The sequence below is a fragment of the Thunnus thynnus genome, chromosome 24 (genome assembly GCF_963924715.1).
Source record: "Thunnus thynnus chromosome 24, fThuThy2.1, whole genome shotgun sequence".
Taxonomy (NCBI): Eukaryota; Metazoa; Chordata; class Actinopteri; order Scombriformes; family Scombridae; genus Thunnus; species Thunnus thynnus.
In genome coordinates, this window is record NC_089540.1 from 12631972 (window position 1) to 12704060 (window position 72089).

Genomic DNA, 72089 nt, shown 5'->3' on the forward strand with positions numbered 1-72089 from the left:
ATTATAAGTTTACTGAACTTGACAGTGAAGTTTAGTATCTTTTGCACTTCCTAGGCATCAGTTTGAGACTATCTAGGTTCATAATACCTTTGCGTTAGCAACTAATATGAGCAGCACTGTTCACATGTTTGCCTGCGTACTTTGTGTCTACCTGGATGATTAAAAAGTATATTGGATCAGGGATGAATCCTTGGCTGACATTGGAATATCTTTAATGGTAACTGTCAGTTTTACACAGTGCAAACATAACTAAACATGGCAACAGTCAAAGAGGTTACCAGATTGTTAAAGCAGAAAAAGTGGCAACGGTGCCATTGTAGATTAGTTTCTCTTCAAAACTTTCTGCTATTGTTGCATCCTGAAATACTGTCCTCTATGTTCATGGGCTTAATTGCATGTTGCAGATGCACAATATTAATTTCTGAGGACGCACACAAAAAATTTGCCCCACACAAACACAGGATACGTGCATGCAGATGCTTGGTTAAAAGGAAGTATAGCAGCGGCTTTACAGTGCATTTGCATTGTGAGTGATACACAAAAATCCCAACAACACAAAATGGAAAAATTAAACGTTTGTTCCTTTTCCAGATTAAATGAAACAATGATGAATGGCATAATATAGCAGCTAAATACCTTTTTTACGTCTCACTTTTTTGATTTCCTTTGTTTTCAGGGTCAGGAATAGCAAGTCACTAGAAATCCCTTCATTCACCACAGAGCCAGTGGAGCAGTGAGACTAAGCCAGAGAAGTGAAAAACAATTAAATGTCCCTACTTTTTCAACTATAACTTGCAACACTGCAGGTATAAATACTTGCATCCATTCATTTTATGTTTCTGCTATTTAATTATTACATCCTTCAAGCTAGTGCATATTTGACAAAACTGGATGATGAATCAAAATGTATGTTTTTTTTTTATAAATACATATCTTATTTTGGCTTCAAATCATTATCTAGATGCCATGGCAACCTCTGCTACCACCCACAATGCATCAGTAGAAACACACACATCAACCAATTGGCTCACAGTGTGAACATCCTGTCAGTCACACAGGGTAAACTGGTCATGTATACATACAATGAGAGATTAGGTCCTTACTACATGCCTTCTCGGATTTCCTAGTCATCAGCGAACACACACACATATACACACACCGATGTGCAGACAAAGCCGACACAGACACAGATAGAAACAGACACACACAAACACACACAGAGAGGCCCCACCAGACACTTCCAGGTCCCTAACGAGGTTGCTAATTAACTCTCCCACTTGCGCTCGCTCGTTTTCATCTGAGGTGCACATTGCTTTTTTGACAGGAGAAAATTGCCGGGCAATTAAATCATCTGAAGACGAACACTCCAGCAGCTGGTATTAACAGCTAATGTTACATCCATTTTCAAAAATGCGATTGTGGAGAATATACTGTACAGTAAGTGACTGACTGCTGTAGTGCTCCTAATAACCCACAGCTGAGGCTTCATGGCACTGTTGTACTAATGCAGCATGGTCTGTTGATGTAATAAATACTTAGCATAATGCATCCATTCCTGCAAACCACATCACTGTTTCTTTTTTATTCCCCCAATTTGTAGAATAATTTGTGTCATAGTATAAATCTTCTTAGCTTACATTGGTTGTGTGGACAGACACATGCCTCTAAATGAATGCTAATGTAGCAACACGTTCCTTATATCAACTTTATAAGATGACAATATGACAATTTTGTGTTTCCAGCTTTTTCTGCTGCCCCAAGTGGCCAAAAAGAAAAATAACTTCTTTAAAGGAATAATAAAAAATCCACATTTTTGTAGATTTTCTGTCAATCAACTAATCAGTTGATGGACTAATTATTTCAACAGTAACATTGTTGTTTCTGCATAATCAGCAGGACAGTTAAGAGAACCACAAAACAGAACTTTAAAGGCACTTTCCTCTCATAATCATCTAACTCCATCTGAATAGTTCTGGTCCTGTAAACCCCACCCGTCTTTTAAGATGCAGACAAACAGCAAGAATTATCTGCAAATAATATCTGACCCATGGTGTGCATACACACACACATACACACACAGTGTGTTGCTCCACTTTATCTCAGTGCAGCCTCCTGGGTCCCCGGCCTCTTCTGAAACTGATTTTTGTCTCCTATTTTGTTAACCTCGCTCGCAATTAACCCCACGCTGCGAGCCAGCCACACATGGGCCAATAGAGGCTGCCTACAGTATGAGTGCCCAGCCCAGTGTGAATCACCGCATTGTGTCATCTGTCCTGTAAAGAAAAGAGTGGGGAGAAGGGAGAATGAGACACAGAGAGGGAGAAAGAGTGCTGTTTTTTGGGGGTCCACTATTCTTAGCAGGGTACCCCCGGGGGCGATGACAGCACTGTAGGGTGGAGGGTTTATTTCTGTGTGTGTGTGGGTGAGCAGGGAGGGAGGGAGGGAGGGGGAGAGGTCCCATCCTGACAGGTTCTTTTGTAAAGGGGGGGGATTGGGTCAGAGAGGCGGGGGTGTGTGTAGGTGAGGGCCGGTTTTGTGGTGCCGTCAGGAGCGTCGGAGATGGCGTGAGTCGCCACCGACGGGGGGTCATTGTACCCACTCCATTCTGTCTCCACACTCTGCTACTGCTCAATGGGCGGATTAGAGAATACGCCTGAGTCTTAATCTTTGAACTGCACAGACACAGATGCACAAACACACACACACGCAGCTGAATTGAGTCTGCCAGGGTCGGGTCCCACGCAGCTTGTGTGTGTGTGTTTCGCTAAACGCTCACATCGGCGGTTGCACTATAATCTATAGGTCTCATTTGCATTGCCAAATGTGTCGTAATGATGTTACCCGTGCAACAGCACATACTGTAAGGCTTCTTTTTATAGATCCCTCCGTGATTTTTTTTTCCCCTCATAATGAGAGAAAAAGGTCAGTGTCTGGCGAGGGGGAGGAGAGGATAAGGGAGAGGGTATTAAGCCAGGATCCTTGGTTTCTTTGCAGTTCTCCAAGTTCACCAACTCCAGCAAATGAGCATGTACAACAAGCCAAGGGGCCTTTTATTGCACATCTAATTCATTTCTCTAGACAACTGTGAAATTTGCCATTGACATTAGTCATTACCCCAAGGCTAACGAAAAGATGATCTCAGTTAATAAATGATCCCTAACAAGGAGCTCTCTCTTTCTCTCTCCCATTGTGTTAATGGCAGGGGCAGCTGTTAACGCCATGCAGTTACAGAACAACACTGCTAACACCGACTCTGGCTCCACTTCCCTCTCAGTCCTTCTGCTTTCATTTGGCTGCTGGGTACCTTCTCTTTCCTCATCTCCCATCTCCCCCTTTTTCTTTTCCCCCTGTCTGCCTTTGCCCCCTCCCCGCATCATCATCATCACCCTGCAGATCCTGCATTATGCAGTGGCATCATTAGAGCCTTGATTTCAGACGCTTCCGGCCCCGTTTCTGGATTGTGGCCGCCATGCTTCCGGGTGCTGGCCGGCTCAGATTCCAAGACGAAGCGAGCAAGCCATTGGGAACAGATGTGAGTGACAGCAGCTCTGAGAAATAGGGAGAAAGGGATGCAGAAAGAGAGACTGCAGCGATTGGGGAGAACGGAAAAAATGGCTAATCATCTGGAAGTGACTGACCCTCCAGCTGGCCCTGGCCATCATTGATACTAAACAATGAAGAAGCTGTTCTAAGCACTATGGCTAAGGGTCAAGCCAGAGAACAGCAACAGAGCATGCACAGCCAGTCTTTAACAATATATGCAATTAGGTGAAGCGGGTCACTTCTAAGAGACAAAGAAGAAGGTCACCCACTGTAATCAAGCACTTCTGTTCCTGTCAAATTCCATAATTTGAAAATAAAACCTATCAGAGCTGTGCTGTTTTATTTCTAGTCCCTAATAATAGTTTCCTGAAAAGTGTAATCCATTATTAGGGTGCCGAGGCATCAGCGTTTGTCTATCTCTGAAATGACGAGTCACATTTTCTCATCGCAGGAAAATGGAATTGTTCAAATTGTGTTTGCAAGAAGGGCCCCAGCATCTAGTGTGGAAAGCACATAATACGATATTCCCGTTTTCCCTACTCAGAGTTCCAATTTATTGAAGTAACCGAGCAGAAAATGCACTGACAGCTGTAACACTTTATTGCGAATTAGTATATACATTCTACACCCCGCGAGAAAAGCCAAGCCTCATTGTATTTCTGTAATTGCTGGAGCCGGGGAGGACGCAGGGGCAACGGCAAGTTGAGCAATTACAAGCTAAAGATGACAGGGTATACTTTTAGCTTCAGATCCTGTTTGAAGCTGGGGATGAAAGTTGGGAGGAGACAGCATCAGCGAGGTCTCGTGGTGGCTCGAGTGGGAGAGAGCAGGTGTTAAACAAATGAAATGCAAATACGTGTTGGTCATTGTTGTTGGTCATCCGTTTTGTCGTTGCTGTGTCATTAATGAGTACCTTTAGAAGTTGTGTTTAACAGCAAAACCTGTCTTTACATGCTGGATGAATGTTTGTAGTTTTCATTACTTGAATCAACCAATCACATTGAGAGAAAATATGTATTTTTTTCAGGGAGGATCACCAAGATAGCAGGTGCATGAACACTAATGACTGAACAAACTACAATGCAAGAAAGTAAAAGCTGCTACATGCAACATTTGACCATTCAAGAAATTATAACTACATCTATTTTATCACATTGGTATTACTGCTAACTAATAAGATGAGCTAAGACTTTACAAAGGCACTAACCCATGGCTAATGCCAGTTGTTTTTTTTGGCAAATTTTATTGAAAAATTCAAGATAGATCAAGATTGTTGGTAGATTGTTTTGCATGTATTTTCTACATTTTCACCCTGGTTTTGCACCCGTGGATCTGCTGCTGTGAAACTTAAAACAGGGTCTTGTTGTGGTGATGACAGCAGAATACCAAGGTTGTCCACAAACCTAACCCTAACCCTAACCCAAATGTGGTGTAGATGACATCAGCTTTGTTCAAAAGGAGGGCATTACCACCCAAGAGTTGGAGCAACACAAAGTGAAGTACGCACTGTTATCTCAAACAGTCATGGGAGCAGAACTGTGCTGTTAAGTCACACTACTTCTTTGTCTTGGATTCTGAGAGGCTACTGTCATTATTTGCATAGCTGCAGGAAATCATGTGTTAGGAAAATATACAAATATGTCATTTTAAGTGTTGAAAGTCTCAAAAAATTGTGATGAATAGACTGAAGAAAAAAATGTCACATCACACTAAACTTTTGTAGCCGATGTTTTGACCCTGATCAGTGTTGAAAAACTGGTCTATTTGCTCGAGTCAAGGCTCCAAATCGATCTGTGTTCTCCATTGTTTTCTTATCTCTGAAATGACTTTCAGCATTTTTCAAAATTAATCCAAATGACCCAAACGTTTACTGTGTGCTATTGGGATTATAATCTACCAGAACCACAGATGAAAGCATCCTGCTTTATCTAAACCATACTCCGGCTCTGAACATGGTCAAAGTACTTTATAAAGACATTCAAATCCACACATGACCACATGTATACAGTTATAAGAAGAGAGCTGTAACACACTCTCCTTTGATTTTATCCATCAGTCTATTCTACCATTTTTTTCTTCACAAAGAAACATAGGAAAGTGGAGGAGAGAGGTCTCTGGCCTGATTTCATCTGGCTATAAGCTCCCCTGATGCCTCGTTTCATGATTCTAGGTGACTCCTCCATGCTGTCTTGCAGGCCTGTTGCTCTCTTGCAGCGTGTAAAGAAACACAGCAGAGAACATGGTGTTTTATCACTCTTCTGTATTTGTCAGGCTGATGTGCTGTTTGGTGTGCAGAGCTGCTGAACTGTGAAGTGCCCGGGGCATTGAGAATAAAGAAGGACTGACGGTATATGAACCGGCCAGCCCGTCCGGCGTGCAGGTGAACTGCCCAAGGCCTGTGTGGGTTGCACAGAGAATTGATGTCAAATGAGAGTGACTTCAGAGGTTGGTCAGGTTTATGAAATATGTATCGAGATGTATTCCAGCTTTGAGTCAAAATGTCTTTGAAATCCTTTTCTTCTGTGATTGATGGATTGATTTAGACTCTCAAACTGCAACCAACTGAACTGCCCCATGAGAAAAAACCACACCCACCAGGCGTTCCCTGTGAAAAATCAACCAAATAAAACCAAAATGATAACAATCAAGGTTTTCAATTTGCAGTATTGTTTCATCAGATCAGGCAACGCCTGTTTTATTTGCTACATTCGCAGTGGGCCTAGTGGAGAGCTGGAACTGCTACTGTATTTCAATTCTGATGCATATGCTTTGCTAACAGTGAGAGCAGCCCTGGGGATGCTAACAAAGAAATGGAGAGTACTTAGGAATGTAAAACGCACAAAGCTGCAATGTAAACACTTGTCTTCCTTCATATTAGATTTTCCATCATCTTCATTGCTCCTTCTTTTGGCGAGAAGCACATCTCACACTCCGGCATTTCAATTTGCAACGCCGCCGTTCCAAAGAACATGTTCATTTATTGCTGTTATTACTTTGTCATGTTGGATAAATTGATAACATGACATAACTTGTTTGCTGCCTTGTTGCGCCGGCAGTCTGATTATGAGGTCAAGTGCGTTAACAAATGACAAATGCAGGAGATGGGAGAGTTGCCATCCATTCATTTCAAGTCAGTCCTTCCCTCTCTTAAAATTACGACTTTTGCTCTGCTGGGGTGAAAGAGAGCACATATTTCTCTTTTCAGAGCTAATTCACTCTCACAAATGACTTACTGTTAGTAAGAAAGTGGATGAGGACACAACAAAGTCTAAATATAAGAGGACAGTAAAGTGTTTTATCACCATAAAGTAGATTGAATGATTTGTTTCTCAGATGTAAGATGATTGATCAGAATTTTCTGTAATGTTGGACATACCCAGGAAAGAAGAAAATGTCAGAATTCAGCAAGATCCAACAAGCTCACCAGGTCAGAAGATTTCTTGACATGTTTTGTATTGACATCAGAAAATGCCTATAAAATTCTGGCTTCCAGCTTTATCCTAATGATGGTCAAATGTGGAGGGAACTGGCAGTGATTAAGAGGAGGATGTAGCAGGAGTAAAAGACTGTCAAGGTCACGGAGGGCTCATGAGAAAGGTTGCTAACCTACCATCTGTGACAGGCAGAGAAACCAGAATCGGACGAAAGAAATTCTGTGTGTGACCCCAGAAAACTGCAACATACCTCCTGACCCTAATTTACAGTGGGCTGCATACTTAAAAGGAATGCTGTGCTTTTGCCTTTTTCACCCACATTGGTTTTGCAGGCTACTAGGAGGGCTAACTAAATACCACATTAGCTCTAACAGTACATCCAAAAAGCTCGATTTAGACCAAATAACATCAGTGTAGATAGAATAGAACCAACATCTGGTTGAAAATGTAAATCCAAGACCCCTAAAGATGTCTTTGGCAAACCTTGCTTTGGGCTTATTTATTAAAGACTCTAATATATTTTATTTAACACTATGGAGGTGCACAATTTGATGCGACCTCTTCTATACTGTGGCGATGAACAGTGTAAAGAATGTGCCTACAAATGGCTGTGGAAACACTTAATGAAAAAGAAAAAAGCTCTGCTCAATAGAGCACTTAAATGACTGTGAATGATGCACAGACAATGTAGACCATACCTTCAGGGTGCAAACAAATCTCCTGTCCTCAGGGGACGACTATACTGTCAAAGAATCCCCATTATGTATTATCACAAAGTCAGACAGCAAAATCTTCAAAACCAATGTCTGTGATGGGCTAAGAAAGAGCTGACAAGAGAGTGCTAGCCACCCTTCTCCTTCCCCCATTTGAGTCACTTTGAAAACTTAGCGGATCCACCTTTTAACAATCCTATGGGGATGAATCAACCTTGTGCTCCTATCTAAGGCGGTACAACCAGCACACCTAGAATTACAATGGAAGCACATCAAGGGACGGCCAAGCCTGACTGACATGCGCTTCCCCCTTCATAAAAGCGCCAGGCTGCCTTCATTTGCATGGCGGGGTTTGGACTGGCGGAGAGAGTTAATCAGGGCTTTCCATGGTGCCATAGCAGGGGCTCCCATTCGTCGTCCACCCCCCCCAACCCCCTTCCCCTCCAACCCCGAAGCACCCTTCCCCATGAGGGCCGCCGGTGAAATCCTCTTAGTAGCAGCGGGCTAAAAGAGGAGTTTGCGCCCACCTCACCTCTCACGGGACATGGGGAGGGGTGCAGGGCTGGTCGTGCTGGGGTTCGTCTCCGTTGGGACTGACCTCCCCTCTACTGCCTGGCACCTCCCATTAAAAACAGCTTTAATTACACAGAGATGACTCCTCACAGTCCTCCTCCCCCACCCCTCCCCTCCCCTACCTTCACCCCTCCGCCCTCCCCATGCCTCTCTCCCTCTCCACAGGGGAGCACTCCTTGTCTCCTCTCCATTAAGATTGAGAGAGTGAGCGAAGAGGAGCCTGCAGAGTCTACCACTTCCACACATGCAGCAGGGAGCAAATAACATTTTCAGCTTCAAATGTCTTTTCACAGATTGGTTTTATTTATTTCTTTTTTTTTTTTTTTTTCCACAGATGACAATTTTTTGATATGTGAAGCAAATTAAAAATGATTCATGTGTTTGAGCATGCTTGCGTATATGTGGATGATTTCATAAAATTTGAACCAAATCTATTTGGGATTTTGCTTTTGACAAATATGGATGAACTTTGGGTAAGATGTGATGTTTCCAACTCTCAGGAAAGGTGAGAAAGGAGAGATTGGTTTTGCCCATACAGCAGCACAGAACTTCTTAATTGTCTTTGTTTTGCCAGGGAGAAATGAGATGATAACATCTGCTTTGTTGTCCACTCCCCTACTATACACTTCCATGACAAACTTCTATTACACCGTGGTGATACCTGCGTGCAGGAGAACTCAGGAGCCGCCTTTTCTTCCTCCTGCTAACAACCAACTGTTATCAGTTAATTCCAGGGAGGAACGTTTGATTTATGTTTCCTTGGATAATAAAGTACAGTATCGCTAACATGTGTAAAGTGTTCCCCAAGCGCCACCTCTGTCTCCTTGATTAATGCCGATTTAATTAAGCAGCGCGCTAATTAAGCAATAAATAATGACAAGGTGTGCATTTATGCAAAGATAATAGCAAACCTTGGGTGAAGTGATACCCTGGAGAAGTTGCCCAATCAGATCATTTCTTTGGACAACAATGGATTGAGATTACATGGATCCAGCAGACATGTTTGACCATTGTTATGCAGTGCATTTGACATGTGTGATAATCCTCACAATGCGTATTTGTCCTGAATGTATTTAAAATGATAATTAATAGAGTAATAATCACCAGGCTATCATGAAACATACAAAAGGGGGAATTGTGTAGCATTTTCAGTGCTGATTGAAATTTGCTGAACTTATCAGCATTTCACAACTAAAGATAGGATCACATTTTTTTTTAGCTGCAATTCTATATCATAACCTAAATTTTGCATTTACAAATCAGTGGATATTTCAGGAAGTGAGACGCCTTCCTCAATGTAGGGACGTCCGATAGAGCCATTAATCAAATCACACCCTATTGTCCCAAACTCCACAACCTGAGCCCCACAGCAAAAAATACCAATTTCCTGTTGATCAGTGTCAGCAGTAAAGGCAGCACTCTTAGAGCAGCGAGTCAGCTCCTCTGCAACATCCGCACGCCACTTTTCTGATCATCCGGTCACACGCCTATTTGCTGCAAATATGCTTCGCCGCCGTTCCCCCGTGTCAAATGTCTCCAAGTACAGACTCCTGATATGTGTATAAGAAGAGCGTTATTTACACTGATTAATGGTCCCCGGCTTTGGCAGGGTGTAAACTGCTCGCGTCCAGACAGCAGTGACAAATAAATCTATCAATCATAAGAGGGATTTTCTAATCCCCGAGCCATCAGACAGAGTTGCAACCTAAACACTTTGTCACGGAGCGAGCGGCCCCCATTCGCTGTAAACACACACTTAGCGTATAGTTAACACAGCATTTTGAGCGACAGAGCGGCCTGCACATTGCTACACATGGAGGCGTTTTCGAAGCACGGTTGGCAAACAAGCTTTTTTAGCATGTTTCAGTTTTCATTCATTCACTCTGTTTGAACCAAAGGAGTTTGGCGGTGTATGAGTTAAAGCAATTAAATATAATTATCTGTATTTTTGTCTTTGTGCTATTCCTGAAAAACTAACAATAGAGAAAATCTGCACAGGAAGTAGGTCTAGCTGAAATATTTCATTTCTAAAACTCAACATATAGCAGCCAGTTGCTTGGCCTTCCTGCTGTTAATGCAAGTATTCATCCAAAGTACATTATAATACAACAGCACAGACTAAAAAATAGGTGTATTATGTAACATTTCCCTCTGATAAGTTTGGCTAAAAAGCATTTGTTTTACAAGTGTTAAAAACTGAAATTATGATGAGAATAATGAGACTGTACAAATAACAACCAAACATATTAATTGAGTCTCTGGATAGAAGAGCTCCAACAAGACAAATGTCTTCACCAGCAGTATATAACTCTATTTAACCTGAAAAGGATGAGTTTAGGTACATCGCACAACACTAAGTAGAGACATCAATCGGCATCCTGAGTCCTCATGGGTCCATCAGCTCCAGTGTAACAGCACGGCTGTATATTGCAGAACAAGCCCCTGGTTGCTCTCAACCATCTGTGACTGAAAACAAAGACTGTGATCACATTAAAACACCATAGAGGGAAGAGAAAATGTATCAAACCACAGCACTTTCCATAATCTGCTCACAGGTCTCGGCCATTATACAAATACAGGGTGAATTCAATAAACTTACAACTGCCATTTTAATTAAACATTTGGCAGCCAAAATTCAATTAGGCAATAATAGCTAATTTCCAGCGATGGCTAATATGTTAGACACAGATAGGAAACTCGGGTTGATATCCTGTGTCAATTCCAATTATTTAGAGCTCTCCTTTAAAGCTGCTTTGGCAGATTATGCAACTGCTATTTTCAAAACAGTGTGACTGTGAGGCAGTGTGCATCCCTCAGGTGGCACAAGGCAATATTATTATTTTTTCCTCCTTCCAAGAATGCAAATTAATAGTCGCCATCTACTTTCGGTCGTTGTGGGGACGGCAGTGCCGCCATTCAGTCCCACGTGGAAGTCAAAGTAAGTAATGCTAAGGGAAACCTAATAAGATCTTGCAGGAGGGGGGAAAAAATGATGATTATCTTTAATCACTAACCTGCCTCTAGTGGCGCCACCACATTATCCAGCACCTTCATTCCTTATAAAAATATCTATCACACACAATACTGGGGCGATGAAAAGAAGCAGCGGTGACGATGGGAGCGGAATGCCAATGGCCTCATTACTTGTCATAGCACATTGTAACTGGAAATTGCTTCTTTCAGGTTTTGTTTGCTCAGGCAATTACAATAAACTCTCGGCTTGACACGTTGTTTGCACAGATGTAGGACATTAATAAACATGAGCTCTAATCTGAATTATTGAACTGCTCGCCATAATTCTGACAATGGATTTGGAGCCCCTGACGGATGGAGGGACAGGAGGAGAGGGGACGGCCTGGATCCCCAGGATATTGCCCCGCTGGCTGGCCTTATCACCTGAGAAATCCTCTAATTGAATGTTGGAGCGCGGAGCGCAGCTCTGCAGGTATTTCCAAACTTGGTTCAGACATCCTGCCTGCCAGACACCACCTACTGCCACAACACACCAGACATATGAGCCTGACATTTGCTTAGAAAACTGATGATACAAGATACGAATGAGAAAGGGGTTTCGGAACAGTGAAAGGAATTAAGAGGAGGGGTTGCACTTTTGTCTCAGGGGATTTCTTGGCATCTCGGGACACATACTGTCAAATTTGTCATCCATCTATAGCATCATTTGATTTACCGTGAAAGATTCTAAAGAAAAAGTATATTTAGTGATCACATTAAGGTAGATTCAGGGTTTAAATGCACCAGAAATGAGTTTTAAGGAAATCTGCACAAAAAAAAAAATTAATAAAAAAGAAGTAAAATCTGGCCCTCTCACTGCTGTACATATTGCACTTGAACAGATGTACAGGCAACGTCTGGGTTTCATTCCTCCAAAAACACTGGGGAGTCAGCTTCCCAGGCAGGCGTGTAGTGGGAATATCTACAAGAAGAATGCAGGAATAGCATTTTTTTTTGTCCTTTTTTTTTCTGAGGAATCTTAAGATGTTCAAAAGGCATAGCAGAGGGAGGGCCTGGCTATTCTAGAGAATCAAAAAGACTATGCGGACTTTGATCACCTGCATCTCATTCAATGCAAAATTACTGCGCTGGGGTCCTTGGCTTCTCGACATGTGAGCAAGATGGAAGCTTATTATACTGTACACAGAGGCAGACAGTGAAATGAAAGAGGTCTTTTGTCAGTTCTTTGATTACAGTAAGGCATTGTGACTGTTAAGCAGACTACCAGCAATTACGAGTGCCTGAGCGAGCGCCGACGGAGAGTTTAGGAGGGGAGAAGGATACAGACAGACAAAGAGATGGCGGAGAAAGAGGAAGGTGGGAAAAAGAGAAAGAAGAATTAAAAAACTGACAGAATGGACTGACAAAGCTGCGCCTGATAGTGAACATCCCATCCCCTTTTGCAAATACAACTGTAATCAACCGTAAATGATGATACGAGCGAATACGGGTCACGAGGAGTGATGAAAACGTCAATGGAAATAGCTTCAGAAACACTATTGTGCTGGATTGTTTTGCCTGTGTGGATAATATAAGCATCTGAAGGCGCAGCTCAGATGTTTGCTTTGGGTAAACTTGGCTGTTTTGTACCCTTTGATTCCATACAACAAGCAGTATTAGATGAGAAATATGAGGCCTTGCATTTCCATGTTGAGCCCTCCCATCCTCCCTCTTTGCAATAAATATTGACAAAGAACGTGAGCCATCGCCCCGTCACAGGTTGTTAAAAGCAAAGTTTATTGTGTGTTTGCTGTCTGTGTGCATACAGCGTGGGTGTGCAGGCATGTGTGTGTGTGTGTGTGTATTTGCATGCGCATTAGCATATCACTGTTTACTCCAGAAGTTACTGTGAAGCGCCCGTTTCTCCTTGGGGAGAGCTGCTTGGCAAACACCTCGGAATAAACAAGACAACTGGTGACAATATGCTAATGGGCCGATTCATTATTCCCCTGCAACAAGCTCCGCCTTGCTGAAGACAACTCAGATCTCCAACATCTCCATCACATCTCGCATTTAGGATCCGCGTGCGACGGCGCTGCTCCACCCCTCCCGCCGCCGCCTGATTAATATCTCATCAAGCGCTCCACTTTTCCTGTGAGTGGCCCATCAGTCATATGGCTTAACAACGTTACACTTCTGACAGCGTCAATCTTCTTGAGATTGCACGGAGGTGATGTTCTTTAAAGTGGCGCGAGATAAAGTTGTTCACCTTTAAATGTTTCGGAGATGGATGCCCAACTTGTCAGAGGTGCCCTCAAAAAGATGGATCATTCCAGAAAGCTGCACAATCCCAGTGTTTAGCTCTTGATGAAGATGTTTGACGCTACCGACTCAAGCTGCACTGTACCAGTCAATAAATGGCCGGATGAGCCAATGGGACAACCCAATGGGAGGGCTAGGATTGCAATAGGGTTCCCTGCTAATTGAATCGGACAATGGATTAGATTTATTAACTCCACAAATATTTACTTTATTGCAAGTGGCCGAAACTCATTACTCTCCTATGGATTTCTCCTCCTACGCATTTACCACTGTAAGTTAATAACAGCATTGCTTTGCAGTGTTCTGAACCATTTCCACAAGCTACTGAGCAACAAACGAAGACCTCTTAGTGATGCACTGAGGGGTGGGTGGGGTGGGGTGGTTCTGGATATATTGTAGAAGAACCACAGTGCTTGTATTGATTTCCCAACAGAAAAATATAGAGTGAGTGTAGATGTGTAAGCACGGGTGTGTGACTAAGCTTATTGCCGAGCAGTATTTGTACTGTACATCCAAATTAACCCAAATACGTCAATATGTTTCCTGTTGCAATAAATATTGTCGGTGTCAGAATTCTGTCTTTATGGAGATGTAAATAACTAAAAGACAGCGTAGCTTCCTAGACTGAGCAAATATTTTAAAAGTTGCATCCACCAACACAACACATAGTCTGAGTATGAGGAACTTTTCTGTTAATTTAAAGCTGCAGCCTTGTTGCTTGGGAGCTCAGGAGAATCTCTCGGCTTCTTGAAATGCACCCTTTCATAAATGATGTTTTACAAATTGCATTACTTTTTTGCAAATAGCGCTAAAAACAACTACGGTTCATTTGCAAAATCAACTAGATTGCCAAGGTCCTTAAAAAGTTGGATGGTAAAATATAGCTTCTCTTGAGGAAAAAAAAAGTTTCAAACTAAAAGCAGCATGTTTTTTCCCCTTCTTACCAATCATTTTGTAAGTGCAATGTCAGATTGTTTGAATCTTGAAGCGAACAGGAGATTGACAACGTGCTGTTTAACTCATAGTAGTAATTAACCATGATTTGAACAGTGCAGCGGGAAAGAAAACCAGGTGATGCTCACCATATTCCAAAGAAGATTTCCAAGTTATGAAGCGTTTCCAGCTCCTGAGACACAACTCATAATTCATCAGAGCACCAGGGTAATTTATTTCCCTTGGTTTTAATATGTTACAGACGAGTGGTCGTGTGTCTTTCTGCCGTCGGAGCTTTACAACACAGAGGCCGAGCATGTAGTGGTGCTGCCACTGCACGCTGTACAGCCAATACCTGTGGTGCCTTTCATGGTTCAGGGCCCTCTAATTTCAATGGGAAGTTGCACATATTTCATGGACACATCCCGGCTAGAGAGGGAGGAAGAGTAGGAGGCGGGGGGAGGGCAGGGCGGTGGGGTGGTCTCACACAGGAGGAGGCTGATGATGGACTGTACCTCTTCCTCCTGTGCATTGCAGGCCGTCCACTTTACAACAGAAGGTTCTGGATCATTTGGTCCAGCTGCTGGCTGCTCCGAAGCTGATGTCACCAGAGTAAGCCTGTATGATTGGATGGAGAATAGGAAGACAGAGTAGGGAGTTCATGCTGTTCGCAATGTGGATGGCACTGGGTCTCCATCTCTCACTGAAAGATTCACAACTTACATCCATCAAAAAAAAAAAAAAAAGAAATGATGGACTTTTCTTAAGTAAATCTACCACTACTGTAGGTGATCTCACTTTTACTTTGATTCCACCTGTTTTCTTGCAATATTTTTGATGCTGTGATCACCTAAGAGGCCATTTTGTGCCACTCAAAGTTTAACAGCAATGCACGCATCATAACAAATTGATGTGGTTGAAAAAAAAAAAACCCAACAGCTTGTATAACACCATCTAAAATGTGCCTGCTCCAAAGGCCTCTTTTCACTTTGATTACCTGATTCCCTAAAATAGGGAGTTCAAAACACCAGCCGTGTACATGTAGTTCTGACCAAACTGTTCAGAATAACAGGAAAGCAAAGCAGCCCTGAGAAAAAGTGATAATATCTCAAAATATGGCAGATGAGTTTGTTAGAAGCAAAGTAACTGGTTGAAGTTATCTTACCTTTACACAGATTTCATAAAAACAGGGTTCGTCCAGGAAAGAGTACAGTTATCCCTGACAATACTGTTGCATTTTCAAGCTTTCGGTTTTACTTTAAAACCACAATCAGGTGGTTGAGATGTTACAATCAACAGCTAATTCACACCAGGTGTGCCAGCTGATTGTTCAGTAGCATCAATTAGGATAATGATGTCACAGGACCAGACATTGATGATTTGTAAGATAGAACATCAACATATGAATCAATGCTTAAAATCAACAAATTTATGTAAACATGAGTATCTTTAGAAGATTTTAGGTTTATGGATTGCAGTATATCTAATGGCTTCTTTAAGAAAATGTACTATTTTGGTGTTGTTGCACTGTATACAGTGCATAAATGATCCTCTTTTCCAGGCGTTGTCTCATGGCATCATTAGCTTAATTGATGTTACTGAGCAATAAGCTGGCACACCTGGCATATATTAGCTGCTATTTTAAACACTTAACACCTGATGATGGTTTTAAAGTGAAACTGAAGCTTAAAACAGCAAACATCCCTCTTTTATTAACTGGTTTGCTTTTTTTAATATCCTCAATTCTAAACTTTTTTGTAACACACTCAGGCTACCTAATGGAAAATAAATGCACTCTGCGAGGCACATCCATTAAACTGCTTATTTTACGCATGTGATATTATCAGTTTCACCGTATCATTCCCCAGGTGTGTTGGGAGTAGGGACCTCGAGTGTTATCCCAGCTGTTTGGATTGCCTCTCCTCAGGGCAACAATAATGTGGTAGATTCTAATCAATACTCACCGCCTAAAGAAGAATAGATCATGGAGCTACAGCTGGACTCCACCTCAGTGTCCATCCCCCTGCTAGTTATGAATCAGCATCCTCTTCCTCCAGAGGACAAAAAAAAAAAAACCTACAACATATACATACACATATACACACAGAGTTAGAGAGAAGCTGAACCTTGACCCCTGACATTTGCCCCCTTGACCTGGTTGTCTGATGGCCTATCGATTACGTCTGGCCTCGCTTGGGTAATTGTTGCCTCGTAATTACTTCATGTGTTGTGTTTGGATCCACATAACGGCAATTCCGCCGTCCGAATATTGCATGAGAGCACTTAAGACCACAGGACGCAAGTCTCGCCTCATTTTTAGGAGATTACACCATGCGCCGGACAGATTTGTAGACAATTGCAGACAGACTTCTTGTAGCTTGAATGAAAAATAATTGCTTTCTGCAAAACGGTGATATTTGAGATTGGAGGGAGAAGCTGAAATAAAGACGGCAAAAGTAATCAGGCATATTTCTTGCTTCTCTAAAAGGACTCCTTTTGAGGGATTTGAGGCATGTCATATGGTGCACTGAGAGGCTGCCTCCTACTGTCCAATTTCCTGGCCTCATTGCCTGGGTAACCATGAGGAAATGAGAAGCTGACCTGTCTCTGTTTTGGTGGAAGTCATGGGTGGCAGTTCAGTGGAGTAGCCTCTGTTTTGGTATGAAGTGCGATAAGGTCATGGCCCCATTTCATAGACGATATGACATAAATAGCATATTCAATATTCATATAATATCTGCATTGCAATGAGGAAAATGTCCAAAAACAGTGACATGCATGAAAAAAAAGTATTGTCCATTTTTCCTCTGTGCCTTAGAAATAAGACTAGATGTCACTCGACCTGTTGCCTTTGTATTAAAAATGAAAGAAAGGATCTTTGTTGTATGTCATTGACACATCCATGAAAGATCTCAAAATCGCCTCGGCAAATTGAGTTTGTTGTGTATACAAGTGCCTGCCAGATTTAATATTGAATGGATGATCCAAAATGGATTTTTGATCCCGGGAAAATGAGGGGAGATGTCTGTAACAACAAAAAAACTGGGAAGAAGGAAAAAAAAAATCCATAACCCTCTCAAGCTAAAATCCTGCTCCTGGGTGCAGAATATATTATTCTCTCCCCTCGCTCTGTCTCTTTCCCTTTTACAAGTTGTTTTCATGTAAAGAAAAACCTATAGGCTTGACCTCCGCGTCAGTTTGCCTTTGGCGATCCACAGATTGCAAGTTTTCAATGCTTGATCCTCAGGGAGGGATCCAAGTCAAACCCTATAAATATTTCAAGACTATTTATTGCTCCATAGACCTCTTGCTAACACACATGCCTCTGCTGGCAAGCAAATCCTGCCTGTTTACACTTGCCACTAACTTGTCATCACTTTAAATTCAGCCTTGTGCAGTGGCTTAATGAGAGAGGCAGATACTACCATATTGCATGTTTAAATGTTTTGCCAACAATCAGACCCCCTCACTCAAAGGATTCATGGATGCCGATCAATATTTTCAGAGTCGAAAGGGTTTTTTTTTTTTTTTTTTTGCTGAGGAGAAGGAAAAAAAAAACAAAAACAAATACGCTTAAGCTTAAAACTGATTCCATGCTTTTTCTCCCCTCATGTGTGAATGACAGATTCACATGTCGACCGAAGAATCCAGTAAAAATTAAATGTAGAAGTGTTGGGAGTCTTTAGAGATACATCTCGACATCTGGTCGCCATCTGAGGGAACCTGGAGCAAGGCCAAGGATACTCCAAAAAATGAAAATGACTTCATTATGAGGGAATTATCACTGCATACTGGCTGGATATTTGGACCAATCTCACAAGCGGCGGGACCCATTATAAATCACAACTGTAGAAAACTTTCTCACAAATGAATAAATTAAGTTAAAACTTGTAAACAAAAGCAGGCAACAAAGAATTTTGGCCGTTCAACTCGATGTAATCATCTTTTCTTTTAGTTTTTATGGAGTAAGACATTACTGTGAGCAGCCCGGAACAGACTGAAAGGCAAACATTTCATTTGCACCTATCTACTTACAGCAATCCTCTTCCCCAGCTCTAATATAAAGTGACATTATTTGTTCACATAAAAACGAGTGCTGTTCAAAATATGGTATTTTTATCAAGGCTCTTAAACTCTTTGAAGTGATAAAAAAATTGCTCTTAGAGGGAAAAAATACAACAGTCGGTGGCTTAACAGTTTTAATTGTTGCTTTAAACAAAGGGATAGAGGCGGTATAAGAGGATCAGTGTGACAAACAGTCCCAGCGGTCCCTCTATCATACACAATACTCCAGTGGTAACAAAGGAGAGAACAAAACAGCGTTGGATAACTTCCAGGAATCCATTTTAACATCAGCTCCGACTGAAGCAAACACTTAAGAGAAGGACACATCAGGTCCACGTAACACCAACGAAAGCACCGAGGGCTGCATTCATAGTTCGTAGTTAAACCATGCACAGTAGAAACAGATTGAAATGAGATCTGATATAGAGGTTTTTTTTTATTCTTTTAGCTACAATTTACAAATCTCAAATCACAGTTAAAAAAGGATTTGGGATAAGGTCCCTTTTATTCTGTTGTTGCTGGGTGAAAACCTCCAAAAACTATAGTTGTTGTTTTATATTTTTATCATAGAGCTCCGAAAATCTATCTTCAAATCTTCAAATCAGACGTTTCCTCTATAACATCTAGAACATCAAGTGTTCAGAAACTAAAAAAAACACATTTAATCTGCTTCATCAGGACTGTGTGGTTGTGGAATCAGATCAGATCTGATTGGTGCTGTGAAAATGTGTTTTTAGGGTCTTTAAACTCAAGGTTTTATGAGCTTTGAAACTTGCAAAAACTAATGTACTATGTTTATTGGACAACATTTAAGGAAGGGTATTTTCTTTAGTTCTTGAAAAAAAAACAACAACTTTGAAATGTGAGGTTTTAACTCAGCAGCAGTGATTTGTTTGTTAACAGCCAGCAAACGCTAGGGTACAAATGGCTTACATAATCCTGTGCGACAACTCTGATGTAAATTTGGTAGATGTGTTAAGCCTATTGACAGGTGGAAAGGATGTTTGGGATGGATGGCCCACTAAGTTGTGTTTTAGTGCTACTGTAAACAGGATTAGCATTGGCAGGTATCAGGCTACAAGGGATATAAACAGTTCCCCGCTCCGTAGGGAATGGACTGATGCAAATACCAGCTAATGAACTCAGCTGTTGTTTATAACAAGGGAAAGAGATGAGGGGAGGGAAAAAAAAAAAAAAAAAAAGTTGAGGGACGAACGAACGGGCACAAGATTGATTAGTTTGGAAAATGTCCAGCAGGTCAGTTTTTAACAGCTTATGGAGGATTTCCAAGCGTGCGCGAACACAGCACATCATTTCAGTCTCTACCTTTTGTCTTTACGCATCCCAAGTTAACAGCGAGGCAGTTGATCTACTGTATCCCCATTGAGATCAGAAGGTGCTGCATCAAGCTGTCTCGTCTAAAGATGGGACTTTATTGGGCCGTCTAAATCTGTCCTGTACACAGAGCCAAACAATGAGGCCAGGAGAAAAATGGACGCCACCTGGCAGTTTGAAAGAAGGACAGCCGTTTCCCGCTGTAATCCATTCAGTGTAATCAACTGGGGGCCGCCAAAGAAGCATCGCCCACCCCTCCCTCCGCTCCCTAAACACCATTCAGTGGCGACACAGTGATGAAGTGCAGGGTGAGGAGAAAGCCAAGTGTCCCTTTTAGAGATGATCAACTATCATGTTTTTACAACCGTTGTTCTTTTTTCTTTGCTCCTGATGTCGATGAACTCCTCTTATTCTTTCTGGCTTCTTTCTCTCTGGTACAGTTCCTCAACTACCTGAGCGTGAGAGCAAACTGTGATACATTTTTCCTCCCTCGCCCACACACACACACACACACACACACACACACACATTCACACTAAATATTTGGTGTCACCTATTCAGGAGAAGAGCCGCTGTAAATCGTGTGTCTGTGGGGAGAGATCGAAAGCAATTACCATTAGATGGTGGCTATCGTGAGCCGAGTGTGCATTGTCCTCGCAGCTGACTCTCAATGCTCCCTCTCTGCTAGCTCTGTGTGCATGCAATTTAACCGACGGATCAATAGCTAAAGGCAGTTAGCGGCCTCGCAACTACCTTCAACCGCCTCGCACGGCGCGCTACGGTATCCACAAAGCGAGCAAATGTCAAAACGTTACGCCGTCCGCTAAACCGGCCAGAGAAATTGTTCTTGTGAAACGTTATTGACACACTTTAACCCGTATTTCCACCCTGCACTGAGGAGCAAAGTCAATTCTCATTTGGAAAGGTGGCGCGGTGGCTGCGGGGACCAGCAGGGGAGGTGATGGAGGGTCAGCGGGGGCAAGGCTGGAGGGGTCACGGGGTTAGAGGTCAGGGATTGGCCCAAGGTCAAGGTGACAGCAGGGTATCTGTGCAGGGAGGCCTTCATCTCCACCGTGGCCTTGGACAGGATCAATACCATTAGGGAATCTGTCTGATCCATCACTCCCCTCCCCTCCCTCCTCCTGTCTCCTTCCTCCTCCTCCTCCTCCTCCTTTTTTTTCCCCTTCAGTACAGTTCTCAGTAGCTATAATATTTCCTATTTTCACTTCCTTTTTCTTACCTCAGCCCTATTCACTCTTTAGTGGATTCATTTAATCGGTTGTCGCCTCGCTCCCCTTCGTTTTCGCCGTCACTTATGAAGGAGCGGGTCTCATCTTGATACTGACCCCGTCTCCCGTGCAGAACCCCTCGACTCCTGGGCCCCGCTGAAAACGGACAGGCGGAGATAACTTGGGTCCCATATTGTTTGAACAGCATTTTATTAAGCTGAGCGCTCTCTTTAATATTTACATTGGTGCATCGGAGGCTTCAGAAACGCTTTAGGCAATTACACACATGACCAAGTCGATAGCCACAGAAACAGCAAAAAAGCCTTTATCACGCCGCCAGGAGAGTATTGCCAATTCCGCGGCCTGGCCGTTGATGTAGTTTGCATTTCAATTAAAAAAGGGCTGCAATACTGGTCTTTTATTCAAAGTCAATGTCGTAAGAAGGATCCACAAAATGCAGCCAGAATAGAGTATTTTGTGTATAGTGTAATAACGCAGAGACATCACACAAGCGGGCGTTTGGACTCACAATGCAGGGTTCAGCATTCCAATGTAAAGGGATGTTTCACGGCTGAATAGTGAAAGTTTGTAACTACACTGTAAGAGAACATGGTTAAAGCAAATGGACATGTCGAAGACGCTATTGGAGTGTTCATGATCGTATTTTGTAATTTAATTTAATAGATAATCTTTAAAAGGCTGGTTAATATGGATATATGGCTGTTTTTGCTAAAGTTTTTTAAATATTACAGCAGCAAATCTTAATTTTATGAGCATTTTTGGTTATTATTGGATGCAAAAAGTTAAATTTTCTAGAAACAAAAGAGAAAATTAAATTGTTTTTCTTGATTATAGAGCAGCAACAAGGTGCTGATGCTCATTTGTACAAAATTCCTGTGGAACTGGCAGATTATTTTTTTTTACAAAAACAAGACTATTAGAGCTTGATAAATTGGGAGTTTATGCATTGAAGCAATTTATAGCATCTGAACTGCACTAACTATCACTTCAAGCTGTATCTAATGTAACATCCAGACCATTCCCTCCTTTGATTGCAACAGAACACCAACTTAAAAGCAAAACACTTCACCCTAAACACACATTTTCACATCAGCCTCTTCAAATTCAAATCAGAGCTCCTTCTGCGGTGTAGGTGTATGCTATTTCCACCGCTCAATCTCTCCTTGTATTTTGCATTGTTAGTGGCAGCTGTGCTGAAAATGACCCCTTGGATTTCAAAAGCCTTGGTGGCTTGGCTGCCCAAGAAACAAACAGATAAACAAAAGCAACAGAGGGGTTTGGCAATCAGGGGATTCTAATAAGGTATATGAGGTTGAGCAAGGAAGCGAGGTTTGCTTTGAAGTGCTCCCAGCCCTATCTGTGTACCCCCCGGTGGTCTCGCCTGCACAAGCGCCCATCAACAGACAGGCAAGGCAGCAAGTGTGTATGCTTGGAGGATCATAGGTGGCTTTGATAATCACTCCCATACTCCTAAAACAAATGCAATTACTAAGTTAATTGTGTTCAAAGTGGAGGCTGGCAGTGGAAGGAGAAGTCAGCAATCATGACTGTGCTGACGGTGCAGCGAGCGTGGAGAATAATGGATGCATGCAGGGCAAATGCCGGGGGTGGGGGGGGTGGGGGGGGTTGTGGTGGTGATGGTGGTGGTGGTGGTGGGGGGGACAGTGATTGCAAAGGGGTTTAAGGGGGTGGAGGGGACTAAGAGGGGTTTGAGGAGCTGGAGCGAGGGGTTTTGATGAGCGGTCGGGAGTGCGGGTGACATGGCGCTGAGGGATGTGGCGGTGAGCGCCACCCGGCTTGACCTGCCATTTATCAGAGGATAAACAGCGGGTCACCTGACCGGGAGCGCAGTGGTCCGATTGGCCAGCGAGGCTGTTTAGTATGCAGGTGCCATTGCACGGCCGGCGCTCGCCATGCACACACCACGTCTGCTCCATCACAATGAATTATTGGTCAGAGGAATGATCAATTTGAATCGGCTGCATCCTAAGCCATGGTCAGAGGAAGAGGAAGGGTGTGGTGTGTGTGTGTGTGTTTGTGTGTATGTGTGTGTGTGTGTAAGGATAGATGGGGGTCAGAAAGTTGCGTATTTTGTAACTCCAGGGTTCTCTTTCTTTGCTTCTATCGTTTTCTTACTCTAAATTTTTTTTCTCACTCCAGAGATAGGAAAGGGGGGAGGGAGAGACGGGGTTGGAGGGGTGACAACAGATGTGCTCCCTCCTTCAGAGAGCTGCTTGTTTGATGGTGACAGTGGAGCGTATCATGTAGCCTGAGGTGCTAACAGTAAATATTACAATACCACAAGATGCTCACTGCAAACACCATTTCTTGCTCTCTGTCAGTCAATTTCTCCTTTTTTACCCCTGTGGTGATGCTGCGTTGATGGAACCAAGAGATATACAGTGTGTGTATATATATATACACACACACACACATATATGTATATATGGCAAGGCCAAAATATTCTGAAACATGATATTCAGCCACGTGCCTCTTTCAAACACATTACGGTCAACTTAAGTCATGATGGAAAAGAAAGTAAATCAACAAGGCACCATCAGCGAGAAAAAAAATGGCACTTTAAAAGGGCTTTCTGCAGAATAATAGGCGAGCCCAGGATTCATGGGATTGCATTTGGCTTCCTGTGGTGCTGGGGTGTCTTTGGCTCGCTCAGTCATTTCAGACAGAGCAGTGGTGCCGTCCCACCCTGGGCGCTGTACAGATGGGCTCATGTGTGGAGAAATGAGCCGCGAGCAATCATTCTCTCCTTCTCTTTCTTCCCCCCTCTGTCTCTCTCTGTGTTTGTCGACTTCTCCTTGCTTTCTGTTTACCTCTTTCTGCTTCCCCTCCCTTCGCTCCCTTCTCTCTCATCTCTGTCCCTTCATCTTCTCCACCTCTCATTATCTCCCCCTACCCTTCATGCATCTTTTGCCTCTATCACTTTCTTCACCCACCCTCCATCTCTCTTCCTTCCCTCCCTCTGTTTTTACCCCCTCTACTCCCCCATCCCCGCCTTATATCCCCTCTTCCCCCTGTGGTGACTGTGTCCTGGGGCTGCCGAGTCTCGTTTCTCTGCAGTGGCAGTAGGGGGACTCGGTGGGAGGCCCGGCGAAACGAGCTCACCGAGACGCAGGAGCCCATCTCAGGCTTGTGCTACCGGAAAATCTGCCCGTTCACGCTCCGACGCGCAGCCAGACGCGCTGATGGAGGGCTTGTGATGGGGAGATGTTGCAGAAGGAACACGTACCCTCTTGCTTTTGTTTTGGCAGAATCTTTCATCACAGTAGCTACAGTACAGTTAGGGTGTCTGAATACCTACACAGTGAGCTCCCTCGCCTTTTTTTTCTTCCTTCCCCCAGAATGACCTGCAGTTTCTTTGTTTTTGAATAGCTGACAACTTCAAGAAACAATACATTTGCTTCTTGTCAAATATTTCTATGAAGCAATGATGAGAGCATAAAAGTAATGTTATGAAGAATGACAATTAAGCTCGCTTAAACGTTACCTCCGCAAAACTATCCACATTTGGGGAAATTTGAAAGAGAACAAGGTTGAATTCTCACCCAAACACGGACTTAAACAGTGGTTTCCTACCTTTTTGGTCGTGACCCTGTTAAACAAAGCTATGTCTCCTTGCAACCCCTTTATACAGGTCACATCAACCCTACTACCTGACAAGAACATCGATAAGGTATGATTTCACATCACCCTACATTATGTTAAATGCAAATGTTTTTTATGTCCACTCTCAACTTTAATTGTAACATACAATATGGTTAAGATTAGGGTTAGGGTTAGGACACTAAAACTCTTGTTCTAAAGTTATGGACAGATCATTGTTGCAGTTAATACAACAAGGCAATCATTATCTGCAGCTCTGGTACACGACTGGTCTCCTTCACAAAAGTGAGAGGTTCTACATGTCCAATCACCATCCTGACCTTCACACCCTTATTTTGCACTTTGCCACATAAAGGGAACACTACTACCAAATGCTTCTCAGAGGCCTGAAGAGGTAAAACCCTAAAAACTAGAAAGACGTCTGACAAACAACATCTTATGATCCCTCAGATTTGTGTTGTGATCCTTTGTTGTGCTCTTGACCCCCATATTGGGAACAACTTGACTAAATGTGATCAATTGTCAGTGGTTGTTAGGGTCAAATGATCATACAGAAAAGCCTATCCTGCTGCTAAATCTCTCTGTGAGTTCATTTGACTTTCGCAGATCTTAAGGAGGCATTAAAGTAAAACAAAAGATTTGATGGGGAAAAAACAAACTTAGGTGTGATTGTCCTCAAACTGTGGACAGACTATCCTTAAAATCCTCGGATTGGAACAAAAATCATTACCAAAAGTTATTACGTTTCTCTCAGATGTTGTAGTTTCAGGCTTAATTGTCTTTCAGTCAACAGCGACTATCTTGCTGTAATCTTCTTCTGTCAATAGTTTTACATTTTGTGACTGGTGTGTTGTTTTTTTTCCCCCCTCTGCATTTCCTTCATCATATCTCACTCGATGATAAGTTCAGCATCCAAATCAATTGAACGCAGCAGCGGTTCAGTGAGGCACCAGAGGCCGCAGAGGGTCAGCCAGTTAAAGTTTCACTTGAGGAAATAGGAGCGCTGTCAGCATTCTCTGCTCTCATCCTCCAGCAGGCTGCAACGCTGCTCCTATCAGGTTCACATGCATCCTGGTTTAAATTACAAATAGCTTTTTGAGGAAGCAAGCAATAAACAGTGAGCAATAAAAGAACAGAGAGAGAGAAAAAAGGGACTTGTTTGGTTCTTCCAGAGAGCTTTGTGTTACTGGGAAGGAGATTAAATAATGTATTGATTGGGCGATTGGTAATTAGTATGGTCAGCAAATGTGTATTGAAGCGGGGTTGTTTAAACATAATGATGTGATTCCCGGTTTCCCTACAGGTCATTATGGACAGATCAAAGATTCTCCTTCACCCGTTTGTTCCACGTACAGCTGCCTTTCTACATGTTTGTGTGCATTTGTGCTGACTTTGCCCAAGGAAATACGCATGGAAATTAGTACTTCTATACTAGTGAGGACCCTCACTGACACGACATTTCCACCCTGATCTTAATCCTCACAACCAAAGCCCTAATTTTAACCCTAAAACTGAAACTTTGAACCAATTCCATATTACATACACAGAAGTGACAAATTTGATCAAAGATGGCAGTATGCATTACTGCATTGATGGACACTTTGTCCCACAATACATTGCATAAAGGACCTTGAGAAGCTGCTCAATCTCAAATCTTTAATCTAACAGTTAAAAATATCTATGAGAACAAGTCTTAGTGTGTAGCACGTGTTGTATACTGTTAGTATGTAGAGAGTTAAAGTCCATCCTTGACCTTTGAGATATTAAACAAATACACCTTAACACAAGGTTCATTTACTAGCTTTTTCTTTAGCTTTCAACAACATTTCACAATTGATCAAAATACCTTTTTGGGCACATGATGACAACTGAGCAAACTCCTTCTGCTGATAAAGACCACTAGATGTGGTTGAAAGCTCTGGGAAAAGCTAGTAAATGGACCTTGTGTTCAGATTATTTTGTCAAAATATTAGTTTGTAGAATAGAACTGGGGCATAGCACAAATCTTAACCCTCAAACTTTTATTATTATTATTTTTTATTTTTATCTCTGTATTATAACAAAGATTCAGCCCATTGCATTTTGGGATTACAAACGATTGTATATGTCAAATGTCATCTGTCTAAACACTGCAAGACACCTCCTGGTAACATACAAAGCCACAAGAAAATCATCAATCCTAACAATTTCAGGCACAGTAACATGTATGTTTATGTATAAAATATAAAATAAATTGTGGATTGAGAAGCAGAAGAGGAAAGAAAGACTGACATGTTGCTACATGCCCAAATTTGATCTGATGAAGGGTTTAATGTTTCATATGTGAACACAGTCATTGCATTCATTTTGCTTAGTGCTCGGTAAACAAACAAACAAACAAAAAAACAGGGTTCCCAGTAAAAAAAGGACATAAGAAAGAAAGAAGATGTGATCACCAGCCAAAAATATCTTCACTTTTCAAGGTCCAAAACTCAAATGTGTCATCACAAAGGTGGAAATACACAACGTTACTCCGGTGCACAACATGGTCTCACTTCACTACCTCGCTTCATAAAATCACACCCTCTTACCCTTCAGCTTACAAGACTGTCACCCTGTTCGCTCTTATTTCAGTGCCTTTACACTTGAGAATTCACCTCTGCTGTTCTATTGTCCTTCTCTGTCTTGTTGTATTATGCTTTATTGTATTTTACTGCCTTGCTCTATCACATACTTGCTCTTCTTTTATATCTTATTGTATCCTCTTTTAATCTTTTCCTGTATTGTCCCAGCTGATTCTATTTACTCCTTTTTGACTTCGGATCTGTCTGTCTCGGTCAGATGCTGCCGAAGCCACATACAGAATATGAGAGGAGGGGCAGGATAAAAGAGAGGGAGGTGAAGGTTTAGGCTACAGTTTGTCCTTCCTCTCGAACGTACCCCCCACCCCCATCTTCCACTATCTGGGAAATTCAATAGACTAACCTTAAGAATTTAATTGATGCTGCCAACGGGATTACAAAAGGGCCGACCGGCACAGGCCGGGGACAGCTGATTAGCAGCAGGGGTAATTGTTAATTGATTGATGTATCTCCTTACCTCTCTCTCTTTTAAAGAGTGTTTTGTTTGCCACAGCAGCAGCGCCAGTGCAGCCGGACAGGGCATTACCATACATCTTTGTTTTTTTTTTCTTTCCTTCTTTTTAAAAACTACAGTCTCCCGGATATCTTTGTGTTGAGACAGTGCTAAGACAAAAGGCGGCTAAGTGTGTGGGGTTTAAGGTCACTGATATGTGCATAAAAGGGCAGCGATTCCCATTCCTAGTCGCTCAAAGGGGGACCGACAACCTACAGCCGCGGTAGGTGAAGTCGATTCCATTTTTGCACTTGAGCTCGTTTGCAAAATGTATTTCATTGCAGTCTTTTTATTTAGTTATCCTGATTCTGCTAACCTGCGTTTTCTATTTTCAGATATTAGCGCAGAAGAGATAAAAGCCCAGTAATTAACAGGAACCATAATAATGATTTTGCAGAAAAAGGAGCTCTGTAATAGCAAGTAAAAGAGAGGGAGCAGGCAAGAGGGACACAGTGAGAGATTTGGATGAGTGTGTGTGTGTGTGTGTGTGTGTGTGTGTGTGTAAAGTGATGCTTTCGGGGTAACACGATCCTTATTGGGTTCAGCAAACAAAAACAATCTCTCCATTATCCCCTCTTTTCTCCGACTACAAGGCGCTGTTTCATTCTGGTCCCCCCTCAGTGTGAAAACCCTGGGCTGTGACTGTCCGAACAGCGACTCCGAAAGCTTCCGCTGCAGCTATTTCTGCTCACCCTTGTCCAAGCCAACACCAAACTGACTGCCAAGCGCTCCCCCCGGCTCTGGCACAGCACCGGGCTGACCATCAAGCAATTACACGGGAACTTGGCAATCGGGAGGAAATCCAGTCATTAAAAGGGCTTAACACTGGCAGAGGGTCTCCGTTGGTGGCGAGCCGAAGCGCCCGCTGCACCCCGTGTTGAATGGGACCACTGGGGGGACTTGTATGGGGGGTTTCATATACCAAAGATTTGGCAGGGACTGAGTGAGTTTGTGTCATTGTGTACATGAGCACGCATCTGTTCACAAACACACACACACACACTCTTGCTATATGGCCAGATGTTCTCATTCACACACCAGGCTTCCACAGCAGGATACTATATCATCGCTGTAGGGTAAAAACCTTGTACTTCTAAAATGTCAACTTTTCAGCAACTCAGAGAAACAGCTTCGGTGTTAGCGTGTTGACAGTGTGTTTTCGACGTCGGACGATTGGCTTTGAAAGAGCTTGATGATCCCAAGACGTTTGAGATTTTTTTCTCAACCCACACCAAAGCCTGCACTCTTTCAACTGAGGTGAAAACATGAAAACCAGGCAAAATTGCAGTTATGAGGTTTTTGCATGATGACAGCGGTGACGTGAAGGCGCCCATGTCCAAGGTTACAGGCTATCGACTGCAGCAGACATAAACAGTATTGGATTAGAGGCAGCGGTGGTTGATGTTTCACAACACATTGATTGGGCTTCTCATCAAGGCTTCTGGAGCAAGGCAAGGCCAGCACACTGGTTCAAAACCAAACAAGTCAGTTTGGTATGCACAGTATGGCTAATATACAGAATGCAGTGAAATATTGATTAGTTAAACCAATACAGTGGTGCATATATATATATTTCAGCTGATCTGCAAATTGTTCTCATGTAATTAAGAGCCCTAACAGCTGTTTGAGAGCATACTTTGACTAATCATGGTTCATAATTGACAATATTGCAATGAGAGGTTTATTTAATCTTATGCTAATGACAGCAGACTTACACATACTATTGTTATGTTATGGCTGAATTGAATTGAATTCCGACATTACCAGCTAGACACAGGACATTATGACATTTGTAAAAACTTCAGGGCATCATCTCTTTCATCAAAATGGGTGACAATCAGCTGAGTATAAACCCTCATGATGATATAACTCCTTCCTGCTGTATGCTACCTAGCTGCCTGGATCATTATATGTCAGCTGACCTTGACCTCTGACATCAACTTTGTCCCCAAAAATGCTGATCATACAAGTAAGTTGCAGTGAATATGTTTTGGAAGTAATATAATGCCAGTTTTATTAGTTTTTTTTAATTTTTTTTTTTATCAACAACAACACATGAGATTTACAGGAAAAATAGTAAAATCTGTAAAATATATGCTCCTATATTTGTTTAGGCAACTCAAAGCACTTGGAAACAGTTTGGTAAAGTTTGTGGTTTTAGTTACATTTTGAAAAAGTCAACACTTATTTTAAGCACACAATGAAATTAGAATATCTTTCCCTTAATCTTAACCACATGTTTCAGTAGCCCAGAATTAATAACAACATGTTGGACGCAGGACACAAATTCGGGTCTCAGGTCTCAAAGACCTTTGCAACTATAAAGAAGCCCAGTATTCCAAGGAGGGACATTTATGTTGGACAGTTCTACACCTCACAATTTACATTCAATGCCATTGTTTGGTGCCAATGCAGGAAGTAGTGAGCCCAATATGTAGCAAGGGAGAAAGAAAGGTTTGAAGGCCGAGGTCATAGATGGGCCTGTAGCACACTTGACTTTCATGGGGGAGAGTTTATTTGTCATAAACACAATTGTTCGCTAAAAACTCCACCATAGTTGACACACACAGACATTGTAGATTTTTATTGTAGAGAGAATTTGAAAAATGTTGGCATTGGACATGAAATAACAACACTGAACACAATCCAGGGTTTTTGCAAAATCGTCCAATATTGAAATTTTAGGACACTGATATTGCAGATATTGCAGCGTAAGGATGTCACAATTCCTGGATTAAAACAAGAATAAAATATCAACAGTGAACATAATCCAGGCAGCAAATACTCAAAAATATATTTGGCAAAACAAGTAGGGTGGGGTTGTAGGGTTTAGGGTTGCTGAACTGCTTATGTTTGGACAGATATCTATAGGAATGAAAATGAAGATACACCAAAAATATAAAAAAAGAATCAAGAAATACACTGTTTATTTCTTCTCTGTTCACATGTCCAAGGTTGAAGAATTCTTGTATTTTTGATGCATCATGGGATCTTTGATTTTGAATTGATCCTCTGGTTATTATAAAGAAACTGACAAGGTTATACTGACTTTACCGTCTTCACTGAAGTCTCTGCACGTAAAGTAAGCTGCATTAAACCCAGCTATATAAAGAGAAGTAGCTTTAAAACTGTGTGTTTTCTGTTAATGTCAGTATCAAGAGGGGAAAAAGTTTGAAAACCATTGTCAATAGCTCATCATCAAAGGTTACAACCCTCTAAAATAGCCGTCAATGAGGGCGATGCGGACATGATCGGCCATCCTCCAACGCTCTCTGCCGAGGCCTTGGAAAGTGCACTCCACATTGAACTGCCATTGAACTCCTCACAATTAGTTTGAGTTTTTTTTCTCTTTCTTTCCAGCAGAGGCTCTGAGCAGAGAGCTGAGCACTTTTCAGATGAAGGTATCCCTTAGAGATATTTAAACTCCCTACGTGCCGGTGCTGCCTCCGGGAGTGTGGATGGGATGGTTATTAATGCATCATTTACACATGCTTCCTGCTGGCTCCTATTGTGGCTTGGCTTGATTAAAAGGGATATTGCTAAGGAGGCACTTTTTTGCACACTGTGATAGGAAAGAGAGAAGTTACTTTGTTGTGAAGGACTTTTCCTTGTTCTTTTTTGAAGTATTGCAAGTTTGTTGGCTCCTTGGATCCACCAAAAGATACCATCGGAAGAGGGGTCCTGTATTAAAAACAAGCCTACCAGCTGTAGTCCATCTTCTAGTGGGATAAGGAAACAGTGTTGATCCAGGGACTACGCCCAGATTCAATGATTGGGTCTTTATAGAGATGTCAGCAAGTTAAGTTATGTTCTCTATGTTCGAGGATGTAACAGACTGGACTAAATTCAGTTTAACCACCCTTTTATTTGCAGAATATGGTACCGTTATAGCCTGGCATTAATCTTTATGATTGAAAACCAGCAATCATACTGAAATGGTTATCATAGACAAGTGTCCCAGCCATGCTGGAATGACTCAGAGCTGAAATTAACATGAAAAGTTGTTTTTTGAGCCATAAACTGCACAAAAACTGCAAACGTTATGTGTGGAAATATGTGGAAAAAGTGTGAATTCCTCCCTGTTAGCGATCTGATTAGAGGCCCTGAATTTTAATAAAGTGGAGGATAGTTTTGCACTGAAACTGGTGAGGAGAAAACACCCCTTTTAGAGTGAGCTTAGGTGGTCGTTCTGAAATGTGTTTAGAGTTTCAGCTATCATTACTTTTTTTTTGAACAGCTTTTAACCCTTGCGGTCTATTGATGCTCACAACCAGCAAGAGCTAATTTTGTGTAGTCTGGATTTGCATTATCACTGCTAGTAGCTGCCATTTCTCATTGTAAGTGTCATGTTACTTAGCCAGATCCAGCAGATGTCTATCAAAGTGTCAAGTATATTAAAAATGTTTTCAAAATGCAAGAAGTGCCACATTTAAATTTACCTCTAATTTTACCAGGTTCCAGGCAGTTGCTCTATTTCCAAACTCTGAAAAAGTCCGTATGTAAGCTATCATGACATGAGTTTTCTACCATCCTGCTGAGTATTACATTTATTTTTTACAGTCAGTTATTCACAATGTGGATATGTGAAGGTGAAATACAATAAAATACCATGAAAATGTCACTGGGATCATGCTGTGACAAAACGGTTACTCTGACTTCTTGGCTGTTAAATGCTATGTCCAAATATGTCTTATAATACATTCTCTTCAATTTTAATTACTTTAACATTTCTAATAGACCTTCAATGCTTTACACTCATCCTTTAATTAGAACATTGTCTTCTAGTGTGATGACGAAGGATGAAACAGGGCCTCCTTGTTCCCCAATAATAATTCCCCAGCTAAATAAATAAAGTCCTCCTTATATTAGACGGTCATGGAGGACCATGTTTTAGTGGTATTCTAATTGAAATACATGATTCCGACAGCTTGTTTCTGCACTTAGTCGCAATGAACCATATCTGATTCGTCATTAAGTAATTATGAATGCTAATGCAAATAAAGCACCTTTCAAACAGAGCTCTCCCTCTCGCTCTCCCTCTCTGTATCTCTCCTTACAAGGAAATTAATCACTCGCTCCTTGACGGAGGGGAAGACGGCGAAGGAAGGCAGCCAGCTGCGGGACGGTCACTTCACTCTCTTTCTGTTGAGATATGAAAGAGAGGAAAGACATTAATGATGTCTTGGGGATTCCACCGGGGAAAGTGGAAGGACTCAAAGGGAAAATGAGAGCACTAGTCATTTTTTTTTTTCTTCTTCCCCTGTTCCTTGTTGCTTTAATAAAGCAAGGAAAGGAGCGAGAGAGGGGGGAAAAAGAGAGAATCGCTTAGAAGTCTCCCATAAAGCGCAAGCCGGAGCATTTTGCAGCAATTACAGACAGATTGGGGATTTAGATATTAGTGCCCGGTGGTCCATTAGCTGGTAATTTGCCTGTCTTTTTTCTCCACTCTCAGTAGAGGAGTGTTCGTGCTAAGATCTCTGCCACTCTAATCCTGTAAATAATAGCTGCATGGAAGAGAGAGGAGAGAGCTGTTCTCTGATCGCTGAGTGACACGGAAGATAGCTGGAGAAAAGAGAAGTGGATGGATGGATGGATGGTAGGTTCATAGTAAATGCACAGACTTAAAGGTACCATAAATGTAGCATATATATTCATTAATATGTCAATGTCATGGAATAACTACCTATACTTTTTACTCATAATTTTGCAAATGTTTCACAAAATTTACCCTACATTTTCCAGAACCCATACTACCGAGGAGCAAAACTGCTTTTCTCTTCTGCTTTACTGGACAGGATTATTATGTTGGAAGTGATTTTTGATATCTCCTCTGGCACCTGCCTTTGTAAGAATCTCTAAAAGTTTTAGCACAACTGCTGCAGAAACAAAAGCACCCTTTTTTTTTTTAAATTTGAAAATTAGAATTAAATTTTGATACCACAATAAATAAACCATGGCTAAATCAATTGGTCACCTTCATTTCTTTCAAATGGTATTTCATTTTCAGTATCATACAGATTATGTGCTTATCGGATGACTCAACACCCCTCGATTTACGTCCAACGCCAACATTCACTGCCAATGCAGGAAGTAGTGTGCTAGTGTGTGTGGTGGCCTGGGACTCTGGTTTTGAAAGGCGCTTTATAAATAAAGTTTACTTACTTACATTGGACCCTTACGCAATAGAGTTTGCATCCTGTCACAGACTTGCAATTATTGTTCACCTTTTTATTAAACATGTCTCCAATTTTTCCCCAAACTTAGCCAAGCGTTTTAGCTGCCTAACCCTAATGATACCTTACTTCATATGCCACGACCACAACCGTTTCCTATCCTTAACCATAGTGGAGTTGATATTGTAGAAAAGATGAATTTTAAAAACATTGGCATTGGATGTAAAAAGACAAAGAATATATCATCAAGGGCAATAGGGTTGTATATTTGGCAAATGTTTCTCAAAATTAAGTCCATGTTTTTTCCAGAAACCTCACTGGTTTATGGCAGAAACACACATCTGCAAGAAACTCTGATGGATTTGGTTCCATTGCTGCTCCAATCTTTAGTGGAAGACCACCTCCCTTATCCTGTTTTGAGCCAAAATCAACACGCGGGACATGATGAAAAATCCAGTGTGCAGGTTAGTTTAGACTTTTAGTATCAGTATAGTACAAGTATCATTTATTTAATACCCAAAGTGAACTTAACGCATTATTAGTATACATAAGAATTTGCTGAAAACAAATGTTTCAAAAATTATTGGAGTGACAATCTAGAAAATACTGGAAGATGGAAGTGTACATAAAACATCCAGTATGAAGACATCTTGGGAGCTTGATGTAAATTGTTCACCATAAAGCAACAGAACAGTAATTGGCTTGTCCATAAAGGCTGTTATGAGCCACTGCTAGCAGTGTATTGAGAGGGGACACTAGTAGTCCCTGTGGCCCAGCCCTTGGACATGCAAGCTCGAGGTGACATTAATCACGGTCCCCTCTTCATCGATCGCCTGGATAATGGTTCCGCTTATCACCTCACTGGTTTCTCAACCGGGCAAAAGCCAGAACTGTCCAGGGACATCCTCAGTGTCTTTCTCTTCTTCTAATTTTGTTTATTAACGGTGGCACATCTAAGCTTAAATCACCCTCTTCCCTCATAATAATGAGTGGATGTTATTGGAGTCATATTCTAGTAAACAAATAAATTCATAAAAAGCCAAAAACACAGTGGCCACATATTAAAAAACATTTTTTCACATTGTTTACATAATGGATCTGTTGCATTATAGGCGTACTATATCAGCAGTGGCATAAAGAGTACCCATCCATCTTTCTTGTCTCCACCCCCTTTTTGCGCCTCTAATCTCTGCTCTCTCATCTCTCTTTGCAAGAGGAAGAAGGTTAGCCGAAATCTCCACAGATCAATTAGGAAGGGGACCTGCCCTTCAGAAGGCGGGAGAGAGGGATGGATGGAGGGAGGGGAAGAGCAAAAGGAGTGGAAGAAGCGATGAGTGTATAAGTGAAGCAGACGAGTGGTAGAGGTGATGAAGGGACGGAGCAAAGGGCGGGGCGGGAAGATAGGAGTAGACGATGGATGGAGGACTGGGAGGAGAGAATGGAAGAAGAAGAAGAAGACGATGTGACATTTGCATATCGGCACAGCACCCCACAGCGGCGCACAGACTAGCCAATCTCACTAATAAGTCAGCCGCTAGTTGGCTAGTTTCCTGGTCTCCCCTCGGCTCTCTGCCCTAATAGGCCGTCTCCATGGGATGAGAGGCATCCACGCTATTAGTATCTGTCAATCTGGCTGAAGGAGCCAAACTCTGGGGACCCTCAGGATCAGTGGCCCTTTGGGGGAGGAACTTGGCGACCACCTAAAGCACAGGAGAGATGGCCCCTCGAAGGTGTGAAAGCTAGAACCCTGATCTTGGAGGATTCTTGGATCAATGAGCACATCCTCCAGAAGAAGCAATGCTGCAGAGGAAAATATAAGCAAAGACATCGGAAAAAGACCTAATTAACCCCCACTTTACTAAAAATGCCGACTCCCTCTAGATCTGCTGCATAGAAAAAGCAATGCATTTTGATTCTATTCAAATCACTTGTATAATTTTGCTTCTTTGAATATTCAGTATCCTTTTTTCAGTTTGCCGAAGTTTTACAAACTTGAACCCAGAGTGCAGATACTTTCTTTTTTTTTTTCTTTCATTGATCATTGTTATCCTTAACCTGGTCTAAATATAAGGCCTTTCCACATCTTGTGAAATGTCCGGAAAGCCACATATGCATATACATCATGTGTCTAACAATTAAATGCTGCCTCAAATGTAATATTACATGTGAAATTGATGTTTTTACATGTAATATCTGTAAATCACTTGTACCTGTATCATATTAATTTATCACATGTGAAACGGTGTTCCAAATGTGATGAATATGTGAACCGATTAATTAACATCTGCTTTTGTTGAATAAATGTGACAAGAGTGGCTGAAACTTTTTTCCACAGAAAAAAACAGGAAATAAGATCACAGTGAAAACTACCTCAATAAATCTCATGCAGAGTATTTTCAGTGTTTCAGGGCAATGGCTGTATATTTCTACCTCGCATGTTAAAGGATGAGGAATCACTGCAATTAAGCATCACTCTCTCCTACCCCAAATAAGAGCAATTTTTAGACCTGAGTCAAAATAATACGTTGTATAGTTGGAAAATTTAAATCACTGTAGGTGAGAAAGATCTTGCAGTTATGACCTTTTTACGCTGTTAAAACACAAACTGTGAATAATTTCACGACTTTTGCTAAGAGTGTTGAATATTTTTGCCAGAACATAAATATTCTGTGCACAATTTTTCAATTTACACTTTAATGACGGTACAGATTTGGTGCAATACGTTCTCTCCTCCTCAGGCAAAGTGTAGATGACACCATATGAATAGAGTGGCATTAAGTTTAGGGATAATCATGTTCTGCCGCTAATTTAAGGTAATGACAGTATGAGTATGTGAGTGCATACTGTCTCCATCGCTTCCTCCCCCCACATCCCTCCCTCATGCATTGGTAATGAGGCGTAGGCTTATTGACTGAGGGTGGAGATATGATTATCTCTCCTCCCCTCCTCCATCCCTCCTTCTCCCACTCCTCTCCCTACATACTCTTACTCTCTCCCCCACCCAGGCCATTCATCAGAAGGGGGATAAGGCATGTTTGTTGCATGTATATTGATTTTTGCTGATTGTAAGAAAGCGGGGAGACTCATTACGCATCAAAGATGGAAGCAGAGACGCAGAGAGGCCACCAGGGGCCTGCTGGTGTCTCTGCAGGCATGTATAGTCTCCAGTTTGGATGATCCAGTAGAGCTTTCCTCTCTGGAAAGATGGTTTCATGCAGGATCAGACCTCAGAGGAGTTGGCGTAATATAACTGGATTTCTGAGAGACTGTTTCACTTTTCTGCCAATGCTAGTGACTTATGAAAGTCTTAAAATTACACTTTTATTCAAAATCAGGTATACTTTTGTTACATTATTTTTAGAAATTGCTTTGATGAGCCAATAAACATGATTTGCACTGCCCTGTATCTCAAAAAGACCACTATATCTGCTGGAGCTAATGAAGTTATTGATTGATACCAACACCAACTCCACAATCTACTGGCTATTTCCTGTGGAAAAAGTGGTTGCAAAAGTCACTTTTTCAGCTTGTACTCTACTAAATATTCATATCTTCAACTGCACGAGGATGGAGCAAACAAGCAAGTGAACACAATGAGAGAATTTTGCACTTTTTAACTTTTTATTTGGAGTTGGAAACATCAGGTGGTCATGACTGCTGCTGGGATGATTGCAGAAATCCACACAGAAGGTGCATCACTTTTTGCACTTTCTGGATGTGATTTCACTTTTTCAGGTGCCCTGTTTGGCTGCACTCAACCAGAAGGCAAGTTGGAAAAACTTTATACTGTAGCCCAACAAACTTGGTCTCTTTCAAACTTTTTTTTAAAAACACCTGCTTTGTTTTTTTCAAGTTTCATTGGACATTTCTTCCAATTTCCTCCATTTCATTCTTCACTAGTCTGAAGATATGATATGATTATTTATCAAGGTCATTGTAGGCCGTCACGCAGTTAAACAAAAACCAACAAAAGTACTGATTAATTACCCTTTAGAAAGTGATACTAAATTACTTTTTACAGTGCACACATTATAATTTCACATGTTTTTCTGAACCTTTCAGCACCTAATGGTGGGCATTCCACTTGGCATAATATGTTGCCCACTATAGTCCTATAATGCGTGCTTCATCTTATCAATCTGACCCAGTAACACCACAACTGGGAAGAACCACAGCACTTGAAAACTATCAAAGCGTTCAAAGCGTCCTCTAAAAGTGCATTTTTTGCTCGTATCGTGGCTATACGAAGAGTTGGGTCACTTCCACTCGGGCTAATGAGTTTGCTGGCAGCGTCGTCCTGTGTCTAATGACATCGTTGACACTGATGCTACATATTGGTTCACAGGCCTCTGGCAATCGCTCAGCAGCTGATGTCCTCACTTTGCCACCAGGGGCACACCGCCTGGCACGGTAGAGTGACGGTTTTGGCAGGCCGCGGAGTAACCCGCTGCTACTATGGCACAGTTTGCAGGACACATCAATTTGTTCCCCGCTATTGTGAGAGACGATCTCTCTGGCGCCGATCCAGAGCTCGCCGCCTCGGCCTCATCTGCATATCTTTGTTATCTGGTGCTGGTTCTGAAGGGGGGGGGGGGGGAGAAAAAGGTAGAGAGGGAAGATAGACAGAGGGATGACGAGTTGTGCCTCGCCATCTGGGCTCTGTTTCTTCAACGGCCACAAATTAAAACTCAACCTGTATGGAGAGGAGAGAGGGGGGGAAAAATAGAATTGTCAAAAGGCAACAATACTTCTAATCTCTTTCTCCCTCTGTGCGTTTTCAAAAGGGGGGGTTGCGGGGGGGTGGTGGTGGAAGAAAGGCGCTTTAATAATTAGAGGGGTAGAAAGCTCAAACAGATGAAACAATGTCCCCCTCCTTTTTTTCTCCCCCTATCGTCTGTAATGACTCGAGCGCTGATGGAGAGAGCTCTTTGAGGATGACATTCAAATGCTGACATTTGAATTATGTCTGTTTATCAGAGGGAGAATGGCCCGCCCGCTTTTGTTGTGCCTCCTTCTGCGCGCAGGCTCGCCGGTTGCAGGTACTCAAGCTGGCGGGTTCATTTTAATCACACGCACACAGCGATACACACATAATGCATAATGGCTCATAGGAATCCTGAAGGGGCAATTTTAGATGGTTTTGCAAAAGTACGGGAGAGTGTAGAGACAGTGTACACTAAAAAACTTTAATGGGTTTTATTTCAAGCATTTACAGCGGGAGAGCCATCAAATTGTAACAACCGACATAAAATCACTCATCGTCACTAATCCCCGACTGTATTGCCAGTTTATCTGCATGGCTTATTTCCTCGTGAGGACAAGCACGGACACCATTTTGTGGCTAAAATGCTAAATTCCATCACAATCCATGTTAACCTTCAGGAAGCATCATACACTTAAGGGAGATAAAAATTTGCATGGGGAAGATTTATTGTCTATCAGTAAAATGGGCTGCAATGCAAAACAAAGGCCACTCCACAGTGGTGTGGTCCTTCCTCGGCTGCTTGTCAAAGTTGGGATCTAAAATCGGGACGATCCATCACGTTGGCACATGAAAAATTATGGAATTCACCCTCGAGGAAATGTATTCACGGGACGCGGGTGTAAATGGCTGTTTAACAAAGGCATTCAGAAGTCAGCGGTAAACGCAGGTCTGCAAGGTGTGCAAAACGGAGGGGAGGGATAGAGGAGAGGAGAAGGAGGGAAGGAGTGAAAAGGAGTGAAGAAGGGAGAGAAAACTGCACCCTCCAATTATCAAGCGCACCATCTGAGGGCTTTTTCAGTGCTGTACTCACCCTCTGCATATTACATATCACAAGTGAAATATTTAAACAAGCATATGTGAAGGAACTGAAACGTAACATATTGAAACGATCAGAAGGATGGTTTGATTGTCAAAAGGAGCCCTGCTGAAGCTGCTGGGAAAGAAGTGTAAGGCAATTATCTACATTTCTCCATTAATTATTGCAAGAGAGTTTTAATTTTCCATGAATGTGGAATGTACATGAGGGCATCGTGAACCGTATTCTGTGTCTACTGACGGTCAATGTGTGTGTGTGTGATTGCATGATTATAATATATGTGAGCAGGCTGTACCTTGGTGTGTTCCCACATGTCCATTTTCTATTGTTCACTTTTGGTTTTTACCACTTTTCATCACAGGAGAAGATCGATTTAAACACATCTTTAGCCATTCACGGCCGTACGCATTTGAATTTTGTAGTCTTTCCAGCTACAAGATAACAATTGCCACCACAGTTTACAGTAAACGAGGTCCTCTTGGGGCGAGAAGAGCTCAGAAAATGCTTTCCGTAACTTTGAGGAGGAGAAAAACGGGAGGAAAATGCAAACTTCAACAATTTCGTATTGCACTACTATAAAGTTCAGAGACTCTCGAAAGACGGAACACAAATAATTGATGCAGGAGATGCTGTGACATGGGTTACGCTCCAAAAAAAACACTAGATCCTACATTTCCCATAAAGCAGCTCTTTCATTAGACCCTAATGACTTACCAACTTATGTTATAATGAGAAAAGTTTGCTTTAATGAGATACGTTGATTTTGTGAAATAACAAGAACGTTTCTTGTTAAAACACAATAATTTAGTATTTTATAATAATGAGAAAAGTTTGCCATTATAACATGAAACTGTCTTGTTATAACATGAAAAGGATCATGTTAAAATGAGAAAAGTGTCTCATTATAACAAAAAACTGAGCTTTTTTTTTTTTTTTTGGTCACGGTGACAGCTTCCGTACTCTCTACCTGGTAAATACCCACATCTCTCAAACTCGACATCCTTCGTTTGGCGTGCAGACTTTCTGTTAGAGATTTGTCTCCGAGCTCAAGCTTAGATAACCCTCGTGACATCACTATGACATCATCAAGGTTATTTTTTCAGACCTGACAGAGCTTCTCCAGGGCCACAGAGGAAATTATATGTTATATGTTTTCTTTAGCTGAATAGCACTCCTCCTCACAAATAAACTGATGTTCATGTGTAAAACTGGTAGAGTGTCCCTTTAATAAAACAATAAATAGTCAGAATTCAGAGTGTTTGTGCTTTTTTTGTGCTTATTTTCCCATTATGCATGTGTGCAGCATGTACAATGTATGTGTGACTTTTCAATGCATGTATGGAAGCGTATGTATGTGTTACATCTCTTGCATCAGCACACAGTACATACTGTTCTCTTGTAAAAGCATATGTTTGTCTTACAAACATTATTTTGCACATTTGCGTAAATCTTTGCAAGCGGAAGTTAGGCTCTCATGAAACCATTCAAAACTAAAGTATTCCTATATGTATGCATACATATTATGTTTTTGCATGTGTGCTTTTCATTCCCCTGCACTGATAGCGCAGTCTCAACATTCACCATGAGAACCTGTATGCAAATCCTTCTCCCCTCCGGTGGATGAGCTGTATGATCACCATATTGGCATGTGAAAATAATATAGATTGGGAACGTGAGAGGGAGACCAAGTGGAAAATGAGATGATTGCTAAAGTATGTTCTGCCCGATAAACTGAAATTGCATTTGTCTAAGTGCTTGCAGGAGCCAGTCCATATAAACGTCTGGATGTTGAAACTCCTTAAGGTGAATGTTGATAGGCGTTGCGCAGGACAATCAGGATATCCCGCAGGATGTACTTTTTATTAGCCTTTTCACCGACTCATTGTTGAGTTGACTTGAATTAAAAGCATTTCTTGTTTTGTTTTCTCTAGCTTTAGCTGTTTGCAGTTTTTTATTCCACTCTCTTAGGGTGAGAAGGTCGTGCTCAAAATCCCCTCTGTGCCTCCCGTCTCTCACGGGTAAAGCATTGTTCAAATATGTTTCCCAGCAGGCATGGAGACCCAGCATGCGTTGAGTGCCGCCTCATGTTCAGAGTCTTTCAGGGTAGTGGGGGAGCCTCGCTCGCCGGTGTAAAGTGGACGGCGGCTAAAAACACAGGCAAGGTATTTACAGTTCAGCCAACTGTGGACAGTTAATTCAAAGGCTGTTTCAACTGAGCCACCAATTCCCCAACTCCCCATATGACATCATACAGAAGTCTTACCTGTTTTTAAAGGATAAAGCTGGTGATAGTCTACATTCTTACTTGTCAACAAATCCAATGAAAAGACTAAAATCAACAATATCGTGCAGCCAATAGCGTGATGTAGCTTATTCCTCTGTGCCATAGACTTCCATTCTTTGTCGAAAGACTATTAAAAACACATCAATGAGCGACAAAGTTGCATCAGGTGACATGTTTATTCATTACCATGAGAGACAATCCCACATAAACCGTCCTGCTGCTGGAAATACTCACCAGAGCACCAACTGTGTATTCATCCGCAGCTAAAAATAGTCCCAAACAAATGCTCCTGTTTGTGTAATGTTTGCAAAGAGCTACAGTGCTCATCTGTTTGAAAAAAAAGAAAAAATCAGAGCCCCTTTGTATATGAAACTATATATTTGTGATCTGCTTTTAAAAACATACATCATCAGTAAGAACAAATGGGCTTAGGCTGAGTGCCACATACTAGGGTTGTACCCGACTCAGAATTTTGTCAGTCGAATCGGATTTGGCTGTTCCTTTTTTTTTCATATAGACGATCTGGCAATCAGATAATCCATTGGCATGAGTTTCAGTGATGATTTCGACCACATTAACATAGTTGAATGCAACAGAGTCATGGGAACATATTTTTGAGCATTTAAAAATCAATAAAAGACAGCTGCATATGATGCAAGATTTGAATTGTGGCCTATTTGAATTGCTGACATATAATGTCGGGCTACACTATGGATTCGGTGGAATAATGAGAAAGGCAGCACACGTATTTCTGTTTAAATCAAACTCTTACAGCCTATTTTTTAAATTTCAATTTAAACATTAAAAAAAAGTGTAAACGGATAAATGAATGACACAGTTTAAAATAAATTCACATCACTGCCCGCTATGAAATAACTGACGTCTCTTCTTCAACAGGATAGGCCCAAAAAACTAACAAACTAATGAAATTATTTAAAATTGGAAATATTCTTAGATGAAAATAAAAACAGAAAGCCTGAAAATTTTAGATAAATTCACAGCATTGTCCGCTTTGAAATAATAACTTCTCATTTTCAACAGGACAAGCTTATTAGGCTACTGTATTTCTGTAATATTGATCTGTTTTATCCTGTTATTGTGATGCACGTCCGTCTCCGACAGATGATTCAACTCATGGACTTTCAGGGGGAAGTTCTACCATATAGACTTGTTGGAAAGAATTAAGAAGTGGGCGAACACATCACTGGTTTTATGTTGAAATTTAATTAAATTAGCTGACAATGAGAAACATCTAAAATAATGACAGCCTTATCTTTTAAAGGAAACATCCACCAAATTAATGCCATCATTAGTACCTATCTAGCCTGTTTTTGGCATACATAGAGGAAAATTAAGATATTTCTTGCATACACATAATGGAATTTGATAGATCATTTTTCAATGATCATATCCATTGTAGGAGAGGCAGAGTTACCAATTTCTTCACCAGCAGTGGCCTACATAAACCAGAAGGCAATGCAGCTAAGTCATGTATTTTTGTCCAGTTCTTTTTATATATACTAAACAAGAATGATGAAAATGAAATTACACCTTAAAGAAACCCCGGAAATACATCAAAATCACATAATGATAATTCTAAAATGCAATCATGAGGTAAATCATCCTGACAGAGTGCAGCTGATGAGCATCATTGATGCCCACAGTCAAAGATTTTTACGCGGCGCCGTGACTGACAGCAGCTTTGTCGTCCAACACATGAGGTGTAATGTGTCATTTCCAAACAAACAACCCCTTCTCTTACAGGTTAGGGTCAAGCTCGGCTGAGGTCAAGGCCCCCGTACAACACCAGGGTTGTTGAAAACACACAACAGTCCCTTTGTTCTGGTGGTTCCTGCTTGAGTGAACACGCTTTGGGTTGAGACTGCTGTTTTCATTTAGTTGTTGCTCCTGGGGCAGTTTTTTTTTTCCCTCTTCCTACTCCTCCCTAGATTTCATCGCCCATACACTGGGAGATGATTTTGTGAATGAAACCATGCATATCCTCACAGCCTTTATGATGGTAATGACTAGCAGTGGAGGAACAATAGAGGGAGAATGCTGGGATTCAGAGGTTACGGTTGTGGGAAACAGAGGAGGTGCGTGTCTGTTTGTGTCTGTCACTGATGGGTGAAAACCTCATACCTCCAATATGTCAACTCAGAAAAAAAAAAAAAACAGTTTTGCCTTTAGCATGCTAGCCAAATACTTTTGACATAACGTAATCATTTTCATACACCACAAGAAAAACAAATGGTTTTCTCAACCCAGAAAGGAAAATCTAGCTCCAAATATGGTTATTTTAGCATTTTATCATTTTTCAAGTATCTCAGATTAGTCCAAACTGGCATAAAAAATTGAGAGTGATGCATATTTTCTGCTAGTTTTAGGCATAATTTAGGCATGATTTCTGCCACAAGTTAACAGAATCCATGCAAAATCAATGCTGCGTATGATACACAACGTGATTCGCTGGCTTGGATTATTTTCACACAGCTGAGTCAAGTCAACTTTCCAATGTGCCAATGTTTACTTACCAAATCTGGGTCTGTATTTATTAAGTGCCTCAGAGTAGGAAATTAGTCATAACTGGCCAGGAATTTTTGAGAGTAATGCACATTTGGCCCTACTTATAGGATTAGGAGGAAAAACATTTTATTAACTTTTTTAACCTGGGACATAAATTCTATCTCATCCAATATTTAGGAGAGCTCCGGTTAGGAGTTGCCAAACAATGATGAGCAGGAGATGTGCAGAAGAAAGATGTTTTGGGAACACTTAATAACAATAAGCTTATTAAAGGATGTGGTTTTGACAAAAATAATGTTTTTTTTGTCATGCAAATATGAATATATAAGCAGAACAAATGAAGGCATGTTATCTTTATAAGTCTCTTAGGGTGCTACCCCAAAGTCCACTCAATCCACATGCACACATGTTCAACAAGTGTGTTGGACTACTGCTAAAGATTTAAAAAAAAATAACAAATATAAAAACATGCTGAAGAAATCAAGATCCTATCAAAAGTGATGATTTGGGTCTGTCATAACAAACACATTTGGCAGCACAAAGTCAAACTTTAAATTATTCTCCAAATCTCTAAAGATAATGAGATGAGAATCATTAATTTCCTCACCTCTCACCTGCTTGGTGATAAATAATATCCCCAAAAGTGATGGCTCGTGATCCTTTTTTTCTCCAGATTACCTTTAATACAACAGGTAAATGCTAATATTGAGTTTTCTTTGAGAAGCACAGAAGAAGAAAGGATTCCACTACGTAACATCAACTCTGCATGTGATGTACAATGTGACTAAATACATCTGACTCTGATTATTTTCACACAGCTGAGTCAAGTTAACGTTCCCACCCTTTGAATTTGTATACATTGTGGCAGTGTTTACCCACAGCCCTATTAGCAAATGGATTTTTGGTAAATATGAATATGAAATATAAGTCACAGTTATATTTGCACGTATACAGAACCACATATCTCACATATATTCACTACAGACATCATTTCTACCAGTGGTGGAGGAAATATTCTGGTCCTGTTTCTGAAACACTTCATAAATATATACATAAAAGACCCACAATATGTCTGCAAGTGTATTCATGCACATGTTTTATTGTAACTTATGCATCTGCATTAGAGATCAATCGGAGGTCATCACCATGCTTTCCCTGGTCTGCCTGCAAGAGGTTCTGAATACCCATCTGCTGAAGCTAAACCTCCCTTTTCTTCATGGCGTTAACGTCCCCAAATTGCACAGCAGAAGATGTGTCAACACACAACACGTCTGGCAATGATCCCTTTGCCATGGCAACGACAAACAAGGAAAAATTCTATTAGTGCGGGGTAGAGCGAGCGAGGGAGGCAGATACTGAGGGAGAGAGTTGGCAGGGAGTCAAGAATGCCAAGCGTCCCGGCCGCCCCTGCACCCTGACAAAAGGGCTGTGACAATTAGGATGAAAAATAAGCCTGCTGCCGGATGTTGCTCTCTGCTGTTTGCCATCATTCAGGTGTCCTCGACGAGAATGCTCACCGGTCAGTCCACCTTAAAACGCGTCTTGAAATGAATCCTCATCCTTCTACTTGCAGAGGAATAAGGAAGGGTGATTATACTGCAAGGTAAAAATGTTTGACTTTTTCACCTAAAACTTGATTTAGTCTATTTAACCTACTGCCAGTTCATGAAAGCTTTCATATTCACACAGTGTCTGTTTGATCTTAAATCCTCTGGTGCAAGAAGTGATGATTTTTTTTTTTTTTGTTCCTGGCAATTCGTTTTGAATAAAAAGAAGTTAAAAAAAAAGAAAAGAATTGCAAACGAAAGCCACAAAGGCTGCAAAATGAAGAAAATCATCTACAGAAACAGGACTTCCAAGGACGAAGACATCCTGGAACAACCTTACTGTTTGATTGACAGGTGATAAATTGGAAGTGCATTTACATTGCGACACCACAGCAATACATGGTGAACACCAAAGTGACAGAAAGTCCCTCTGCAGCTGCAATAATTTTCACTGCAAATAAAATAAAATCAGATACTCTGTTGAATAGAGGTGTTGGTTATTTGTTTTTTTTTGTCAATTAAAGTAATTTATCAAACATTTGCATAATTGCAATTTAAAGAGTTTTGGACTTTTGGTTGGAATAAAACATGTTAAACACCTTCAAACATTTCACAGAAACAATTAATTTAAAAAAAAAAAAAGATTAATCAATAATGAAGCATTTTTATTTGCATGAAAATTAAGCATATCGAGGGTTTCTGCCACATTATCTTAAAACAACTTGCAAGACAGTTTGAAACACATAAGTTATTTAAATAAATCACACCAGTAAATGCATTTTTTTTTTCAGTATGAAACAACTACAACATCCAGACATCTGGCAGTGCTCCTGTTGCCAGACGGCTTTCCCCGTGACACCGAGTGTGGCTGAAAATTGAGGGGCCGCCCCGGTTTAATCGTCATGTGATTGTTTGAGCATGTTACAGCTTCTAGGCACATAGACACGGACCACACCAGCAGACACTGACACGCACTTGTACAGACTTAAATGTACACACATGCATGCTCGCAGGTGCCCATAGACACACATACTGTATGTAAAAGCTTCTGCATGTGGGAGAAAGTTTTAACAGCCCTTGCAAACAGATTAGACTGATTTCACCACGTCATTGATCTTGACACACATGATTAGCCAATCAACAAGCTGTAAATCCATCAACTGTAACCATATGGAAAGAATGCCAAGGTAAATACTGACTTTTTATAAATAAAATATGCAATTTTGCCATTATTTCAAATGTATACCTTCAGTGGAGAATTTAGGGTCAACAAGGGATATGCTAGCAGTTAACTGTGCCTGTATGTGCGTGTGTAGTGTTATATCAGTGCACCAATGAGAGCAGGCCTTGCTAATCCCTCACAGTAGGTCAACTACTCAAGGAACTGCAGCCATTATCGGCTTTAGCTTCATTTTATTAAATCACTCACCACATCCCTGTTGTGTGTTAATGGGCTAATTTGTACCAACACCGAGCAAAGGATACAATCAATGATATGGTTTTATAAGGAGGCTTAATCAGATAACAACTTTGTTCTAGCCGGTAATTAGAAGCAGGAGTCAAGCTGGAGGAGCCTGTGCCCCGGTGCACCGTGGGAACGGGGGTCATAGGTCAATTTCAAAATTAGTTAAGCTTGACGGGCCGCCACTGACCTGCACAGGTGCTCCCACTTCCCCTGCTGCTCTGCACTTCCTCCCGCCGACCCCGCCACCCGGGGGTCACAGACACTGGGCCCCAGTCTCCGTGACTCCCCCCCCCCCATCCCTGCCTCCTCCGCCCTGCTCCCCAGGACCAGTCTGGATCCATTAGCGGAACCAGGACAAACCCCAGGCCTGCTGAGAAGACCAAAGACCACCATAGGGCTAATGCAAAGCTTAAGCACATTCAGCAGAAGAACATATACTGGCTAAGTGTTTGCACACCTTGTACTGTAGGTATGCATTGCTCAGTGAACTGTATTGTTGCTTTGCACGCAACCGCAGCTTGGTAGCTACATCCACTCCTGAAGAATACTGATCTAACATCAGCTACAATGTAAGTTAAATCTGTTTTTGCACACATAAACACGAATTTCCCTCCCTCCCTTCCCTTCACCTCCCCTCTGCCTGCCGTCTGTACTCTCAGTATGTTCTTTTGGAAGGGGTGGGGGGGGGGCTGGTTGTTATTGGCGCGTCCGACCGAGAGAAGAGAAGCTAGGCCGTTGTTTTTGAGCCCCGCTGCGGTGTGGCCTCCTGCTGCTTGGCCTGCCATGTGTAATTAAACATTTGGCCTCCACAATTACTCAGCAGTGTACACATGCCAGTGTCGGGCCTTGCAGAATATGCATTTCAAAGAGCACCAATTCCCTTAAAAGTGCAGCAAGGAGGGGAGAACCTTTGGGGTGGGGCAGGAGGGGTTGAAGGGGAAAGAGAGAAGAAGGAGGAGGGTGAGATGAGGAAGTGTCCACAGGGATGGACTGATTAGAAGAGAAATTAAACTTGAAGTAGAACTTGAAAGTGGATGAAACCATGCAGTAGTTGTTTGGCAGGTATTGCTAACATGTAAAGCTAATATGCTAGCAATCCACCAATTCCCCATAATCATCGTTTGTATCATAAGAAACATTAATTTGTAGAATTTGACAACTTTCTAGCATAGAAAAGGGCAGTTACAATACTACCTAATATAGAAACAAGCACTTAAACAATAAAATTAGTTGAAATACTTCAAATCTAAGACTCAGGACGTCCTATACTCTGCTGCCCTCATTAGGCCCCGCCTCCTCATAGGTACCTCTTGATGTCACTGGAGCCACATGGTTGCACTGGAATAACCTGAGGCGGTAGAACATCTCAACATCAAAACCATCTTGGTGCTGCCACTGGCCTGCTGTTTACCTCCCCGCCAGTAATGAAATTCACACGCAGCCGTTGTCTGACAGGTGAACGCCTCCAAATTTATGCAAGCACATACATTAACATTTGACATTGTGTGTCCACGGGTGAAAAGGTTCTAAATTGCAACCTGCCATTATAGAGGAAATAAATAAATAACAGCAAACAACCAGTCAAACAGCCGTTCTTGTGTTGTGGAACGCTATGAGCCGAAACAGAAGCTTGTATGTGAGGACTGAGCTTGCATTAATGAAAGGAAGAAGCATCAACAAAATAAATAAGTACATTCTTTTTTTTAGAAGAATGAACCTATTAATAAAAAACAACTTCTGACAATTCTCAAAACATTTATGGTCCTATAAAAGGTGCACTACAGAAAAGCATAAATTAAGTCTGATATTTGGCCTTTAAACCAAACTTTTTCAGCTTTGACTCGGGGAAAACAAAACCTTCACAGACTAACAATCCACAGGCAACATGTTTCTTGGTAGAAATGCAAAATATTGTCACAAAAAAAGATGTCTTTGTTTCTCTTTACTGGAACAGCATTGCACCAGCTGCCATGATGATGGAAAAGCCACATAATCAGAAGAGCACTCCTGTTCAAACTATGATAGAGCTGGTACACAAGTGGACACATTGGGATTAGTGAAAATCAAGAAAATCTAAACTCCAGTTCTGACATTTTAGCATTTTATTGTTGCCTTTTAAGGGTCATATGAAGTTCAAAACAGTTGTGATTGCTAGAGCATCTGACATTGCCAATTTAAGTCCTGATTAGGGTAAATGACTGAGGTTCCCTTTGCTTTTTAACACCGAAAACTACGTCTATTTATCGGCCTCTCGGTCTCTTATTAGTTTTCAAATAGGATGCACATTTCATTATATATATTCTATTTGAAATTGTAGCCACATCTGAAGTTGACAGTTGCATTCAAGATTTATAATGGGTTATATACATGTAAACTCTTAGTAAACCCAGTTGCAAAATGCACTTATTAGAATTTTGAATGTCTCACATCTAAAGTAAACATTGCTTATGATCAGACCCGTCAGTCAAATCTGTCAAGGTTTTGGTGTAACTGAAAAATATAGTTTTATCCATCCATCCATCCATTTTCTTTTCTGATTATATTCCTCCACTCTAACTCTTTACAACATGTTTGCCAACTTAAGGAGAGTAGGACACAACAAAACCTGAACTGAATTTAATGTAAATCAATCATTTGTATTTGGGTATGTTACACGTAATTCTGTAGTCTTGCCTTCTATTCTTATAAAGTATTTTTAACATGACCTTCGGGGACCTTGACGGTGCTGTCACGCATCCTTCAACTTTATGTTCCCAGTCGGAGACACTAAAGCTCCTCGTGAAATGACAAACCAGCAGCTCAGGCACCGGCAAGAGCAACCACACAAATACGACACCCGCCGCAAACACCGTATCATGACTTGAGGAACAGCACGCTGGCATCCAGCTGTCACTCAGACTCTCTGCGACTTGAAATACCTCACCGTTCTGCCTCTCTCAGAAAATAAAAACCCCTTTCCTTCCCTTCCAGTTTGCCAAGACATGTGAATCTGCCACTTCTCTCTTATTGATAAGCCTTGACAAAAGTCTAAAGTCAGTGCAATAATGCAATAAGCTGAGGCAAACAGAGAGCAGTTCGAGTTCAGAAAGACACAGAGGGGAAGAAGGTAGAGTTGGATTTTCAAGGATGTGTGTGCGCACCTCTCTGAGCTGCATGTGTGTGCAGTGAGAATGAGAGGAGACTAAGCTCCCCATCTCTCTGAGAAAAAACAGCACACAAACACTCATCCTCTAGAGTCCCCCGTGAACAATGTGGATTTTAAAAGAAGAAACCTCTCTGCCAGCCCCTTGTCAGTGCTGAAAGCTACCAACACGTCGCGGAGACGTTGGCAGCACCACCTGCCTGTGAGGCCCCAGTATCCCCTCCTCAGCCTCTTGTGTGCCATAGAGGTGCCTGTGTCCATGTCCCTCTATTGTGGCGTGGACTAGAGGGGGTATTGTGAACCTTGTCAACAGCGCTGCCATCTCCGTGCCAGCTGGCCGGGTGTGAGTGGCGAAGGGGGCGAGGGGGGACCGAACAATGCAAAGATCTGTGCACAATGGGCAGCCGTGGAAAGGCGGCATTGTTCCTCCATGATCGGCCATGCCAGCTTCCCCGTGCCGAGGCCGCCACAAAAGCAACAACTCGTTAACACTGGCTACTTCGGGTGAAATTTTACCCACAAGCGCTGGTTTATATTTGAGAAATGCGCCTGAGATCGCAGAGCAAGGTGCACCTTTTCATCAACATGGTTTCCATTTTCCTCACTTCTTCTCTTAAATGTCCACACGCAAGCACGCACACACACACACACACAGATATCCCCACACCCTGCAGCCTTGCCCAGCACCAAAGTCCCTCTTTTGAAATCAAAGAGCAAAAGAAAGGGGAGGAGCGGCTTTAAGGGAAGGTCTGGAATCCATCTGAGATTGAGAAATCCGACCATCATGGTTGGATCCAAATGAATGAGACAGGCCTGGGTAACACACTCCGACACGGCCTTTCTCTTCCTCTAACACCCCGGCCATGTGGTCCCAGGGCCCTGCCAGGAAAGCATGTCACAGCTCATCACAGTTACAAATGAATATTCATGCAGCGGAGGGCGCCTGTGTGTTAAGTATTTACGTGTGTGTACGAGTGTTTTTTCTGCCACAAAGACAGAAAAAAAATTAGGAGTGACTACGTGTGTGTGTGTGTGTGTGTACTATAAGTGTGCAAGTTTACTGCAGGATCACGTAATAGTGAATCGCCAGCAGACATCCAGGACGCTGCCACAGGCCTCTGCTTCCGACATGGCCGCCGCTTGTAACACGCGGCGCGGCTCCCAGTGGCTCGCTGGCCAAACACAGCCTGACTAAGAGTCAGTGTTGGCTGGAATGTGAGGTCTCACACACTGTCTGGATGCAAAGACACACACAGACAATCACACATGTACACACACACACGCACACATGCACAGGCTGCCAGAGCTCCACAGATGTCCTGGCTGTTGCTGCATGTGAGTCAGCGCGGGCCGAGCTCGAGGTCTGGTGCGAGGTTTCGGGTGCGAGGATTGAAATGGAAGGCAGGTGCACTGTCACATTAGGCCTCCAGGACTTTCTGATGCCCGGATTGGCCCCTGACCTCTCAAACAACAGCAGGCCTGCCGTTTCAAGTACCGGAGGGTGACGCAATTCACTAAGAATTTAAAAAAGGAGCACTGGTGAGAATTTTCAAAGCCACAAAATATGTTTGTAAGATCCTTTTTCAACTCCCAACTGCAAACTTTTGAGCACTTTCTCACCTAAAGTCAGGCTAAAGTCGAGAACTCTGATATATCGCTGAACTAGTTGTCCCCACAGTGACTAGATTAGCATTGTGGGTCGCATCAAGTGCGCCACCATGAGATGTGACATTTTTAACAGGATAACTTACTAGGATCATAAATGTACTTGCAGCAGCAAGTTCACGCCGAATTTAGTGAGGATTGTATCATTTGATACAATTTAGCAATTAAAAATCACATCAAATTTTGTGTTCTGTGAAATTGGTCAACTCCTCAGAACTTTATACTTGATTTTTTTTAACAGTCTGATTACCAAAACTAGAAGAAAACTCTCAAACTTCCCACTCAAGTGTCCATTTCAGACATCAAAGGGAGGTGCATGTTTATTCAGAAGAAATATAGTCTTCTCAGTCAAGCATGTCCTCCATTATGTGGTGTTATTACCCTCAACATTACCTGCTTTTTAGGAGGCAATCATTACTGAGATGATGATGACTACAACAATAAAGTAATTGCCCATATAGAGTACCGTTCATTTTTGGACAATTGATTTTTAGTATAAAAAGATGAAGCATGCAGGAGTCAGTTATAAAGATATAAAACTAAAGCAGTCCTCACATGCAAGAAAGCATCAAAATTCTGCAGCTTTGTCACTTTTCTACCGTTCCTTTAAGAATGTATCGGCTAATTGAGTGATCTGTAAGACTTTTAGAAGCCATTATTTACCCCCACAGGTGTTTTCACTTATTTTGACTGATTAAAGCTCGTCTCAGGACCGTGTGGGCGACTGTGCTTGATTGACATCTTGCACCTTTATGACTGTGTGGAATTAATCTTACAAAATGGCATATGCTGCTTATGCACAAACAAAAACAGTAAAATACAGATACAGAAGATAAAATCAGTTTGGCCAGACAGTGATGTTGATAAGTTGGTCCTTTCATATTTTTTTTTTTAACTATTTCTAGCTCTACTATTGCACAAGTCATTTCCTGTTCACAACCTGCTGCTGTTTGATTATAATCCAATAGAGATTCAATGACACCTCATCTGCCCTGTGCACAAGTGGAGCATCGCCAGAATTGGTGTGCTGAATTTGGTGACCACATAACCCCTGTTTTAGCTCCACACCAACCTGAGAAGAAGTCTGACTTTTCTGATATTAATCTTCAAAAATCAACCAAAATGTGGAGGTGTTTCTTACGCAGTATCACTTCATTTCAATCTCAATAACATGAAATAAATCAGATCACTCCAACAGTTAAGTACAGTTTCTGGTAAGTGGGTATTCTGTGAAAGAGCAAAAAAGGCAACACTCCGAATACAATTTTCTCGAATCTTCATTGTAATGAGATTTAATGGCTATATTCATACAGCAAGATAGCCTCAAGCATGCTTACGTGCTCTCATAAAGGTTTCCATTTGACGGCTGAAATGTATAATGCAGTTTAGACAAAGTGTACAAGATATGTAATTCTAGAAAACTGCAAAAGTCACATGCTGATATATATATAAACACTTTTCGCATCGCTTTGAGAAAAACAACAAAAAAGACATTCTGTACTTTTGTTTTTGCAATTTCTAAACGCTTGTAATGAGATGACAAAAATAACACTAACTGATGCGCCTACGGCACACCGGTTACAGGCTGCCTTGGCAGAGAGTGAGAATGACGACTCTGACAAAGCCTGGAGTACAGGTGTCAATGTGATTAATTGCACCAGGGAGGAGAATTAGCAGTCTGCTAATCAGGTCGACCAAACAAGGAGGGAAAATTAAGTTTTTAAAGTGTTAGTTTTTCTTACAATCACGGCCTGATGGAACAGCAGAGGGAAGTTTGTTAATGGCTCATAAGTCCATCCCTGTGGACCAAATTATCCTGGAGGAAGCTCTCTGTTTGTGGAGTGCCAGCTCATATTTTGTAGAAGGGGCAAACACCCACACAACGTCTAGTGTTCAAACTTTTGGGCGATTGGTAAATTGGCAGCTCAACCATGTGTGGAATATATCTTTGTCGCAGATAGACCTCAGTGAGGTAAGAAATCCCAGTCAAAATTAGAAAATGTCTTAACCTTAATAAAAGAAAAACAAACTTTAAGATCTGGCCACACATACAACAGGAAATGTATATCACATCCAATCAGGTTTGGACATTAATTTTCAGGGTTTTTTTTGCTGCCCGTCATTTATGAAAACAACTTCTTAATAATGACTTCTGACACCAGGGTGATGAATGATAGAAAAACAACCAGTGTCCCCCAACTCAGGCACTTTTCTGGGATCACTGGCTTGGGTGTTTTTGTGTGCTTACACCAATATATGTGTGAGAACATCTGGCCTAGCATGAAAAGAGGGGCAGGACTGGACCTGCAGACATTCGGGGTCAGTGAAAATGGCCTTTACTCCTGCTCCCTCTGGCTGAATATTTAAATTCTCACTTCCTCTATCAGAGGGATTTGCTCCTTTCACACCTGCCAGTGCTTTGCCCTTGAATGTAGAAACACGATCTATCGCTCCAGCATGTGATTTCGTTCACTTATAAAAGCAACACTTACATCTGCAGCCCAGACAATACATGTAGAGAAAAAAAACCCCTCACAAATTGCAAACCAATCCACATATTTCGACTGTAATAAATGTGTAAACAAAGCCAGGAGTGTATGCTACTGTTTCAACTAAAGGCTCCATACTGACCATAAGGAACGGAGCTTTTCATATCCACAAACAGAAGAACAAAAACCACCAAACTAAATCAGCAGCTGACAGTAAATACACCATTCTTAAAGACTGGAATTCTCTCCAATGCCATTCAAAAACACGTACGAAAATAACAATTATTTCTCATTCAGCCTGTTACCAGCATCCCTCTGGGATGCAACAAACAAAGAGAAGCTGACCACGCTTTAATATTTTAAATTGTATTGACTGCAACATCTCAAAATGAATTTCAGGCCCTCAATAAACCACCTTCAAAGAAATTGATTACGTGAAATATTGATGCTTCATCAGGTGAGTGAAGGCTTTATTGATGCTGCATCAGGCTAAGCCAGGTTATGAATTTTCTTTCAAAGTAGTCCAAAGCCACTCGCATCAAGTTAAATAAAAGTAGACTTGATTATTTCCTTTAGTTTTTTTTCATATTGACATGTTCAGGTGTACTATAGATTCTTTGTTCCCCTGGGAAACCTAATATGAAAGTGAAGGGATGAAAATATTTGTGTTTTGAATGCGTGCCATACATTTTCTTCAAATGGTGAAAGCAATGAGAAGATCATTGCTGCACCACTTGGCAACTACAGAATATTTCAAATTCTCATTGTATTTTCGGGTTTGTTTCATTTTGCATCTGGTTTAATGATGTCTTGAAGCTACCAAAGCTAATGACGTCACAATATTAAGTTGAGCCTCTTGGCTTTAAAACAACTGACACTGAGAAAAAACTTTTAGATTTTAGACTTTGAAAGATGGTTTTGACTCTGAATATGCATTTTGCATCATCAAAATTGTTAGTTGTTTGCACCTTTTTATAAAAAAGTGATTAAACAAATAGTAATGTGCTTCAGTTTTCATCTGGAGACCACCACACATGGACTGAGATCTACAAAAAAGGACTTCATCAAACCTCAATGTCGAGACAAACAGCAATTTTAAAAAATGTCAGCATCAAGTCACAATTCCTGAACTTTCAGTAAATCTTTTGGAGTAGTTAAAACCCTGAAACCAAGTTCCACTTGATGATACCCAAGACTTGATTGTTAAAATGCAAGATATAGTCTCTCAGGAGAAAGTAGAGTCATGTTGTTATAACGCCACAAAACCATTTAAGGTAGCATCACATTACACTACACAATATTTTGCAATGTAACATTGCACTGAACACGATGACTTCCCCATTTCTGTACACATTTCATTAGTATTTCTAGTGGACATCTGCATGGTCAAAGACCTGGAAGTCTGTTGAAAATGGCCAAAGAATGCACCAAAACAGGAAACACATGCCTGAGACCACAAATATTGTTGGGGAGGAAGTGTAATATGACTGTACTTTTAGTCAGGAGTTTGGATTGTGTGCAAAGTATCTAACTCCATCCTGTCTCCTCAACAGCCAGCGTTGGTTTGTTTTAACCATGACCTTGTTCCTAACCTTAACCAAGTAGTTTTAGTCGTCTAAACATAGCCAAGACAATAACCATTGATGTGGCAAAACAGAAAATGCTCATATGAAGTTTTGTAAGGCACTGATAAACTATTTCATCCTGCTGACATGGGCACCAAATCAGAAAAGGCTAATTTTGGAAGGCAATGTCTGATCGGAGGACTCATCCAACTATTTGCCCACCAATCCTGCACCCATATTTGAAATGGCCACCCTGTTACTTCCCTTCACAATAACGTTCAACCACTAGATTGTGTCACACCATTCAAACCTAACACCACACACAGACTATGAATGAATCCCTTTACAGTCACTCGGTGTTACTCCCCTCATCCTGGTTGACGTTCCTCTTCAGCTCCACCCATTCCACTCTGTCTCTCTCTCCTCTCTCAACCTCCTTTTTCCTCTCTTTTCATTCAACGCGGTTTCATCCCCCCCTCCAGCCACCGCCCACCCAACTGACTGTCTGTGAGACGAGAAGGAGTCTCCTTTTCTTTGCGAGACCAACGGCCGAAAGGAAGAGAGGGGCGCGCAAGCAGGACATGAAACCTCTTCCCAGCCGTCTCGCCCACCCAGGCCAAAGCCTCTCAACTCACAGGCCCTTCAGCGGGCATTTTCTAGCGCTGTGAATTTTTGTGCAGGTAAAGATTAGCAAAGAGCCCTCGGCAACAAAGCATTCAATCACATTCAAGTAGGGCCCTGTATCAAATGCGCCCTCCACCTCCACCTACTTTAGGAGTGCAGGTCTTTCTTCTCGTCTCCCTTTCTACTCTCTTCTTCTCTCCTCTCTTTAGCTTGGTCAGACTGAATTGCCTTTGAAACAGGCATCTCTACTTCCCCCCCCCTCTCCCCGATCCCCTTCATCTCTTGTCAATCTGAGAAAGCCAGGAAATGAACGCTCTTTGTGGGATTAATTAATAGCGGGAGCTGGTCAGCGCACTAGCAGAGCTGTAATTGCTACTCAGACTCAGCAGAGGGAGGAGGAGGAGGAGGAGTAGGAGGGTGGGGGGGTGGAGGGGGGTGGGAGGTTGAAGAAAAAGTTTGGGTTGCAGTTTTTTTGAGTGCGGAGGGGGTGTTCCTGAGCGCTTTGAACTGAAGGGCTCTGCTGCAGTGGATTAAAGTGAGAAGAGAGAGATAGAGGAGGGAGGAGGGGGGGGGCTTTGAAGTCTGCTGAGAGGTCTAGAAGAAGAAGAAGTGAAGTTGGGTGGTAGAAATTCTGTCTGGCAACATCAAACAGTGTTATCGCCCACTTTCACCTGTTGACACTCTAGGGTGAAGACACTAGATGCGGCGCTACGAGCTGTAAGGCTCCACGTTTTCTTCTCTCCCTCTCGTTCTCTTCATTCTAAATATCTCTGCAGAGGACGCGAAGATGCAGATCCGTTTTGTTCGCGCGGTTCACGTGGGTTGATTCTCCTGCTCGTATCTTAAGTTATTTGGTTAACTTACAAAGAAAACGCAGCCTCTTTTTCACCTGAACTCGAGGGCCGAGCCCGGTGTGGGTGAATGTGTGTATGAGCGTCTATATCATCAGAATGTTTTTTTTTTCCCCACCCTACTCCCACACAGAAGCAAGCTAAAAGTTTTTTTTTTATTTCATTGATTTAAAAAAATATTTTAAAGTAAAAAAGTTTATTTATACAGCACCTCTCAAGAGCAGAGACACCACAAAGTGCTTCATAGAAGATATAAGGCATGAACATACATACAGACATAAAGCACAATAAAAATTAAATAGAAAATACAAAATTCTAAACAAATGAGCTGCTTTTTAAAAAAGGTGTCAACAGTGTCCACAGATCTTAAGTTCAAAGGGAGAGACTTCCAAAGTTTAGGAGCCACAACCTCAAAGGCACAGTCTCCTTTAGTTCTAAGCCTAGATTGAGGAATAACTAGCAAACCCTGATCAGAGGACCTTAGAGACCTGCTGGTGACATAGAGCTGCAGCAGATCACTAATATAGGCAGGTGCCTGACCACGCAGAGCTCTATAACTTAGAATAGGACTCTGAATTTGATGGGGAGCCGGTGAAGAGCAATCAGAATCAGTGTCACATGAGACCTTTTGGAGGACCTGGTCAAGAGTTTGGCAGCGGCATTTTGGACCACAGGGATGTTTTGCTGAGGCAGGTGAAAATAGATTCACAGTAGTCAAGATGGGACGATAATAAAAGCATGAATTAACATTTCCATCTCCGCTTGAGACATAATGGGCCCCAACTTAAGTGAGCGGTTGATTGTGAAAGGTCATCAACTGATTGCTGAACAAGTTCACCTACTGAATTTTAACACTTTCATTCACAATGCAAGGGTTTAACTTATTAATTCTTTATTTCTTTAGTCTTTAACAATCCAACACTGAGTAACAGGGATGATAATATACTCTTAGCTGTCATACAATCAGAGTTTATTGTCATAAAGCAACATAAAGCCAAAGAGATGATTAATAACTATGTCAATCACAAGGAAAATATGGTCTGTGATGGAAAACCTGTTAATTTTGTTGTCTGATTTTGTTATTTTGTTTTATGTAGTAAAAACAGTTTATTCAGCACTCATGTATTATTATAAAGACAATAGTTATTAATTGAAAGTTGTATTTAACAGTCTGAGGGATTCAGCAGTGAGGAAAAAGGAAAGAAAAGTATCTTATATTAAAAACTAAACCTGCTATTTTAGTAGTTACACCAGATTTTGATGATTCATTTCATTTAGTTGCAGAAACCTTAACTGTCTAACACAAGACACAATCTTTTTTTCATTTAAAGCTTGTACTCACACACACACACACACACGCTCACTTCAGTCCACTCATGTTCACGCCTCCTTGAAAAATGAGGGTTTATGTAAATTTTTTTGAAAAACTTTGCAAATGGCCGTTTTTTTGCTGAGCTGCCAAATTAGTGCCGGAGCGCCCATGCGTACGCAGACTTAATCATCAATAATCTTTTCATTTCTTGCAAGAGATTATTCAGCGGGGGCCTGGGTGAATGTGCTCTGAAACTGCACTTGCACAGAAGATGCACACTTCTAATGCACTTTTGGTTACTATTGTGTCTTTAGCCTCTTTGAGTTCAAATCAGTTCGAAACACAGCTTTTTATTGAAGGAAAAAAAACATAGAACTTTGATAATAATGATCAATTTCAGTGAACTGTGAATATATAATTAGAATATTTTCTGAATTAGCCCACATAAAGTGCCATTAGGGTTAAATTAGTACAGCCTGGTGTTCATTTTCACAGCATAATGTGATTTCTATATACTGTAATTAATTCATTTTGAGGTTTCTCTGAGTTTTGGTCATTGTTGCAGATTGCAAATCATGAAATTGCTATAAAATAAACCATAAAACTTAGTAAACAATCTAAAAGAAACATAGTCAACTTTATAATTTGTTACTGTCTTCTTATGCAAGTTGTTTGACATTTGATGGATACTGCAGTCCAAGAAGTCAAGTGTATTTGTGCAGCCTTTAAGCAGTTGTAACTTTAAATGACTTAACAGTCAATTAAAACAAAGAATGAAGACTCAAAAAGAAAAACAGTGCTGCACTAAACATATTAGAAACCTATTAGAGGCAGAACCTCATAGAGAATATTCCCCTCTTAAGTTAGTTAATAGTTCAAGAAATATAAGATTTTAATAAAAACTAAACAAAAACTGAACACAGAAGATACAAATACATACATAGGCCCACATTTTAAAATCCAAACCCTGTGCTATAATATCACACGTTACACAAGACTGCAAAGAAACACACTCAACCCTTTTTTTTTTTTTTTTTTACAAGTTATAGATATAAACATGGGTTGTGATCATGCTGACAGTCGTCTGCAGAAAATAAATAGATCAACTGTGTGCAGCTCATGGGAGTGGACAAGTGCAAATGAATACCCTCAAAGTCAAAAATATGCACTGGACGGAGAAATCGTATGCATATCCAGTGAAGTGAGCCTGCATTCACTCATCCATTATACTAGCTTGGCACATTTTAGAAACACACACACACACACACACACTGGACAGACAGTATTCAGGAAAGAGAGAGATGTAGTCGGGGGTGTGGGGGGTGTGGGGGGAGGTGGGTGGAGGTGGGAAGGGGTGTGGGCAGTCAGAGGAAAAGAGTGATCCTTGATTTTTATGCAACGCCTGTTCAAAATTCAACTATCCTTGAGGCACGCTTGTGCAACACTTTGCTGATGTCTGGAGGCCTGTAATTGTGCACACACATCAATTATGGATCGGGGCTCTGGTACTCTTCGCCTCGTCCTCCGCCGGCTCCAATCAGAGCCGGGCTTGTAGCTGGTCGCACTCCCCCGGTGCTTTTTGGGAGCAGTTTGATTACAGGTGTAGCACCTTGTTAGACCAGTGGATGGAGGGGGTGTTTGGGAGGAATGGTGAGTCCCCTTCTCCTTCTTCTTTTACTCCCTTTTTTCCCTCCTTTCCTGTCCGGATGAGGGGCATGTTGGTGGGTGGGTGGAGGGAATTAGGGAGGAAGGAGGGGTGGAGGGAGTGGTGGTGGTGGTGGTGGAGGAGGGCTGCGTCTGATTCGGCCATCACATCCCGCTAACAATTTCTGTCAGGTCCCTAGAGGTTCCCTAATGAGCCCCACCGACACGGCCGAAGGCGAGATCCCCGCGCCGGCCCACTGAAGTGAGAAGCCAGAAGATCGGCACCTAGCAGCCTTGCAATTATTAATCAGACTTCTCTCTCTCTCTCTTTTTTTTTCTCTCTTTCCCTTTTCACTCCCACTCTCTCGCTCTTTTCACTCACTCTCTCCTTTACTCTATTCATCAGTTAGTCAAAGTGTTCCCCACTTCCTCTCTCTCTCTCACTCTCTTTTCCTTCCCCGTTTTCACTGATAGGTACATGTAAAACTCCACTGGTTAAAAAACAGAAAAACTGTCACAAAAAGCTTAAATTTCTTACCATTTAACAGCACAGCGTGGATGTAATGACAGAGAAAAAAAGACAACTTTTATCAAATATGGTTAGTGTTAGTTGTTAGTCCTTGCATGCACCTAATAAAAAGGGATTAAAGCAGATCTACATAGACAGTCTTTTCCCTAAAACCAGTACATTAACTCAAATACTGTACTTACATTTGTGAAGTATTTTACTTAAGTATTTCCATTTGTATCCCACTTTATACTTCTATTTTTGTAATTTGCAGATTTTATACATTAATTACCCAACAGTATATAAAGCAGTTCAAATTAGCTTCTCTTGGACATATATTTAAAATAATGCTCATAAATTGACACATCAATAACAATAATCCAATAATTATATATTACACAGGGGCCATGCTCCTGTATTATGAGTAGTTTTACTTTACTTGAAGTGCTTTTTGCTGATAATACTTCTGTAGTTTTAAGTAAAATAATGTGGGACTTTTACTTGTAATAGAGTACTTTTACAGTGTGGAATTGTCATGGTTACTCAAGTAAAAGGATCTGAATACTTCTTTCACCCTAGCATAAAATCTCTATAGGGCTAAAATTACTGTAGACATATACTGAAAAACCAAAAAAAGTTCTCAAGTCTCACAAAACCTTTCAGAAGAGTTTCCTCTTATCAAACCAGTGAGCTGTTTTTCATTGACAAGTTTGCAAGGTGCAGGCCAACAGGAAATATACATTAATTAGGATATTATTTTATTAAACAATATTTTAACACACCTATTAGTACTTTTATCTGCCCTAGAAACTTTTAAGCTCTCTAAAATTCTTTCTGGATGATTGTGTTTTATACTTATGTTCCCTAGATGTAAGTGAATGCAGCTCTGACTAATTACATTGTGTACTGATGACATACTTCACCTAAAAATTAATATCCTGTTGTTCTGTGCATGACAGAGTCCAAGCCCAAGCTAATTAATACATAGCTTTTAGCATATCTAATGATTATTCAAATGTTACAAATTATATTGCTTTATTGCGGCCCGATAGCAAATGTTCTGTGTTCTATACGGATACTGTACCAGGGTCTGACAGCCACTATTCTGCTTGACAGTTGATTGGTACTATAGCTGCCAAGATGGAAGAACATTGTGGACTACTGGAGCCAAAGAGATTCAAAATGATAGATTTAAATATTGGTCCATGTTTTTTAAAATACAGTTATTTTCGGTGTAGTTTTGAACGGGGAATCTGACTGTCCTACATCTATTTTCCCTTTTTCTTTCATTTAGGTTCAGTGGTCTACAGTCCTACAAGTGGAAATCTACTAGTTTTGAAAAAAAAAAAAAAACATGAAGAAGAGATGGTTGAGGAGACAAAGAGCACAGGTCCGGGTGGCACTTTGAGCTAACACCCCCCCGTGGCCATTAAACAGCCACATTAACAGCAGGATAATGTACAGGGTCTATTTTGTATGAGCCCGGTTTGGGCTTTCACACACACACACACACACACATACACATACACTCTCGCCCACACACATACACACTTTTATCCCTCTATGGAGGAAAAAAAAGGGAAAGTTGCTTCTCTAAGTCTGCACTGACTTGGCCTGAGGCGAAAGCTGACCTTTGCACCATAAAGGTGAAAAGCTCTGTTCTCATTGGTTTGAGAAAAATGCCTCCAGAAGTAACATTTTTCCCTCTTCACATCTCATCTTTTCATCAGTTATTGTGTTTTTTTTCCTCTCTTTTCCATGCCCCCTTTCTTTTCTCCACTGAGTGAAAACCTCCCGTAGCCTCCCCAGCCTGCCCCCTCTGACCCTGAACACCCCCCCCCCCCGCCCCCCTTCGCCCCCCCCTCCCAACCACCACCACCACCACCTCCTCCCGTCTACTTTCCTGACAGGCCCTGATGTTGCTGTAACATTTTTATCACCGGGCGGCTGCACACCTAGGAGCCGTGCAGGATGGAGCGTGTACTGTAGCTCGTGGGACGAGGGGGGAAGATTGAGTGTAAGCGCCTGCTGAACAATGTTCCAGGTATTCCTCGGGAACGGCCGGGGTCGCCGCTTCGGGGTCAAGTTCACGACCTCGCTAAGATGTGAATTGTTGACCATGACCTGTGTGAAATTATATATATTTTTTGCCCCACTCGATGAGACAGGAAACATAAATAATGACTGAAAAAGCAGCTTACGTTCCTTACAAATAAATGAGCTGCATGTGTTCTTGTTTTGATCTGCTGCTTTGTCATAATATTGAAATGCCGGTGCAGTAGGTGTGACACATTTCATGTTTATTGTCATTTGCATGTTTGCAGTTGACTTTGATATTATTCTGTACAATTTGAATGAAAACAATTGTAGTAATTTGCATGTAGTCTTGCATATACATGAAATAGAAAAGTCATTTTTAGACACTGATTATTCAGGCTGTACTATGTAATTTACAGGAGGGATAACTTTCAGAATATAAATGCTAAATTATCATATTATAGTATAAGGAATACTATATGTAATATTTTTAATAACCCTTATGTATTGATGTAATTATTTAGATTGAATTTTGAAAACTAAAAAAATCCAATTATTATGTTCTTATTACTTAATAAAATATATTTCTTTCCAGTCTAAAGTGGATCAAACTAATGGTCAAACACTTGTCTAAAATATGTTTTTTTAACCATTTATTGCACAATTTCTAAAGATTTAAAAGAGCTGCTGCCATTAATAGATTTAAAAAAAATGCAAAGTAGGTTTATTCCATTGCCTGTGCAAGTACTGAATATATCTCTGTAACACAATATTTTCTCACAAAAGGTGTAACAACACACAATAAGATGAGATAACTACACTTACAAGGTTAAATTGTGCAGTTACACCCTTATTTCCATTTGGAATAAGGCCACTGTGAAGTCCAAATGTTACCAAATGTATATAGACAGATACATATCCACTGATACACACATGTACAGTAGGAGGAAATTCTCAAAATTCAAAATCTAAGGAAATCTGGTTTTGGAAATAAATAAATAAATAAGATCTCCAACAACCTTTCCCCCTTCATCTCTGTATCTCTGCTCTCTCCCTCTCTCTCTCTGCTGAGCGCTGATTGATGAGTGCAGACCTGACTGTGTAGTCAACAGAATGGGTGTTTCCTAACAGGAGAAAAAAAAAAAAAAAAAAGAGGGAGAGAGAGAGAGAGAGAGAGAGAGAGAGAGAGAGAGAGAGGCAGCCTAATGAGAGCTGAAGACAATGCCAGTGTGATGAAAGAATAAAAGTCGCTCTGCTGGGATTGAGAATTAGAGGCAGAAATGGATGCTGCAAGTGAATCTAAAGAGCGAAGGAGAGGGAAAATTAGGCCACTTGCTTTAATAACGTGCTTGTGCATCAGCTAAAATGTTGTGTTCGTGGGCTCAAAGGGACACGTGCACGACAACCGGGGTGTTTCTGATGGCCTCATCTAGATCATGGCACATACTGTATGAGATTTATCCCAAACGCTGCAAAACTGTCATTGATAATATCTTACATAACAACCGAAGAAGAGAAGAAGAAACATCGGAGCTACTATGAAAGTGAGTTACTAATTTCAAGCTGTAAAAGCAGCTCCAAGAAAGGTGAGTTGTGAGGAGCAGAGAGGAAGGAGGGAGGGAGGGAAGAAATGTGCAGAATAAGAAGTAGGCCATCCACTTCAACTGCCTGGCTTCTTACACTCATGTAAATATATTATGGTCGGCACTGATATGCCTAAACAATAAGGCAAAATCATTAGTTTGAAATATGACTGTTCCAAGCAGCTGCTAATTCAATAAGTCTTTTTTAAAAAAAAAAAAAAAAAACCTGGAATGGTACTTGCATTATATCTTTTTTTTTTCCAATAGAGTTCAATTGATTACCCCGTGTGCAACTGGAGATCAAATCTTAAAACATTAACATTGGGATAAAGTCATGGGTCAGTTATTTAACATATTTAACATGTTTAACATATTAACGGCATTATAATAAACAGGATGCTTCTCCCATCAACTTTTAACAGTATGTGAATTTCCATATGTGTGTTATATTGAAATACTCAATATGGAAACATCATTTTTTTCCCCATTGCCATTCGCTTTAAAATTCAGAACCCTAATTTGGGGTTCTGGTTTTATTGCATCACTCAATGTACCATCAATGACCATGTATTATTTTTATTACCGTACAGTATATTCACCAATATTACAGTGTGTGATTTTTTTTTACAAACCCACTAAAAAAATATATTCTTTAGGACTTTTTTTATTATCTTGTGACTCAGATCAGTTGGGTTTAGTGACACTTTTCAAACTGCTGCAACTAATAATTAAATATTTAGAGGTAATTCAAATTCCCCACATTAGGATTTTGCCACCTGTGGCTCTTTTGAACAATGTAAAGCACAAGAAAAATGTTTCAAATTTTGTAATACATGGATACTTATACTTTAGGGGGTGGGGGAAGATTAATAGTTATCCATTTTACAGATTTGAAAATGGAAAATCCCTTTAAAGTAATATAAGCAAATCTCCCAGTGTCAAGAAAATGTCATCAATTTCTTCAAAATGTGTGATTTTTTTTTTTTTTTTAATAAAAATGAACCTCAAGTAAAGTTGAGAGAGATTATGTTTCTGTGTTCGATTAAATTTAAAAATGTTGTGCAATCATTCAGCAAACTTTGCTAAAATGCACTGCACACAAAAACATCCATATTTACTGTTTACTGTCAATATTAAATGATGGCATCAGTGTTACTTTTTTTTCTTTTTAACTCCAACAAGTGACATTAATGTACTCGATACCCACAATTCATTGATTCCTCCAACAACTCACACATGCTAAACTAAACTTTCTCCTCATCGTGAAACTCTGTCCCGCTGAGACGCAGTTTCATCCGTAAAGAGGGAAATCTAAGTGAAATAACACACATGATAAATATGTAAGTTGTGAGGCAGGACAGAGGAAGAAGAACATTTGAGGTGTGTGTGTGTGTGTGTGTGTGTTTCTGGCTGAAAGGCTGGTGGGGGTGTGAGTGAGAGAAGAGGGTGGAATTGGGTGTGTGTTGACAAGAAAGATGTTGTGTATTGGTTTTGTGTTGTTCGTGTGTGTTTCTGTGTGTGTGTGTGTGTGAGTGATGGAGAGGGGTGGTGGTGGTGGTGGTGGTGGTGGTGGTGGTGGGGGTTTGGGTGGTAGCCCCGCTGTTTGGCCATACGCTCCTGCCTTCTCTTGCCTTTTCAGCCTGGCTGACCAGAGAGCTCATTTGCATTAGCGGTGTGTGTGTGGGGTGACGGAGAGAGAAAGAGGAGGGAGGTGGTGGTGGTGGGGGAGGGGGGGGCTTGGATTTCGCTCGAGGCCTGTCTACTCTTCCAGGCAGTAGACTGGTGTGTATATGTGTGTGTGTGTGTGTGTGGCAGCCTGGACGGGGGGAAATCGCGCGCTGGCAGAAAGGACGTGTCACATCCATGTAGCCCCCACTAATCAGAGCCGGCTTGAGCTGCGGCCAACTAGCCGAGGCCCCGCTTTCCCTTCCACACCATGTGAAGAAATGCAGATAATGGCGCACGCTACAGAGAGAGAGGCATCCTGGGAAAATGCTACATGCATGTAGGGTGAGAGCTGCTGGTGTGTTAGCTCGGAGTTCAGCACACGGGGCGGTATCATCTATGTGTGTGTGTGTGTGTGTGTGTGTGTGTGTGCGTGTGCGTGGAAAGGCCACAAGCGCACGTGCACTCATGGCTACGCTCTGACAGTCCACCAGCAGCTTCTTTCCATTGCAAATCCTCAGTCATTTGGTGAAGTGCTAGTGACCCCTATGGGCAAGATGCTGTGATTTTTGGCTATTCATGATCTGCATGGCTGAATTTGCACTAACCAAGTAAAAAAAAAAAAAGTAAAGAAACAAAAAAAACAAACATGCCATGTAAAAGCTTTCTGGTTAGAGATTGCAACATTGAAAATTCTCCCCAAACCGGAGCAAAAATATAAAAATTCTGCTCCTGATTTAATTTCTTTGCCTCTTAAAGCCCTCCACTCTGTTTTTTTCTGCATATTTTTAGTAAAGCAGCACCAAAACAGTGATAAGCATGCAACAATATTTCAAAAAGTAGCTATCTTGGCATGACACAGTTGCCTTTTTCGCTTCGACTAAGGTTTAGGAACAACCAGTTTATAGCCAAACAGAAAGAAACTTCACATCAACTACATAAACTCAAAGTCAGTTTCCATACTGAAGAGGAGATTATTCTGGTATGAACGAAGACTCAATCTTGCCTTTGAGGGAGGCGGACAAACATGGCGACCCTGAGAAAACAAGATTGAGTCAGTACACGTCGCAGCGACACATCGTAAAAAAAAACAAGATTCAATATTTATTTGAGGGGAAAAACTGACATTGCTGCAAAGTTCCTTCAAAATCCTACGATTCTCGCCGTTACCATTACATTCAACTATATCTCAACTTACAGTATATGCTTCTATTCTTCATTTTTTATTATTCTTTACTGTCTTTTTTCCCTTAAATTATGAATAGTTGCATTTTAACCCTTGAACAAGCTTCTTTGGAAATACTGTACTTGCTTATGGTCATGCCAGTAAAGCAAATTTGAATGTGAATTGAGGTATGTATGTATGAGGAGGGATTGTGACAGCAGCAGTATCAGTGGTTAACAGCACCCCCCTCCTCCCCTCACGTTTCACCTCCCTCAGGTCTTCAGAAAAGAGGACTTTGCCTGAGCCGAAACCTGCCGCTCTTATTCTATCATCCTCTACAAACAAAAAAAAGCAGCGGAGCGAGAGACACAGACACAGACAGAGAGACTGAGAGAGAGAGAGAGAGGGATGAGTGAAGTAAGGGAGGGCAGGTTCAGATTTCGAAGCGACCCCTGTGCTTTCCCTCTTAGCTCTTTACGTTCAGCTGCCCTCAAACCGGCGGCGAGCAGATGTGGCAAACGCACACCGCCCTCCAAGTCTCGTAAAGCTGTCTTATCCGCATCTTAACTTAACTTAAAGAAAATATAATGTATTCCAAAGGCGGAAAAAAAAAATAATATGACACAAAGGGATGGTAAATAGCAGGATGAGGCCTATAATAAGCTAAAGGGGCTACGTGGATAATAACCCCCGAGTATGAGATGTGGAGACCCGGGCCTATATGTTTCTCCTTTGCCCGTCTGGGATCTCTAATCCGGGGCTTTGAGAGGAGAACGCAAGGGGAAGGGGCTGAGGTTGAAGTTAGTGTAAGATGCATTAGTGTCTTCTACACATGTGCGCCCTAATCCCTGCACTCCAGCTTTTTCTGAGCTGCTTTTGTATTTCTTTTTTTTTTTCCTCCCCTCCTTGCCCTCCATCCTCCTTTCTCTCCTCCGCTCCCTCTTTCCTCTCCTCTCCTCTCTTGACCAGTTAAATCCCGACGGGGCCGGCGGAGTGACAGGCCCCATTCAGCGGTGTGCTGGGGGTGACAGCTGGTGAGAGGCCCGTGTGAAAGAGCGTTGCCCCCATGATGCCTCCTCCGCCGCCGCCCCCTCCTTTACCGTGCGCGCACACACAGCTATGGCAGGACCGAAGAGGGCTGGGCAGCAGCTGAGCCGCCGATGCTCCGTCATCCCCCTTGTGTCCTTTCACCCCCCCCTTCTTCTAGTCTCATTGGACGGTCCGAGAACAACCAGGGAAAACAGGTAGTTGCCATTTTGAGGTGTCAATTTGTGATTTGTTTTCTGGTTTCAGTGACATCTTCAGTGCGGCATTGCTACACAGAGATCACCTGTCAATCAAACCACGCGGACAATACCGTGATGCATTTTCTGTCGTTGATGTTTGAGTTTCTGTAGTTGTCTGCTCTGCTATGGCTGCTGATGCTAACTACCTAATTATGCTGCTAATTCCAAATAAACCCCTGTTGCTGCTGCTGAATACACAAAACACATCATTCCCTTTGTGTAGGGCTCATTATTTTTGTTTTTCATAATCAAATCTGCGAATTTATTTGTGTTTATTTCAAATATTAAAAGATCATTGTTTTGTTGGTTTGAGCGCTCGTGTTTCTTACCCTGTCTGACATCTTTAAGCATCGCCGCCATGCTCCCAGTTCTTTGCAGTTAACTTGATCATAACCCTCTGGGTCGCAACATTTTTGTCTTGTGACCACTTAAAGTGAATTATTATCGACTTGTGATCCTTTTTCACAGGTTATGACATTATTAATGTGAAGACAGTTTGTTGGCAGTTCAAGCAAAGAAGATTGTTTTGGTTATTGTTTCATTTGAGGGATTTTCAGAGACCTAAATAAATCAAAATATGAAGTGTTTCACAAGAAAAGGAGAAAAAATAGTAATTTTGTGTAACAGAAATGTTTGTTTCTTTCTGTATTACCTTTCTGTATGTATTAATCATAATTTTGAGACAGGTTTGTCAAAAAAGCAAAAGAAAGTAAACCGTAATTATCTTTTAAAAATCTGATTTAAAAAAAAAAAAAAATCAATTGTTAGTTTAGTGTATGTAGTTTATTTAACATGCACGACACGACCGTTGGGCCAGAGTTAGCTATATAGCTAATTTACATCTGTGGTCCCTGTGCAGGAAGATAAAGTATATACACAACTTAGACATTACATACTCTCCATGTTGGCTCCACAAAAGTTTAGATCAGTGATCACATGATTGGTTTGTCTTGAGTCATGTTTATTTGTCAATGCTTGTTCATTCTCTGATATGTGTGTGAACTGAGATCCATTTTTCTGCTACTTCCACTGAAAACGCTGATTGTCTGAAAGCAGTTTTCCTAAATTCAGCCGAGCAGTCACCTCTGACTGATGCCCTTGTCTCCATAGCATTGTTCCTGCAGAATGACACGCATTGTTTAAGTAGTGGTGGTGCAAGATCATGAATCACTTTCATCACTTTCTATAACTTGAAGATTTCCTACGTTTTTGCTCACTGTAAGAGTATCTTGTTTACAGTAAATTATGGTGATGTTTTTGCTGCAGGCAAGGCATGAGATCTGGGTGAAAAGTGTTTTTTCCAGTTGAAAAAAAATGGTAAAAAAAACAAAAAGAAAATAAAGCACCCTATTTAGGTAAAGCCAAAGGGTGGAGTCTGTTATATTTATTATTCATATTTAACCAAAACTGTATTTAGGAGCAAAGATAGAGGCTTTGAACAACAGGGTGTGTAGGATGATTCACTTCTGCTAACATTACAGTGCAAAAAAAACACATTTATTTGTGTAAAAAAGTCAAGGATTATGACTTCAACCGTCATTTACAGTAACCTGGAACAATTTTAACTTGGATTTCAACGAGGCTCCACAGTATCCAGCTACTTGATCCAACTGGCCTCCCTAAAGTACAGTAGTTGGTCTGCTCTCAGCATGGCTCTCTAGTCAGTTCAGTTCATTAACAAGGGGGAGCTTGTGTTGCTCTGAGGCCTGTAGTATTGTGTGTGTTTGAGTGAGCACTCATGAGATAGACCTACAGGAGCGTGTGGTGTGTGTGTGTGTGTGTGTGTGTGTGTGTGTGTGTGTCTGTGTGAGGCCCGTCTGGTGCAGCCCTCATGTCGTCCATGACAGCATGTTCCTTCTCTGCCCCCAGCTTGCTTGCGTTGCCTCGTGTCCGTCAATCTGTGCGTGTGCCCTCACCTGCACCTGTTTGTGTGTGTGTGTGTGTGTGTGTGCATCGCTTATTTCACATGTGTGTTTCCTCCCACATTATGGCATGTGTGTGTGTGTGTGTGTGTGTGTGAGTGTGTGTTTCCCTGCCCGCCTGCCTAACGAGGGTCCCTAGTCCATATGTGACTTCCTCATTAACGGGCCCACATGACAGGGACAGAGGCGCTGGCCGCTGGCCCAGAGTAGGTCTGACACCGCCGGACCCCCAGACGCCAGCGGGACTGTGTGTGTGTGTATGTGTGTGTGTGTGTGCTCGGCCACAGATGCCCTAACCATGTGGCCCCCTGTTCTCTCTTCCAGTTAGGACCACTAATTACAGGCTGGATCTCTCCCCTCTACCTCCCTCCCTCCATCCCTTCCTTTCTCATTCTCTTTTTGTCTGTTTTTGAAGTGATAATGGTGTCATTGGGTTGTAATTGGCCAGCGAAGATTGATAGTAATTGATAGGAAGGGTTCACGGTGTGCGCCTCGATGTTGTGGAGTTGTTAGTTGAGAAGGGTGCTTGGGTAAACTGGGTTGAAATGTCTAGGAGAGTGATAGAGGGAGATTTACAGTGCAACAGGGGCTAATAAACAGAAGGGGAAGCTGAAAATAAAAGTTCGACAGGAGCCGGTTGTGAGCAAATGACAGACATCTCAGCAAGGACAAACTAGCAGCGCACGACAGTTTGAACCATCGATGTTGGCAGAGTGTGTAAGAGCGCTGCGCCAGGCAAGCCGCCATAGATAATGATTGACAGGCTGTCACAGAGAGGCTGCTTTTCGGGACTTCAAGTCAACCTCGCAAACACTACTCTGCCTGCCATACCTGGCAGAGGCACAATTGGATAACGAGCGGGGCTGTTTGCACCACCGGGTGCCTCATTCAGTGGGAATCAGGGGTGACAACAAATGTTTTTTTCTTTTTTTTCTTTTTCTTTTTGTGCAGTTAGTGGTCACAGGGAGTGTTTTACCCAT

General features: G+C 41.6%; 1 long non-coding RNA gene across 2 annotated transcripts; it reads right to left on the minus strand.

The window, feature by feature from the left end:
• Positions 1–10283: 10283 nt before the first annotated feature.
• LOC137177040 (uncharacterized) lies at positions 10284–15744 on the minus strand. 2 transcript variants are annotated; one of them, XR_010925937.1, is made up of 3 exons: positions 15636–15744; positions 14620–15088; positions 10284–10729 (listed from the first exon to the last, which is right to left on the minus strand). It is a non-coding gene; the product is annotated as an uncharacterized lncRNA (long non-coding RNA). The 2 variants fall into 2 exon arrangements; XR_010925936.1 differs by lacking the exon at positions 10284–10729 and adding an exon at positions 13004–13694.
• Positions 15745–72089: the final 56345 nt, after the last annotated feature.